General features: G+C 46.4%; 1 protein-coding gene across 6 annotated transcripts; it reads right to left on the bottom strand.

Annotated features, from left to right (window-relative positions):
• Nucleotides 1-9,239: 9,239 nt before the first annotated feature.
• Nucleotides 9,240-60,271, bottom strand: DNAAF11 (dynein axonemal assembly factor 11). Of its 6 annotated transcripts, none has more exons than XM_081117423.1 (13): nucleotides 60,114-60,219; nucleotides 58,280-58,394; nucleotides 52,563-52,730; nucleotides 48,478-48,555; nucleotides 45,049-45,221; nucleotides 40,969-41,192; nucleotides 38,707-38,901; nucleotides 33,083-33,157; nucleotides 30,373-30,438; nucleotides 27,155-27,224; nucleotides 26,330-26,425; nucleotides 15,611-15,696; nucleotides 9,240-9,719 (listed from the first exon to the last, which is right to left on the bottom strand). In XM_081117423.1, the coding sequence occupies exons 5-13, from the start codon at nucleotides 45,115-45,117 to the stop codon at nucleotides 9,542-9,544; spliced, it is 1,059 nt and encodes a 352-aa protein (XP_080973549.1). In that variant the 5' UTR covers nucleotides 45,118-45,221; nucleotides 48,478-48,555; nucleotides 52,563-52,730; nucleotides 58,280-58,394; nucleotides 60,114-60,219; the 3' UTR covers nucleotides 9,240-9,541. The 6 variants fall into 6 exon arrangements, with proteins under 6 accessions (XP_080973549.1, XP_080973545.1, XP_080973550.1 ...); XM_081117420.1 differs by lacking the exon at nucleotides 58,280-58,394 and adding an exon at nucleotides 24,287-24,353 and having other exon boundaries at nucleotides 9,318-9,719; nucleotides 60,114-60,271; XM_081117419.1 differs by lacking the exon at nucleotides 58,280-58,394 and having other exon boundaries at nucleotides 60,114-60,271.
• Between the last annotated feature and the right edge of the window lie 677 nt (nucleotides 60,272-60,948).

Here is a 60,948-nt window from a genome sequence, read left to right on the forward strand (position 1 = left end):
ATGCCTTAAAAAGTTCCAGCATCACCCTGGCCAGTTTTGCTCGGTGGTTAGAGCGTCGGCAGGAGGACTGAAGGGTCCTGGGTTCGATTCCGGTCAAGGGCACGTACCTCGGTTGCAGGCTCGACCCCCGGCCCCAGTCCAGGTGCGTGCGGGAGGCAGCCAATCGATGTCTCTTTCACGTCAATGTTTCTCCCCAACCGCTTCCAGTCTCTCTGAAAAGCAATGGAAAAAATACCCTCAGGTAAAGATTAAAAAAAAATCCAGCATTCTAAATAGGGCTGTGATGAACATCATTGGGCATAAAATAATTTTACGAGATTCTGATTATTTCCTAAGATTGGGTAATCAGAATTAGAACTTTGAGGTCATAGGGCATAAACATATTTAATATTTTTGCTACAACTTGAAAATGCTCTTTTCAAAAATGCTGTACCAGTTGGTGGGCTGCCAGCACCAGGTATGAGAAGCCCTGCTGTGATGGGTTATGAAGGGGAAACCAAAGGCACACGGGTTTTCCCTGTCCTCAGAGAATGACATCATCTCCTTGGTGTCCCTGCCAAAAGCAATTCTCCTTTGGGGGAACTGTGAAACGTGACTGCTTTTTAAACCAGCGAAAGGCTCTCTAAAGTGTGATTTTACCTTTTTTTCAAGTGAGTGGGAAGCCAGCTGGCTCTGGATCTGAGCTGAGACAGAGGAGATTAGAGCTGAGATACAAAGATATTTTTTCTAACTGAGAGATTCACGTGAGGATTTTCTTTTTACATCTAAAACTATGTTCAGTAGAACATGAATTCAGCATTGAAGGGTGGTTTCTGAACTGGGCATGTTCTGAATCATCGGCTGGTCTTGAATGTCAGACATAACCTATGAAATGGAATGAGGTTAGTAAGACTTGCCTCTAAGTGTCACAGAAACATGTTCCTGCCCAGTCAGTCCTCTCCCCTGATTTCTAGGGTCCATCTGTGCACAGGACACACCTCCTTGGCGGTCCCATAGGCAGCGTTGACAATTCAGCATGCCCCGGGCAGAGCCCACCTTCCACTGCCCCAGACGACCATCCCCCCACTCTTGCAGATCTCTGTTCAAATTGACTCAAACCCTTCAGTGCCACCCTCGACTCCTCTCTCTCTCAAAACACACACTCACTCTATCTGCAGATCCTGATGTCTCTCTCCTTAAAATCTATGCAGAATCATCACTTCTCCCAACCTTCGCCACCCCCGCCCCAAGCCAGCATCATCCCTCTAGCATGTCACCACCACTTCCAACAGGTCCCTGGCTCTTCTCCCTGCCGCTAAGGAGCAGCCAATGCGGGCCTTTGGAAACAGTCTTCCACATCACCCCACCCTTCAGTGCTCCCCACCCCCCCACTGCAGCTTCACTCGGAATAAAGAGGTGACAGAGCTCTGTGGGGTGCCATGTAATCTGACCCAGTTAACCCCTGACCGCATCTCCCTCACGTGACTTGCCCCTCCCTCCCCAGCCCTGTGGCTTCCTGGTCACTCTTCCAAGGAACTAGGCCCATTCCCACCACAGGGCCTTTGCATTTCTGCCTTAATCCAGGGGGACTCTCTTCCCTCAGAAGCCCGTTCTGGGTCTGACAACTCACCGAGTCCTTCGCTCCACCGCCGCCCTCCCTGGCCACGTCATTGCAGGCTGCAGCCCCTGTGGCAGCCTCCGCTCCTCTTCCCGCTTATTTCCCTCCCTCCCTCCCTCCCTCCCTCCCTCCCTCCCTCCCTCCCTCCCTCCCTCCCTCCCTCCCTCTCTCCCTCCCTCTCACACCACGTGGTTGGCTTGCTTATTTGTTTGTCTGTCTGTTTATTTATATTCTGTGTCCTTTTAGTAGAATGTCAACTCCTTAAGTCAGACATGATTGTTTTGTTTATTGCCCTACCAGTCTGGGACATAGCAAGTGCCTATCAGTATTTGCTACAGTAAAATGAAGGGCACACAGTAGATGCTTAATAAATGTTAGTTATTATTATTATCATTTTTACAGTATTAGGTCAGCCTCACTTAACCAAATATGTCACGAAAAGGATGGGCTGGTAAGCTCAGTTTTCTGGTTTATTGTGAATTACGTCAGTGTTGACAAAAGAACACATTTTAAACTGTACTTTGAAACATAATTCTTCCCTAAACATAAGGACTGATGTAAAGGACTCTCACCGGCCAGAGCTAATGCACTGGCCTTGGTCAGGGCTAATGAAAAACAATGGCAGCTCTTCAGGCCTCTCCAGCGAGCACAGCCCTGCCTCCCTCCTCTCCGGAGCTCCTAGTAAAGTCTTACAGAGGGACGGAGCAGTGGGGAAGACAGGTCCAGCAGGCACTGCCCACTCCCCTTTTAAGGAGTTTGATTTCTCCTTTCTTTTATTATTATTTTTTAAATATTTTTTTTTATTGATTTCAGAGAGAGGAAGGGAGAGGGAGAGAGAGAAACATCAAAGATGAGAGAGTCATTGATCGGCTGCCTCCTGCACGCCCCCTGCTGGGGATGGAGCCCGCAACCCGGGCATGTGCCCTGACCTGGAATCCAACCTTCAGCTCCTGGATCCTAGGTTAATGCTCAACCACTGAGCCACTCCGGCTGGGCTGATTTCTCCTTTCGATACAGGCAGAGGCTGGCAGTTTCCAGTTGTGCTGTGATGGCTGAGCCCCCTCTAACCTCCCTCACAGTGCAGCCTGTGCACCCAGGAGGTGTCCAGGCCTGGGTTTAAATCCTGGATCTTCTGCTTATTAGCTGTGTCATCCTGGGTGAGTAACCCAACTTCTCTGCAAAATCTGCTAACCTGTAAAATAAGAACCTCATGGAATTGCTCCATGGATTAGAGATGAGGCTTGCATGCTCCTAGCTCCATGCCTAGTGCATAGCTGGTTCTCAGGAAACCATTAGTCACCTTTCCCTCCCAGAGGATGTCCCCAGGTACTTGAACAACCTGAACCCCACACTCATCCTCTGTGCTGTCAGGGCTCTGACCAAGAGAGCCACCTGCAAAGATCATGAGCCACGTGGGAAATAACTGAGTTCATCTCTGAAAATCCCTTGTGCTTCAAAGTAGAGCCATCTGGAAAAGGACTGCGCCCCAAATATAGACTCTGGCTCTGGATGTTTATGATGCCATGAGAGAGATGACTGGTCCTGAAGAACAGATTGGAAACCATTCATCCACCTGGCTGCATGGACCAGATCACAGACCTGCCACACAGACACGGCTACAGGTGGGACAGAGAGAATGGTTTTCCTGTCAAGACTCACCCCAAACTTTGCTCAGACGGGCTCACCATGTGGGAACGAGAAGAGCAGATTTTACCGCGTGGATTGAGGGAAACAGAAGAGGGAGCAGCTGCCCTTCCTTGTGCTCTTTAGACATAGTTATCCTGCTCACTGTTCAAATGTGCCTGTGAATGGCAGGCTCCGACAGGTTGGATTGACCACCTAGGAAGGTCCAAGCAAGGTGGCACTGTCCTAGAAGACTTTTTGTAGTACTTTTCACATTTAGATCTAAAAATAACCTTTTATATGTTGGGTTTTATGTGAGGTTGGGGTCAAGTTTCATTTTTTTCCATATAGATGTTCATGTGATCTAGCACCATTTCCTGAAGAAACTATTATTTCTCTACTGCTCTCTAGTCTCTCCTTTGTTGTAGATCAAGTGTCCATATGGGATGGACCTGATTCTATACTCTATTCTGTTCCAATTCACACTGCTAATTACTAAATAAGTTGTATACATTGCTCTTTTCTCTCATCAAAATAATTACCACCACTATCATCATCACCACCATCGCCACCATCATCCTACTCATCATCATCACTTCATCATCAACCCCACTATCATCATCATCACCACCATCACCACCATCACCATCATCACCACCATCACCACCATCACCACCACCATCACCACTCACCATCACCACCATCACCACCATCACCATCATCATCATCACCACCATCATCACCACCACCATCATCATCACCACCATCACCACCATCACCATCATCACCATCATCATCACCACCATCACCACCATCACCATCATCACCATCATCATCACCACCATCACCACCATCACCATCATCACCATCATCATCACCACCATCATCACCACCACCATCACCACCATCATCATCATCACCACCATCATCACCACCATCACCATCATCATCATCATCACCATCATCATCACCATCATCACCACCATCATCACCACCATCATCACCACCACCATCATCATCACCACCATCACCACCATCACCATCATCACCATCATCATCACCACCATCACCACCATCACCATCACCACCATCACCATCATCACCATCATCATCACCACCATCATCACCATCATCACCACCATCATCATCATCACCATCATCACCACCATCATCATCATCATCACATCATCAACCCCACTATCACCATCATCATCACCACCATCACCATCATCATCACCATCACCATCACCATCATCATCCTATTCATCATCATCAACCCCACTGTCACCATCATCATCACCACCATCACCACCATCATCCTATTCATCATCATCAACCCCACTATCATCATCACCACCATCACCATCATCACCACCATCATCATCACCATCATCATCACCATCATCATCATCACCACCATCACCACCATCATCATCATCACCATCATCACCATCATCACCACCACCATCACCACCATCATCTATTCATCATCATCACATCACCATCACCATCATTTTGATAATTAAGTTATCGATGTGATTATTATGTACCAGTAATGTCACATGCATTAAACCAACTCTATGGGATCAGTGTTATAGAAACCACTCAAAGCGGGTGGAGAGCATTCCCAAGATCACACAGCTAGTAGGTGGCAAACAAGGATGTGTCCCATCTTTTTGGGAACATGTATCTTCTAAGGCTTTCTATTTTCACCATAGTCTTTCCCTCAGCTACCATCTGTCCTTCAATTATCTGGCCCCTCTCTGGTGGAGAAGAGGCTGCTTCTGGTCATGGAACAGACAGACCTGGCCTGAATTTGCTCTATTTTATGAACAGGTGAATGAGAAAATTTAATCTCAAATAAGATTGTCAGTCCTTGTAAAACTTTTTAAAGACCAAGACTGGCTACTCTGGGGATCACTGGTATTTACACTGGCGAGAAAATTCACAGTGCAGGCAGGGCTAACCACAGGTGGGGCTGCCTAAAGACCTACTTGGAGGAAACTCCACTAGGAGGCTCCCACTGAGCTCCCCTTTATCCTGACACACACCCAGCTCTGCATCCACCCAGCGTGGGGCTTTCTGGGAAGTCAGACCCAGTAGTGAAGGCAGGGGTAGATTTCCTCGGTGCCAGGGAGTTGCCCCAACCTTGCCCCATTAGCACAACTCACAGCTGGTCCACCCACTGCCTGGAGAAGCAATTTAAGGGGTTAACCCTGTACAGAACAACCCCAGTCGGGAATAACTAGTCCTGGAACCTACTTTAAGGGGTTAACCCTGTACAGAACAACCCCAGTCGGGAATAACTAGTCCCGGGAGCCTTGGGCCCTGAGTGCTGGCAGGGCAAAGGCTCACGGGTGGTGCGACCGAGGGAGCAGAGCGATGGGAAGGACACTGGTGGGCAGGAAGGCCTCCACCTTCTCTGACCCTAGGATTATGCTGAAGGCTAGTGCAGCCCTGCTGATATTTCTGCTGAGTTCCCACTCTTGTCTGGAGTCAGCAGCGAAGGGGGTGCTAACTGCCTTCAGGTAACACTTCAGAAGGTAATTTCACACACTGCCTCCAAGCTGATGAGGCACTAATGATTTGGGGACACTTTAACACCACTGCACTGTGCCAACTTAGCAACCTGCCTAATTAATAGGGGGAAAAAAAGAGTAAGGGGTTGATTTAAAGAGACATTGCAATGAAAAACTAAGGAGTCGCTGCAAATGTTTTCATACAAGGAGAGAGTTTGGGATTCTTTACGTGTCAATGGAGATAAGGGCATAATCTTGTTGATACACATATATGGAATTTTGTATATTTTTCTTATAAATCAGTATGATGTCATATAAATCACAGTATCACATTGGGAATGAGTGTTAATAAGACAGGACATGAGAAGAGAGGAGTGAAAAAGGGAGTCGTGAAAAGAGTGTATGCACATAGGGCGTCTCTCAAGTCCCAGATGTAACGCCCTGAATGGCAGTGAAGGGGCAGGATGAGGCCCATTTCTTCACCAGCCCAGGCAACGCTGGCTCCGTCCCTGAATCCCTGTGAAAGAAGTCCTTAGACCTTCCTGGGGAGCCAGCGTGTGTTTTCACTCTGCGGAAGGGCCACTGTGGCAGGTGGCTGCATCACTGGTCCCCTCATTGTCGACTACATGCCGGGTGGTGGCTGTCATCTGCCTGCAGGTGAAGACAGGCTAGAGAGGGAAAGGTATTGTCACTTCTACTCTAGTGCTACCAGCCGCTGCACATGACGGGGGGGGGGGGGGGGGGGGCGGGGGGGCGGGGGCAGAAGTGCTTCAACTCCTGCAGAAGCAGTTCATTCTCTGAAGGCCTGGGGCCCAGGAAGAGCTGCCCCTGGTTAAGCGTCACGTGCACTCAGCAGGCCCCAGCGCACAGGTGGTGATCCAGGAACAGCAGCAGGGAGCAGAGACAGGAGCCTGGAGGGAGGGTGTGCCCAGAAGGTGCAGGCAGCCTGGGCGGAGGCGCCCTGGCACGCGGAGAGCTTCCCCAGGAATGTCTGGGACACAAGCTGTCGCTCCTCCGTCAGCAGATGGGGCTCGGGCAGGGAAATTTGATCAGGGCCCTGAGCGAGCTGACGCTGCACCTTCTGGCTGGCTGTGCAAATGCACCGTGGAGAACGGGGGCCCAGACTGATTGCTTTACCCACGTAGGAAGGTCCAGGCAGGTGGCAGTGATCTAGGAGCGCTTTTCACACTCAGACCTAAAAATAACCTTTGATGTGTTGAGTTTTGTGTGAGGGAGGGGTCGAGTTTCACTTTCTCCCACCAGCAGTGCCTTCACTCTGCCCCTGGGCCTTGGCCACACCAGGCTGCTCCCATCGGCCCTGAGATGGCTCATGGGGCCCTGGGGCCCAGCGCACCCCCAACCTCAGTTCAGTGATGCCATGGACAGAGGGTCTTATGTACTGTAAGGAACGGTGACGACTTCGATTTAGTGGGCAACTTGGGTGCCCAGGGGGAAGCAGTGGGAGCTGTGACCTCACAACAGGCTGGGGCCCAGATCTTGACCTCTAGGCAACCGACAGAGGGAGCACTCGTGGGGGGAGGGAAGTGGAGGTCACGTGGACTCAGCAGATGAGGGGAGATGAGCGCAGACAGTGGAGATGGGTTTGGAGGAGACTGGAGATGCATTTTTTGAGGCAGACTCAACAGGATTTGGTTACTAATTGGATGTTGAGCATGGGGAGCTGTGATGGGTTTTAATCTGGGCGGAGGGAAAGTGAGTCCATAAGATGAAAGACAAGAGGCAGAGCAGGGTGACGGGGCAGGACAAGATGAGGGGAGACAATGAGGGGAGCGAGGGACAGGAGGAGAGTCACCTTAGGGTGCATCTAAGACCTAAGCAGAGAGCTCGGGGCATCGGCCTGGAGCTGGCGCAGGAGCCATGGGATGGACCAGGCAGGTGTCCGGGGGAGTGCAGGGGAGCAGAGGACAGCGACGGCTCACCAGGGAGGGTGGCTCTCGGGGGTCTGCCCTGGCATCCAGTGTGGCTCCTCGCACCTAGTAGGTGCTCAGCACCTGTCTGCTGAGTGAGAGAACCGTCAGCGGGGCAAACAAAGCTTATCTCTGACACCAGGAAACACCAGACCGTGGAAGGAGGAACTTAGGGAGTAGATGCCTCAGGGGACAGCAGTGTCAGCCAGGGTCTGCTCTCACAGGGACAGGCCATCAGTCTGCGGGCATCGACTGGAGACAAGGCAGCCAAAGTGTCAGGCAGGCTGCGACAGGCTGCCATGGGGGACAAGACACACACAGCCTGTTGCGGCCACAGTGGTGGAGTGGAGGGCAGGCCTCCCGTGAGCCAGCAAGGAAGGAGGGCACGCCCACTCCGGCCCTGGGCCCTGAGCACACTCACGCCTCCCCTGACAGTCACGGTGAGCCTCTGTCAGCGGTTTCCTAGTGACATGCACAGGCCACTCGGATGCAGGGGATCCTCTGCAAGGCTCGTTATGGAAGCTGGGAGCACAATGCAGAGACATGAGTGGCTGTGCTGGGGACAATGGGACATGATGGGCCATCATGCTGTTCAAGAAAAACTTGCCAGGCAGGAGAAGTGCCTGGACTAGAGAGTGTTGGGCACTGGGACAGGGGCTAGGACGGGGGCCTCTCCTGCCCTGGGGCTGACACGGGGCATAGCATGAGCCTCTGGAGTCAGGAACTAGGAGGTGCCGAGGGGGGAGCAGGGAGAGCCGGGTCTCGGGTTACTATTAGGATACACTCAGTGGTGAATGCTCACCTTGCAGCCGTGAGCCAAACACAACATACTCTGGTTTCCACTCTGCCTTTGCCCTTCCTTCATTTTTTTTTAAAAAAAGTCTTGATTTGAGAGAGAGGAAGGGAGAGGGAAAGAGATATAGAAACATCAATGAGAGAGTCATTGATCGGCAGCCTCCCGCATGCCCCCTGCTGGGGATCGAGCCCACAACACGGGCATGTGCCCTGACCGGGAATCAAACCCTGACCTCCTGGTTCATAGGTTGAAGCTCAACCGCCGGCTGCCTTTGCCCTTTCTTAATCCTGGGTGAAGCTTCCTGCCCCTGGATTCACGTTTAGGTGGCTGATAGGGCTCCTCGGTGTGACTCCTCTAGCAGATGGATGAATAAAGTGACACACAGGACTCCATGTGTCCCTTCCGAGGAGTGGTTAGTGACTCGGTCTGCCAGGCACCATAACAAATACTACAGACTGGGTGGTGGCTTAAACAGAAATGTGCTCCTCACAGTCTGGAGACTGGAGCTCTAAGCTCAAGGAGCTGGCTGACTGGGTTCCTGGTGAAGTCGTCCTCCCTGGCCTGCAGGTGGCTGTCTTCTCAGTGTCCTCACAGGGTGGAGAGGGGGAGAGAGCAAGTGAGCTGTGGTGTCTTTTCCTCTCCTTCTAAGGACACTAATCGCATCATGGGGGCCCATCCTTATGACCTAATTTATCCTAATCACCTCCCAAAGTCCCCACCTACAAATACCACCACCATGGGGTTAGGGCTTCAACATGCAAATTGGGGGGCACATTCAGTTCATAACACCATGTATTTTGGTTGTTTAAGGGATATTTGCATTAGGTTAGTTCTGTGATTTACTGAACATTTTTACTAGCCAACACTTTATTCTAGACAAATAATGAGTTATAGCATATTTAACATATACCTTTTAATTTTAAACTAGTTTAAGAATATTACTGTAGAAAGTAGGAACTAAAACACTGGGGTAGTGATATTGATAAATAACTGTGTTCATCCCATAAGCAGGATGCATACTCTCTCCACACTGAGCAAAACTGGGTCCGGGGTGTCACAGTCAATGCCGCCTAACATGTCAGATCAACGGGGGTACTTCAGGGTTATCTTCAAAGTCTGGATCTTCCTCACTTGGCATAACTTTGGGTTCAGGTCGGACTCTTCTGGGCATGTGTTCTTTCCCTTGAACTATGTTAGCCACATCAGGGAACGAGTGCTTGCTGGGATCCACTTCTAGTTTCTCAGTTTGCTTGCTTCTATAACAACAAAAAAGGCCAAAGGAAATTGATACATCATTTAAAATTAAATTTTAAACAGTCAAATTCGCTCATTCATTTATTCAGCAAATGTTGGTAAGTGTTATCCCTGGATCATAGAGACAAAAAATAAAACAGTTGGCCTAGTTTTAAGTAGCTTAGAGCCTTGTAGAATCAAGAGTGTGACCTTGGAGTAATAGAGTTTTAAAAAGGGCTATGGGGCTGTGCTAACACCCAGGCAGCTGATGGAGAAGTCAGGGGGTAAGAGGTCTGCTTACCTACATCAAAGCCCACAGCCAGGATCCTAACGGAATTACTCCAGGCAGGTCTTACTCCTGAACATCACTAATAAGGCTCACGGAACCTGCTGGGTCAGACAACCCAACCTGTCGTGGTTTGGCTTTGGCAGTAGCATTTACAAGTTCAGGTGCACAGCCTAGCTGGCGTGGCTTAGTGGTTGAGCACTGACCCATGAGCCAGGAGATCACTGTTTGATTCCCAGTCAGGGCACATGCTCAGATTTCAGGCTCGATCCCTAGTAGGGGGCGTGCAGGAGGTCACCAATCAATGGCTCTCATCATTGATGTTTCTATGTCTCTCTACCTCTCCTGTCCTCTCTCTGAAATCAATAAAAACATTTAAAAAAAAAAAAAATTAGACAAGTTCAGGTGCATAGCAAAGCTCAGCCCATCAATTCCCCCCCTACACAAGAACCTGCTCCTAATGCCCACACCCAGTCAAGGGCTAACTATAGTGAAACAGACAGGAAAGAAGCTCTACTGGCCAGTGATTCCCACTGTCACAGTCAGAGAAACTCTATATAACACAGGTCACTGGGCTACTTTTCTGGCAATTTTGATTCCATAGGCCTGGAGTTGGGCCCAGGAATCAGTATTTACATAAAGTTCCCCGGGTGATTCAGCTGATCAGTCAAATTATTTTGGAAACACTGCACCATTCGTCCAGTCAGTTATTCCACAGGTATGTACGAAGTGCCTACTCTAGTCCAGACACCAGCAATCCAACAGTCTGTGCAGACAGACAGGTTCCCTGGTAACTACACCTAGCAGTGGAGCCGAGCGCTCTCATATAAAATGTACCATGTTGCTGTGTAATTGTCTCAGTAGTGGTCTGTTTCCCACTAGACTGGCATCTTGGAAGTAGAAATTTTGTCTTTTTTGTCTTGTATCTTTGACACACGGCTTTACTGGATAAATACTTGTTGAATAAATTTTTAAAAACCATGATGGTCTAACCACTATGCTGTGCACCTGAAGCTAGTCCAAAATAATATTGAATGTAAACTGTAATTGAAAATTTAAATTTTTTAAAAAAAGAAAAAAATCATTATACTATTGTGGGAAAATGAAATTAAATAAGAAATAACCTGTGACCTGAAGAGAGTCACAGTCAATCTAACCCAGGAGGTCCTCAGACCAGTTCCACGCTGGGACACAACTTGTTGGGGGGGAGGTTCCACTGTCTTGGGAAAGGGTGAATTCTCTAATATTCTTGAAACCCCTCCCCTCCACTCTGAAATCTGCTCAGCCCTTGAAGCCATCTGAGTTTTTGATTCCTGTCAGTGTTTGACTAATACGCATAAGGCTGCCGTAGAAAAATACAAAGTACGCAGAGTGTAAAGTAGCACATTGGGAGGGCCCTGGTCACACTGTAAACTATGCGGGAAGTCACAGTTTTCAAAGACCCTCACTACAGTCAGTATTTATAGACTTCTACTTTTTAATCACTATTTCCGTATTTAAAAGGCTATGATGGGCGGCTTAGTTAAGTAAATATCCAAACCCATCTACTATAATTCTGTCGTCCTGACTGGGGAAGCAGCCATCTCGCCCCGCAGGTGTCCTGCGCGGTGGGTGAGGAGCGCGCTGGGCCCGGGTCACCCGCAGCTCTGCGCCGGGCAGGGGCCGGGTCAGCGGCGGCGGGACTTTCGTCACTCCCGGGGGTGGGCAGCGGGCAGCCAGCGGCCAGGCCTGGGCGCCCGAGGGCCGCGCTCGCCGCCCCAGCGAGGAGAGGCCCTTCTCCGGCCCGCTGCCGCCGCCGCGGGTGCCCACTGGGGTTCTACCCACCGTCTGGCTGCCGGACCCGCCCGCGAGCGCCCAGTGAGAACTGGAAGGGCCGCCGCCAGCCACTCGGTGGTTGGAGCGCGGCCTGCGGGCTGAGGCCCGGCTCGATCCCGCCAGGGGCACGCACCTCGGCTGCAGGCTCTGTCCCGCCCGGCAGGGCACGCGCGTGCGGGGCGGGAGGCAGCCAGTCATGCGTCTCTCTCAGTCGGTATTTCTCTCTCCTCCCTCCCTTTCTCTCTGAAAAGCAATGGAAAAAATCCTGGGACAGGGACTGAAGAAAAGCAAACACACAACAAAAAAACTGGAAAACAAAATGAAGATATTTTTTACAAAAAAGGAAGCAAAAAGAAAAAGTGTTACCAGGTGTAAAACATGCAGGATGATTCCTTCTCTTAAAGAACCGTGAACTCCCCCCGGAGATGCGGGGCTGGTGTATTTGGCCCAGGCCTCCCGTTCCCAGCTAAACACTCACTGAGATCAGGGAGACTCCACAAGATCGTGAAGAACCACCAGAGGCCAGAACCCCTAACGAGGGACCCAGGGGGAAGTGGGTCCTGACGCCACCTTTGCCCCGAGGGCACCGGCCGAGCCCCTGACACGGCGCTCTGCTGACCATATGTTGTCCGGGGACAGAGGTCAAGGCCCGAGCCTGCCAGGTGGGCAGTCTAACGGGATGCCCGCTCCCCAGGCGGGGGGGGCGCCACCGGGCCTCTCCCCGTAAGAGTGAGTAAGGAGCGAGCCCCACCTGCCCACCTCCCCGGGGCGGGGAGGAGAGTTGCCCCAGTGGACAGAGGACAGCTGAGCTGCCACCACAAGCTGATGCTTCCGTGAGTGTATGGCAGCCGGTGGTTAAAAACCCTCAGCCTTGAATTTAGAGTGAAGCGGCTCCAAACTGGCAGCGCCCTTGGGGTCTGCCCCAGAGCACCTGCCAGGGCTTCCTGGCTGCGCACCCCGGCCTAGTCCTCTGAGAAGCCCACGAACTATTTTCTAAGCAATGCAGCCGCTCACAGTAAAGCCAGACTGTAAAGTTTATAGAGAGGGCAAAAACTCAGACTAGCCTGCACGATATTCAACAACAAAGTGGAGGACTGATACTCCTCAACTTAAAAACTTACAAAGCTACAGTCGTCAAGACAGTGCACAGTATTGGCAAAAGAATAATAGATAAATGGAACAGAATAGAGAGCCCAGAAACAGACCTCCATAAATATAACAGTCAACTAATCTTTGACCAAGGAGCAAAGGCAACACAGTGGAGCAAAACTAGTCTCCTCAGTAAACTGTGGTGGAACTACAGGCCATCCACATGCAAAACCAAAATAAAAATCTAGACACAGACCTTACAGCATTTCCAGAAGTTAACTCAAAACTGATCACTTACCTAAAGATAAAATGCAAAACTATAAAACTCCTAGAAGATAACATAGGAGAAAACCTTGGGAATGGTGATATTTTAGATACAACACCAAAGGCAAGGGCCATGAGAGAAATAATTGACAAGCTGGACTTCATTAAAATGAAAAACTTCTGCTCTGTAAAAGATAATTTCAGGGAAGTGACAAGCCAAGCCATAGATTGGGAGAAAATATTTGTAAAGACATCTTATACGACTATTATCCCCCAAATACAAAGAACTCATAAAACTCAGCAATAAGAAAACAATCGAGGTGATGGGGGCCGTTGATATCGGGCGGGCTCTGCATGAGTGGGCCATGGCCACATGGGAAATCTCTGTGCTTTCCACACAGTTTTGCTGTAAGCTTAAAACTGCTCCTGAAAAGAAAGTATATTTAAAAGAAAAAGAAAAAAAGATACCACGAATAGAGTAAGAAGACAAGCCCAAGAATGGACCAAGTTTTACAACCCTGGTTGCGCCACTTGCTTAGCAACTTTGTGATCTTGGGCAAATTATTCAATCTCTTTGAACCTCAGTACGTTGGGAATAACAGGATTTACCGTCGTTGCTCTGAATATCGGAGAGAAGGTAATGCATAGCAGCGCACAGCACAGGGTAGGCACGCAACACTCAGCACGCCCACTGGTGAGGGAGTTGTGTGTCTTCCTTCATCGCAGGCAGGGTCCGGGACCACAAGAGTTCACACAATCATGACCTTCCCCCAAACACCAGCCCATCCCGTCTGGACGAAGGAGACCCTGCTCCATCTGCTCTTCCGTTTCCACCCACGCAGCTCCCCAGCACGAGGCAAGGACGGCTCTGGCTGGAGAGGGTCTGGAGCCGTCCGTGGACCTGGCGCACCGGCTGCCCTTCCATCCCGCCAACTCCCACCTGCCCGCCCATCCACGTGCCACCTTTATGGCGGCTGTTTGGCTGATGGGCTTGCGCGCCAGAGGCCAAAGTCACGTGGATGATGCAGTCTGCCCGTGACTCAGGAGCACCACAAGCCATGGATGGTCACGAGGTGCTCGTTTCTTATTAATAAAGATGAAAAAAATGGCTCTGCAAAAATAGCATAGGAGGCGCCACTGAAAGAATGGTGCAAAGACACCTCTGGTCACCCAGTGTCATCGCAGTGATGACGGTTTTTCTGGGGTCTGAAAACCAGCTCCAAACTGCTTGCAGTGACTGGGCTTCCCATCCACAATCCCTCACAAAGTAGATTCAGATCTTTACCTGGCTGATGCTGCTGGAGGTTAATTATGACCGTAAATATTCGTGATAGTCGTAATACCCTTGAATCTCTGTAACTTTCAGGTGTATCTGAAATGGAAACCACTAAGCTGGGAAATATGAGTGGATTTCAAAGGCTGAAAACAGCTCCCCACTTTTCAGTAGGAATTCCATTCCATACCTGTGGGAACAAGCCCGTGTTTGAAAATCCCTACAAAACTCCATTAGCTGTCTTTGAATATACAAACGCCCAACTGCTTGTGTTATGCAAGACATAAATATAGCTCCTGTCCAGGTATTTTTGTAATGATAATTCCAGCATATATATTTGTATCACAAAGATAGTTTGCATTGGTTCAAAATAGATTTTGCCATCTGGATGGTAAGAGTCTGGAAATCATGACAAGTAGAAGAAAAGTTGAAAGAATTGGGATGGTCATTCTAAGGAAGGTTTGAGGAATAATGAGAGCTTTGTCCAAAATTCTTTAAGGGACATCGCTGCTTATGGGGGTGGGCTTTGTCCCGAGGGCCCTCAGGGGCGGAGCCAGCATCTTCAGTTAGGAATCAGAGGCTTGCTAGCACCAGGAAACACTCAGAATGGGATGGATAGTCTCTCAAGAGGGTGGGTCCTGGTGGGAAAGAAGCTTAAGCAAAGGCCAGAAGGTGGCCTATGATCAGGAGGGTGAAGAGGAGACATGATGGAGCCTCTTGGCTCAGGCAGCCTTGAGAGATTTGGAACCCATGAGGTGACATGTGGCTCATCAAAGGCACCCAGGCTCAGCGCTTGTCCCAACATGACATGGTCTCACAACTTTCGAACATTCTACACCGCTCCCCCTCATTTGCCCCATCTGTGCACTGAGGATACAGCTCTTGTGGGTTAAACGTGTTGACACGGGCAAAGCGCCTGACACACAGCGAGGGCTCAGGAAATGCCGTCAGCTGCTGTGTCGACACCACCACGCTCATTACCACAAGAAAGCAGGACCTAGATGTACACAGATTTGTTTTCAGGGCTCAAGAGCCTTGCAAATCAAGAGTCTAAGTTTGGGGAATTAACACTCATGGTATGAATCACTTTAAAACTTTAAATAATTGCATCTCTTTGGGAGGTGTGCCTTGCTGCAATGACAGTGAAGAGGACATGACAGAGCCAAAGACGGCCTGGGAGGTGGTACCTTTGGTCTGTCCGCTCCCGGCTGCTGTCCAAGGTACTTGCCGCAGACTTGGATGCTCTCGGGCCATATGTGATTACTTCTCCCACCTGAAATAAAAATACAACCCACACTAAGCGGTATATTATGCTTTGATGTGCCTTTAAAAATATTGTGTATATATATATATATATGTATATATATTTTAAGATGCTAAAGTGCTTTAATTTTCACTCCTTAGTCCCTGACAGAATCTAACTGTAAGTCTCTATATATGGCCTGAAATGTTATATCACAAGTTTCATCTGTTCACCACAAGCTATATTTCACTTGCCAAAGGGCAAGTGGGGGGATGTGGTGAATGAGTCCATTCACTAATGAATTTTTTGAGCGCCAGCAGCATGCCACACACTTTGGGAACTGTTGGGGTCACAGATGGGACTGATACGCTGCCTTTGAGGAGCTCCCTGCAAATGTGCTGCAGTCTAAAGCACTCTGAGCTCAGAGCTCGAACCCCTGCCTTCCCAGCTCACTGGGCTCTGGACTCTTCCTCTGTGAATTGAAGGAATTGGATGTGATCTCAAAGCATCCTTCTTGTTCTGAAAAGTTCTGTAATTTAACTGCTTCTTTTAAGCTAAATAAGCTCAGTGCTGAGCATGTGATGCCTTAATAACTAAAACTGACCGAGTCAATTCAACAAACATACAGGAAAGCTTATCAGACCCAGCGCCTGCCCTTAGGAAGCTCACAGATGGGAGGCTGTGGGCAGAGGGAACGTGGGGGTACTTGTTAGACCCCGACATGCTGGGCGCATGCTACCTATGTGAGCCAGGCAGTTTACATACCTTATTTACTTACCCCCCCACCTCCCATATTCCCATGAGACAGGGATGGCTTGTAGGCGGAGGGATGGAATTTGAAAACTCCTCGCCTCCACTGACCACGGTGGGGTACTCTGCCCTTTCTTTTCCAGGGAGAGAGAGATCCAGAGTTGGTGTCCATTCCTCCCTCCACCCATATCAGCAACTTCTCTTTGGCGGGGGAACGCTTCGCTTACGGGCCACATCTCAGTAGTGGGCAGGGTCACTCCTCTGACAGGTGGCACCTGCCGCCCTTCTCTGTTCTGCCTGAGACTTGATGTGTTGCCCAGCAGTGGTCAGATCCATGCAACCAGGAAGGAGAAAGACTAGGCTTGGACTCTGAAGGCCCAGTCACCGCCCCTGCTCCCACCTGCTGGCTCAGGCAAGCATGCAGGACTCCCTGCCCGTGTTTGGGAAGGAAGTTTGGAGCCCCATTTAGTCTCAATTCTACAGAGATTCTCCCATCCAATCTCTACTAGACCTTCCCACGGAAGTGCTGGACACTTAGTCAATTTAATATTTCCCATTTGACCAGTGATTCTTGGTTGCATGTTCTACAGTTCAGAACCCCAGACAGCCTAGCCCACGTTCAGCACCTGTATGCCTCATGAAATGAATGATGAATGAACAAATGAATGAATGAGTCCTGGTCTGGGGGCCTATAGCATCAAACTCAGGGAGGTGAGTGCTCAGGGTTTTTTTTAGCAAGTACAGTTGTATATTTTTCTATCGTATTTTGTAAAAATTCAGGCTGTGTAGCCCTAGCCAGTTTGGCTCCATGGTTAGAGCATCGGCCCTCGGATTGAAGGGTGCGGGGTTCAATTCTGGCCAAGGGCACAGACCTAGGTTGCAGGCTTGATCCCTGTCCCAGTCGGGGTATGTGTAGGAGGCAACCAATAGGCATGTCTCTCTCACATCGATGTTTCTCTCTCTCTCTTACTCTCTCTGAAAAGCAATGGAAAAAAATATCCTCGGGTGAGGGTTAAAAAACCCCACCTCAGTCAGTGTCTGTACAGCTTGTTTCTGCTCCCTTACACAGAAGAACGTGGACATGAGCTTGCTTTTCCCTCCCCATAGGCCTCATGGGAAGGCCTAGGTGCAATGCAGAAAAAAGATCTGCTTACACCACCTTTTCAATATATGTATTGAGCAGCCTACTGGGGAAATGCCTTTAAGCGTCACCAATGCTTTATGCGATGGCCATACTCTTGCTGTGACTCCAGAGGAAAAGAAGTGTGAGCACTGTACATGCTAAAGACACGGAACTTGAAGTCTGAGGAATTTGCTCAGAAATGTTTTACAAGAGGGACAGCCCAGCCAGGCGTGGCTCAGCGGTTGAGCGTCGACCTAGGATCCAGGAGATCCGGGTTCGATTCCCGGTCAGGGCACATGCCCAGTTGGGGGCTCGATCCTCAGTTGGGGGCATGCAGGAGGCACCCGATCAATGACTCTCTCATCATTGATGTTTCTCTCTCTCTCTCTCCCTTCCTCTCTCTGAAATCAATAAAGATATATTTACCAAAAAAAAGAAGAAAAAAAAGAGGGACAGTCTGCATAACAAAGGCTTGTAGAAGAATACTACAGAAGATTCAGCAACCAAGGCCACCAATGCAATGTTTACAGAACAGTTAAAGCCAGTGGCTCGTGGAAAACCTCATCCAAGAGAGGTTTTTATTATCACTCAATGCAGTTTATTTGAGAGGAGGCTAATTCTAAAGTGTTTGCTTGTGATGTTCCAAAGTATATTTCCTGCCATGATTTTATTGTTTTCCATGAATTTCTTGCTAGCCAGCAATGTTATATTTTTAGATGTTACCATGGTAGGTTATAAATATTTTAATTATATTAATGAGGCCAATGTTAGTGAAAATGTATTGCAGCATTACTTCCAATAGCCAAGATCTGGAAGCAGCCCAAGTGCCCATCAGTAGATGAGCGGATAAAATAGCTGTGGGACATTTACACCATGGAAAACTACTCGGCTATAAAAAAGAAGGAAATCTTACCCTTTGCCACAGGATGGATGGACCTGGAAAGCACTGTGCTAAGTGAAATAAGCCAGGTAGAGAAAGACAAGTACCATATGATTTCACTCATATGTGGAATCTAATAAAATAAACTAAAAAGCAAAATAAAGACAGACTCATAGAGAGCAGGCTGACAGCTGTTGGAGGTGTGGGGTGGGGGGTGGGGGGGTGGAGGGATAAAGCAAAACGGAAAAAAAAGGAAAAATTCATAGACGTGGACAACAGTGTGGTGATTGCTGGGGGAAGAGGGGTTGGGGAGATGGAGGGGGTAAAGGGGGGATAAATGGCAATGCACGGAGACTGGACTTGGGGCGGTGAACACAATACAGTGTACAGATGATGTGTTGTACAATTGTGCACCTGAAATCTGTATAATTTTGCTAACCAGTGTCACCCTAATAAATTCAATACAAAGTAATTAAAAAATATATATAAATTGAATTTCTTCTTAAAGTTGGTAAGATTAAGTAAATTATAAAGCTATGTAATAAAAGTAGATATTATAGAAAAAAATATATCAACTTTAAGAAAAAAGAGCTCTTGAGGCCAAAGTACAAGTTCTGTATTGCTTCGCATTGTAAATGCACCAACAAGAATGGGAGCATATGCATAATTAGTCTTAAAACACCCATTTCTAACACTGTTATTTGCCACATAATAAGCTCAGACAAAGATTCTCTGTACTTATGGAAATGCAAATAGAATCACAAATTTGGAACTTTTCTTCACAGAGAATTTGCTGTGCACCAGAATCTAAATGTGTTTCTTATTTTTAAAAGCTATTTTCAGCTCAGTTAGTTTCAAAGGTTCTTTTAAGCTTAAAAGTTAGAAGGGACTGAGAAATCAGCAGTACAAAAAATGCTAACACCAACATTCATATAAACAGCAGGTAAAACTCTTCTGGTAGGAGACCATTCTCCCAAGCAGAGGACCACAGGCTCAGAGGGCTCGGGCACTGAAGCCCTGACCGTGGTTTCCTGCTGTACGCGTGTCACAGGGCTGCTCCCCCTCCAGGAAACGCTGCTCATTAACATCAAGCGTCTTGTTCATTTGTGCTACGCATGTTCAGGGATGACTAATGGAAACGCTGTAAGAGCCAAGATATGTGTAATGAATTAGGTAACATGGGACTAATGGTTTCCTGAATCCATAGAGGGAAATGTAAGCAACTACGGACTTGAAAACTCGATTGTGGGACAGGCACAAAGGTACAGATTAATGTTTTCATGATGTTAAACGTTCCTTTAACTCTTACAGCGTCATGCAGTTGACTGGGGTGAGCGTGGAGGTAGGAATGGAGTCCCCTTTCCTACAGAAGGCGCAGTCCTGACCGATGACATCAGGCCTTTGCTTAAACAGTACCTGGGAGGGGGTCTCATGACTCCCTGGGGCAGCACGCTGCAAGGGGCAATCTCTACTCACTTTAGCAAAATGTACGTGGCTGCTTTCCCAACTATAAAAGTGACCAATACAAGAAACCCAGCTATGTGAGCTGTGTGAAAAGACAGCAAACACATGTGAGGGAGAGAGACATGGCTTTTCATCCTTATATTTAGGTTGAACCACGGAAATTGCCAATATCTGACTATTCTTGACCCACAAAGCAGTGATTTCAAACGGTTGAACTTCAGGGCGACGTTTGTGAAGTTGAATGACAGGCAACCATCACTCCATTTCAGGTGAAGACTTGCTAGTGGCAAAGTAAGAGAGCAACTGGGCAAAGAAAATGGAATATAATCAGAAGTATTTGTTAATAAAAAAATACAAAACAATCAACCTTTTAACTGTTTCCTGCAAATCTATCTTAGCTTCTTAAACAACAGTATTCATGAAAATCAGTAAATTTCTCTTTCTCTTTGTATCATAGTTGCAACTATTAGCTCCATTAATCCTGCTCCAAGAACTACTTACTGAGCATCTATTCTGTGCCAAGCATAGGCATACCTGGTAGATATGGTATGATAGATTAAAAAGTATCAGTTTATCACATGAGGGATAAAGACATAAGCAATTAAAATACACTGAATAAAGTGCAATTGGTAGGTATACGGGTAGACTATTACAGAAGCCCAAGGGAGGGATACATCCTGGATGGCATGGCAAACAAGGATCAGAGAAGGCTTAATGTAGGGTGCGAGGTTTCATACGAACTTTAAAGAATTGGTAGGAATTTGCCAGAAGATGGAAGTTATGCAGGGGACAGAGAACATTTCAGGGAGAGAAAAAAGCAGGAACAAACACAGGAAGCCAAATGACTACATAAACTATCACCAGATATTAGGCAGATAACAGCTGGAAATAAGGCTGAAGAACCACGCAGGGGTCAGATATTGGGAGACTTCATTTTAAGGGACATGGACTTGGACTTGGCACAACAGGTGCTGGAGTCCTTTGCAGTAAGAAGACGCCAGCAGTTACAACTATGACACTTGTTTCTGAGACAATAGCATAATTTCAAGTTTAAGCAGAAGGGAAGAGTAGCTACTTAACAGGAGTCTGAGCCTGTTTGAAACTGGGACTTAGAAGCTGGGCAAGGGCAGGTCTGGGTCTGTGTGGACGAAGCTCAGTGGAGTCAACAGGGAAAGACAAAGCAGGCCCAAGAAGACCCATGTCATTTATTGCTCTCTTCACAGTAACTCTCAGAGTGCTTTCTTCATGCTGAGTTCTTAATAAATCTTTGATGAATTGAACAAATATTTTAATTGATTAATAATTCATTCATTGTCTAAAGTTTTTCATAATTTTTCAGAACAGTGTTCTATTTCTGAGTTCTAGCACCTACTTGCATGTTGTAACAACCCAAACATGCTAAATAGTCCCCCGTCTGGTATTAATAACCTCCACAGATTTATTTACGGTGCATCACCATCTTGCTTCTGTGCGCATGTTTAACATCTTCACTGAGCCTCAGAGATAGTTTCTAAAAATGTCTCCACACTATTGTCTTCACAAAACTTCCAAGCTTCCTAAGTCCATTAGATACCAGCCTGCCTTGACATAAGGGAGTGATCTGATTTGGAGGGTGGGGGAGAAAGCCAGTTACTGGGTGCGCAGCCCTCAGCAATGAGGCCCAGCCCTGCTGCTGAAATAGACGGCTACTTTCTAACGGTCCTTGCAGCAGTCCAGAGGCACGGGGCCACTTGTAATTGTCCACCTTCTAATGTATCTCTGGTGTTTATATTGATCAGTTAATTATTCATAATTCTGGTATTGAACATTTGAATATACAAAGTTCAGATTCCCATACAGGAATATTATTAATATAAAACTTTAGAGTCAATAAGACATTTTTATTTTCCTCTGACATTAGAGGCTCCATTTATATACATAAAATCTTTGAATAGCCCATCGGCATGGCTCAGCTGTTGAGCATCAACCTAGGATCCAGGAGATCGAGGTTTGACCCCCCGTCAGGGCACATGCTGAGCTCGATCCCCAGTCGGGGGCGTGCAGGAGGCAGCTGATCAATGATTCTCTCATCATTGGTGTTTCTCTCTCTCTCCCTCTCCCCTCTTCTCTCTGAAATCAATGAAGATTTTTTTTTTAAAAGATCTTTGAATAGATGAAAATCTTTGAACAGATAAAAATCTTTGAACAGATAAAAAATCCTACATAAGTCAAACATTTCTGAAGTATATTCTATCTCAAATAAATACACACATGGCAGCAAAGAAAATTTAAATTTTGAAAACTGATCAAAAAGAAATAAGAAACATAAAAATACTAGCTTTGATTCCAAAGACACCCAAGTTGTCTGAGGAAATTTTTAAAAGGCTCAATTACTGATCTTTATATGTGAAATCAATCTTGACAGTTACATAAGACAGTTAGAGACTCTGAAACAAAAGTAGGAGGAGCCTAAGAATGCTTCCTTCGAAGTCTTTTGTGCTTGTCAAGAGCAATCTCATTGGACAGGTCCCAGCAAGGCTCCCAGCACAGCTCAAACTGGAAACATCTGATCAAGTTAGGACGAGCATCGGGGGTGACAGTGATGTTTGGTAAGAAAAGAAAAGATCCTTCTACAACCCCGCTAGAGAAAGTCTCAGCTGGAAACATCCTCTGTTCACACTGTCCTGCTCGGTCTGTGCCAGCACAGTTCAGGAGTGCTGGGGCGTTCCACCGGCCCCCGAACCCCCACAACAGGGAGCAGCCATCAGCCAAAGCGTCTAGGGGTTGGTGCGCCACCTCCCAGTCCCATAGAAATCGCTCCCCTGGGATGCCGGCTCAGTAGGAGTCTGTCTCTGGGCCGCTCCCTTCCCTGCTTCCTGGCCAGCGTCCCCTCACGCACCAAGTCAACCACCTTACTCATAGGGCGACATCAGGTTCTGCTTCCGGAGACCGCAACCTAAAGCGGGTGTCACAGTCTGTCTCACAGTCTAATACCTGCAATAACCGGGCGCCTCTCTGGAGGGAGAGCGCAACCGGGTACAACCGGGCTCCAAACACTGCCTGGCTTTCCGCTGGGTCCCACTCACGTCTCTGTGAGTGCCTAGCTTAACTCTGTGCTGCGTACTATTTGAAAAAATCTATCAATCAATCTGTCTATCTATCTATCTATCTATCTATCTATCTATCTATCTATCTATCTATCTATCTATCATCTATCTATCATCATCATCATCTATCTCTATCTATCTCTATCTATCTATAATTTGTGTCCACGGTGATGTTTTCTCTCCTAGAGAGGAGTTCACTGGGTTTTGTGAGGTATGTGCGGGTGCTTTCATCTAAGTCTACCTTCATTCGAGTTCAAGGTCCAGCTTGGGCACCATTTAGCCAGCCTGCAGGACCTTCTGAGGATCGGCTGTTCTCATTCGCCTCCTTCCTAGGTCACGATCCTTCAGAGTCATATCGCAAAGTGGGGGAGGTTTATGGAGGCCCCCCCCACGGCAGCCTCTGAAATTCCACTCTGCTCTTCTCACCCCTGGGGAGTCACTGAAAACATGGTAGATCCTCTCAGCCAGTCGTCTGGATCAGTGGACAGTAATTGCGCACTATCTTAATAAGCAGTGATATCACTAGGATGTTTTTAAAATATGTAGCCTATCTCCCTAAATTTTCCTCAGAGTGTCTTCTATTCCTAATACGTAGCTGGCAATTAGCAGATGATGGAGATCTAGAGATGCTACTTAAAGTCATTCCATTAGAAGAGATCACGCAGGGAATGGGTATGACAGAGAACAGAGGGGGTCCTGGAATTCAATGACTAGACATGCCGACTTTCAGAGGCCTGGATATGAGAAAGAACTAGCAGGCAAATAGAAATGTCTGTTTTAAGAGTCTTGCTGTAAAGCAGATCAGGGCAATAAATAGAGGTGGGTGTTTTTATTTTGTACTGTTTCTAGGAAGGGGGATGATTCAGCATGGTTTCTAATGTAAGATGCAGAGGGGGAATTCAGTGAAGCAGTAGAGAGAACAGGGAACTGTCGGAGGCCAGTGGAAACAGGATCCAACACACACCTGGAGAGTCTGAATGGATCACAGACAGTCCACACAGAAAATTGGGAAGTAAGGCCAAACAGGGGAAGGAAGGGGGACTGAACTACATGGGAATTAACTTTGGAGGCTCTTGAAGTTTTAGGGATGAGAAATCATGTACTAAAAAAGAGTAGACATATGAATGGGACAGGACAACCTAGCAGCCCTTACGACAGGCTCACTTGAAATGATCGACCAGAGACTAAAGGTGAATTTATGGTGGACACAGGACAAGCATATCTGAGTAGAAAGTACTCAGGGAAATAGATGTCCAACTGATAAGGGGAAGGGAGCCTGAGACTGTGGTTTTTAAAATCAGGGTCTATAACACTGACCTTCATATGTGACCTTCACCTCTGTGCTCAATGGAGCAGAACCGAGCAGTGTGTTCACCAACTGGAGCTGTAAATATATTTTGCTCTTCAGTTCACATGGCAACTTCCTTAATCTCAGTTAATTACTCTAAAAGAACACCCAAAGGAAATCATGAAGCATATTCTTAGAGTGTTCCTGTAACTTGTCAATTGAGAATCTAGATGGGAGTTTAATTTAATGAGTTGGTGTGAGCTCCTCAGTGAATGCAAAATTTCAGTTCAATCTTGTTAAGCTGGCCTGTGATGAGATCAGGTGCCCAACATCCCAGGCTGCTGATGGTAAGACTGTTTACGGACATATAACTCAGCCTGACCTCACTTAAGAAAACATACGGAAGGCCAAGCATAAACTCTAAGAAAACGTTATAGGGGAATATTCTCACTCAGAATGGGAACTAAAACCATGCATGTGGTACCCGTAAGTATGTAACAAGTATAAAAGAAAAACTTAAAAAAACAAACACACACTTTTGAGGGACATAAAATAAGAGTAAGACATGGGAAAACATACATTATTGGATATGTAATTTTTATAATTTTCAGGTGTATTTAACATGAAAAATTTACAGATATAAGAACAAAAAGGACAGTGGAAATAAGATGCTGTGTTTATTTATGAGGTTCACAGCAGTGGCAGCCAGGATTTCTGATCAGTTGCCTGGCACCTGCAACAGTACACAAGTTGTGTCTTGATTTCCTTTTAGGAAGCACCAGCTACAGTTAGAATGGAAGTTTCCAAAAAACAAAACAAACCACCCCCCAAAAAACCTACTGATCATTGTGTTATACAAATGTCTATATCAAAGTACTGGGGTAATTAAGTTATCTCTTCGATTTCCCTATAGGATATTGTAATGAGCATGCATTTCCTTAATTGTTGCAGTCACCAAGGACAATGCAATTCTTACAGTTCTGTTTATTTTTTTGCTTGACAACAAATTGTATTTGCTGTTTTATTGCCTCAGAGTAAAAATACATAATTGATTACCCATAATCAATCTCCTGCAAAACCGGCTATAGGAAAATGAGGGATATTAAATCATCATCGAAACCTCATTGGTGAGTCAAGTGTACACTGTGCCCAGTCACGCCTGATGCCTTCTTCTCTTCTTCCATTGTAACTGGCTTATCTGTTCTTCCCCTTTGGACCTGAGTGGCTGAGGCAAAGCTATCTCACCCTAGCTCATGGCCTGAGATAACAGTAACCAAAAAGAAAATAACAGAAACAAAACAAAGTGCTACCATCTTTTTGTCAGAGGTTGGTTCAGGTGTCCAGGGTCCAGCTATGGACTTGGAATCTTCAGCTAAATGGGCTTCACCAATCAGAGGAACTTTTATTCCATGGTGACAGGAGAGGCTTCCTTTGTCTCTTTTCTCTGATTCACAGTAAAAGTACATCTATACCACCTCTCCCCGCAAAAGTAGGCAAAAAAGAGTTTTAGTTAAAATAAGACCTTGTCCATATATAAAAATATGAAAAATAATACTAGCAATATTTACTGAGTGCTCACTATACTATGAATTTTATGTGTATTATCTCTCTTAAGCATTAATTAGGACAGAGAGGCCTAGGAAAGTTCATAACTTGCCTAAAGTCACAAACCTAGAGAGCTCAATATTTGGAATTCAAACACACACCAAGGCAGACTACATCTCCTCTCAGCTACAGGTAAGGAAAGTACTGATCACCAGTAATATACACGCTCGAAGAACCATGCGATTTACAAAAGTCAACTTCCACCCACACTCTGGTCTGTAGAGGTAGGGAAGGCTGCAGAGACAAAAATCCTGGCAGGACGAGTCACCTTAGGCCCCAGCCACGTCCTAGTCCTGGTTCTCTGTTCTCATAGGTCTTTGTGCTCCTGCTTGAGCTGGTGGGAGTAGATTTTCTGGCTTTCTCAACCAAAAGAACCTTGATCAGAAGTTATAATTAACCCAGGCACGTCAAGTACTGCAGGAACTAACACATCCAGACTTGAAACTGATGCAAATGACATCACCTACCTTGGGCATGCAGACTACCAGATGCCCTGTCGTCTGAGATCTTTTAGCGGAGCTGCTGTCAGGTTTGACTTCTGCAGGAAGGACAAGCTGGAAGGGCTGGAAATGAACAGGAAGAGCCACAGGGAGCAAGTGCATCTTACACAGAGTGTAGTCACTTTACGAGGTATTTTCATTACAAATCCAAGGTTCAACATTCAATTTTTAAAAATGTGCTTACACTTACTAGAAACAAAACAATATATGGGCTATGCTTGATATGCATGAACTATTTCACCTATTTTAATGAATAGTCTAAAGAACAGTCATCGATCACAAACAATGAAACACTCATTGGTCCATTTATGTTAACGTGGATAACGAAGAATTTGTAGACAAAAATTACTGTCCTAAAACATCAACATATTTCCATTTTAAAGTCATCAAGCTACCTCATATGAATGATCAGAATTAGCAAAAACTACTATTTCAAAAATTATGAAATTACAGTTACTATGAATGAAAGCATTGACAATGTAAATTTAAAATAGGTACAGTATTTAAATATAAGTTCAAGCATAGCCTACGACATATATAAAAGTCAGCTTTGGGAAAAGTTCCAACACAATAGACACAGGTTAACGATATTAATTTATCAAGCTGCACGGTGGTCAGCAAGCACTCCTGCTGAGTACTGCTCCCCTGGCATAAAGTCATGTGCCTAAAAACTATTTCTCTGACTGGGTTTCTCCTTTCCCATTTTAATATTACTTTAAAAAATGTTCAGGCAGCCTAGCTTAGTCTAAGGCGTGGCTCTTGAAATTTAACAGTCTACAGCGTCACACTTACCTTCCCCTTGACCATTACTCGCACATAAGTTGGCTGCACATCAACACTGATTAAAGAGGTATCCATATACCTTGAGAATTCAACATAGTAAACATACTTAATCTTGTGAGTTTTCAAAAACATTAAGTTTGCAAATGAATTTACAAATATAAACCCACACTTATGGGACCATTTTAAATGGGAGAGCTTAAAATTTCCATGCTAAACAGGTCTTAAAAAATTAGCCTCGATTTAATCCTCAGATCAAAGAAAATTCAATATATCAGCAATTTCATTTTTAGACCCACAAGTACACTTGGCATTGATTGCCCCTAACCCAAAAATATCGGAGGCCTGGAATGTGAGGTTTGCAAAAACAGCTTGCCTGTTCTTTCATGAATATTTTATTTTAAGCCCCTAAGACGTGAATAGCCAGGAATGCTGACTGTAGTCTACTTGGGGGCTGCAGCCCAGGCCCCAGCTTCCTTAGCTGCTCTCCACCCCGGCTCCACTTTGCAGCTGCCCTGATACCATCTCCCCAGGGCTTTGCTTCTCCCTGGAAGGCACCGCCTGCTGAATGAGCAAAGCCTCTGTCTACGGCAGTGACCCCGGGATCAGGTGGCAAGTGTCCTCGACTTCCTGAACAAATGATGGATGAAGACTTCACCTCGCTCCTTCAGACAAATCACTATATTCATACATTTTAAAATACTGATTGTGAACATTAAAAAATGCAGTGATGATTCAAAAACCAGAAATATTCAGGCAGGCAGGCAGGTAACCCCGGGGTTCCAGGCCCAGGCTGCAGTCACACAGGCCTGTGAGGGAGGGCGCCGCGCCTCCTGCCTTAACCTCTCTAGGCCTCGGCTTCCTCACCTGTAAAATGGGGATGCCAACAGTGCCTGTCACCAAAGATAGCTGCGAGGACACATGCATGGTGCCTCGTACATAATTAGCGCTTACAAAGCATCATTTTCTCTTATTTAATAAAAATCATGATAATGAAAAGTAGAATCACGGGCTCCTAGAACTTCACGTTCAGTATCTACCTCCGGAACGGCCGACATATTCTCTCTGGGGCTCAGGTGCGTTCGCCTGTCCCCGCGACAGGGTCTTTGCACGCGCCGCTTTGCTCTGCCTCAGCCCCCCGCCCGTTCTGTGCAGAGCTCCCTGCTGCTCATCCTTGGATTTCCAGTGCGCACATTGCTGACTTCCCCTGACTATACCTCCAGCCGGGAAGCTACACACACCATTCCTCCTGTCCCTGAGCTCTGTCCCTCTCCTGCGGGGCCCTCTTCTCCCTCTGTGATGACGTATCATGTGCCTACCTGCTGACTCTGTCTCCCCTACTGGGCCGGAAGCTACAGGAGACCAGTGCCTGTGTTGAGAACAGGCCAGTTACAGTCTCCCAGGGCCTGGCACCCAGTAGGTATTCTATAGATATCTGCTGAATGAAGGCAGGAAGCATACACGAATGAATGAAGGAACTTCCCCTCCCGTGTGCAGCCATGTGCGGATGAAGATAACATGAAACTTCAGTGTAATCAGTTTAGACAGAATCATGGGAAGGGAAGGGTTTTACTATGGAGACAGGAGAAATATTACTAGTCTTTGAAAATGTACGAGCACAGAGATGAGGCAAGTTTTCCTTCGGAGACGAAGGTGAAGCAGTTGACAGAGCTAAAAAGAAAAAAGATCACATAGTCATTAAACCCCAGGAATAAGGCCTAAAAATGGAAAGGCCCGAAAAAGGTGACAGGGAATGTCTAACCGAAAGACAACTGAAAGGGTGCCTTCGGGGCTGGAGCAGAGCACACAGAGGCAGCCGGAGAAGAGCCGAGCGCTCCTTCAAGGCAGGGGCCAGGCGGGCGGGGCAGAACCGATGGGCCTGTGGGACAGGCCGCTCTGTGCGAACAGGCCACTCTGTCACGCCAGGAGCTGGGCCCGATTCACTACAGGCAAGGGCAGGCTGCCATGAAACAACCCAAATGCCCGGCGATCGGTGACTGACCAGAAAGTGGTATATCCATACAGTGGAATATTATTTGGCCATGGAAAGGGAGGAAATTCTGACAGGGGCTACCTAAGTAAGCCCTTAAAGACATTACACTGAGTGAAAGAAGCCAGATGCACAGGCTACATGTGATTCAATTTATATGAAATACCCAGAGTAGACAAATCTACAGAGACAGAAAGCAGATTATGGGTTGTCAGGGGAAAGGGGAAGCGAGGAGTGACTGCTTAATGGGTATGGGGCTTCCTTTCAGGGTGATCAAAATTTCCTGGAAGTAGGTAGTGGCAATGGTTGTACAACATTGTATGTTTATTAAATTTCACTGAGTTGTACACTTGAAATGGTTGAAGTGATAAATTTTAAGTTATGTGGTTTACCAGAGTTAAAGAACAAAGTTGGAACTAGGCCTGGAGGTTCATGTTCTGGCTTCTCCAGTTACTGTGTTTACTCTGACAAGACTCACTTTCTGAATATTTACCCCCTCATGGATAATTCCAGGATAATCATCCCTCCCACTTCACTGACTTATGAGAGATTAAATAAAACAGTGCTGATTATGTAAAACAGCCCTTAAAAAGAGAAAGAATGCCCGGCCAACGTGGCTCAGCGGTTGAGCATCAACCTAAGATCCAGGAGATAGCAGTTTGATTCCCGGTCGGGGCACATGCCCAACTTGTGGGCTCGATTCCCAGCAGGGGTCCTGCAGGGGGCAGCCGATCAAGGATTCTCTCTCATCACTGATGTTTCTATCTCTCCCTTCCTCTCTCTGGAATCAATAAACTTGTATTAAAAAAAAAAAAAAAGAGAAGGACCTTCATTATAATTCATGTGTATAAATGTTCATTGACTCCCATCATCAGTATTCATTCATTCATTCATTCATTCATTCATTCATTCATTCATTCTTGTCCTTATGGAGTTCCCACCAGGTGCCAGGCGCTGTTTTAGGGGCTGGAGATATAAGAAAGGAGGAAAGGAAAAAACAAACAAAACAAAGTTCTTGCCTTGTCACAAATTGTTTAAAATACAAGTAAATTTAGTTTGTCAGGTAAAAGTCAAAAAGCAGGGACGGGGAGAGGGGGCAGCGGAAGTGCCAGGGGAGGAGCAGGTGCTGGTTTATATCAAACCAAGTTTCATTTCAAAATGTTTCACAGCTCAAGAGATCGCACCCGAGACTGAAAGCAGACAGAAATGCCATTGAATACGCATGATAAGGCGTCTTTACCTGTACACTGCCAGGTCCAGGATGATCTGGTTGCGCTTTTCATCGTCTTTCAAAGAAAAGTCAAGTCTAAGGAACCATCCATTCAGGGAAGAGAGAGGAAGATGATGTCTTTAGCAACACCTTACAGACAGCCTAAATCCATTACCAAAAGTAAGCTTCATAATAATGACATAATAATTTCCAATGACAAACTTATTTTGGTAGCTGAGCAATAAAATGTCTATGCCAATTTAAAAATTTCAACGGGAACCTATAACATGTTCATAAATGACCTGTTTACATTGTTTAAATGTGAGACTCGTAAGATAAATTACATACAGAAAATGAGCATTGGTGCAGAGACAGAGACACCTGGTGGTTAAAGGTTTCTTTCCCGCTCTGTTGGAGTTTGCTGGGAGGAAACCAAAGCACTGGACATGTTTACGGAGAAGTAAAAGCTGTACTGGCCTCCCCTCATCAAACACCCTGTTCCTTACGTTCTGAGCAGTCGCCTTTTTCCTTGCCATCTTTTTTCTTCTCCCTTCATTGCTGACCTTCCCATCACCTTGGGAAATGCTGAGACACTGCCCATTATTTATCACCTTACAGATGAAGCAACAGAGGCTCAGAGAAGCTGGCGCAGCGGGGAAAGAGGCCATAGGAGCCAGAGAGGCAGGATTTTAAAGCCCTAGGTCGGTCCACGGTACCCCGAGGCTGAGTCCTAGGTGTAACTTCCATACTGTTCAGAATCACTATTTCAGAACTACTTGGTGACTTTTATTTTGAGCACTTACTTATCACATTATTCTGTAACACACATAACCCAACAATATTAAAGAATATAAGCTAAACTGTTTGGAAAATGTAATATTAGCCACAGATCTGGTTGTCATTACGTCTGCTTGTGGCAGTCATTCTCCTGATTTCAACAGCCCAGCTGTGCGGGACTTTAGTTGTTCCAACAACCTATACTTTTTTTTCTTAAATCTCATCTCAGGAGCTTTTTTATGTGCTGGCCCCTCTGCCTCGATTGCTACTCCCCAATTTTCCAGTCAGCCAACATAAACTGTCCCTTCATACATCACTTGAAAGGTAAATTCAGAGAGGCTTTCTATAGCAGAGATTGCTATCATTCCCCAATACCTGCTCTCCCTTTCTCACTAGGAGTGGAACCCCTGATTTTAACTAGGAGCATGGCTCTGCGGAGTAGAGGCTACATTTTCCAGCCTCCCTTGCAGCTAGATGACGTCATGTAATTTAGTTCTGCGAAGGAAAGTGTTGTATGGCACTTTTCAGGAATTTTCCTAAAGAGGGGCACTGTATGGCCTTCCTTCCCTTCCTGCTTCTTTATTTGGCTAAGTGGAAGAGATTATAGGAGGCCGAGAGAGGAACCAGGGAGACTGCTTAACAAGCTTTTGCAATTGTCCAAGTTTTGTTGACACAGAATAAGCTCCAGAGGGCAGTGGACAGGGGTCCAGCAAGGGGAAGAGAATGACCTGGATTACAAGGTGTACGGAGCCATGTAGGAATAACATTCTGGGTGATGACAGACGACCCAGGGTGGTTGGGAAGGGTGACCACAGCATGATAGAGGTAGGTAGTAGGAGCAGAGCTGACGGGCAACCATAGAATCCCCCTAAATAGGATTAGTTTTAGGGGCAGGTAAAGTGGTCAGTGTGGTGGTCTCACTAGAAGCACAGAGAGCTCTGGGGGTCTCCTAAGCCCCGCTGTAGTTCAAGAGAGACGTCTTCCCACTAGACTTTCAATCCATGAAGGAAGAAGCCTATGGCCAGTGCCCAGCACAATGTCTTGTGCTGCATTCATGCCCACTGGAAGGTATGTGTGGGAGGAGGGAGATTATAAACTTGATCATGGACACTACTAGAATTGGGTTAATGGGAGCAAGTCGGACACACCACCTATGTGACCTTGGGCAAGTCACTTCACCTCTCAGGCTCAGGTTTTGGATCTAAGAAAAAGAAACGCAACCATCACAAAGGACCACCATAAAGATGAAATCAGTAATGCCTGGCAGTTATTCAGGACAGTGCCTTCATCATGGTAATGGCATAGCTAACGAAATGATGAAATGAAACAGATTCTGAATAATAAGGTGAAGTGAACAAGATTTAGACCATGGGCTTTTTGGACTATTATTTAGCTCCAAAGGGCCTTCATAGTCTGCTTTCTAGTTTTAAACTTTAAGATGGCCAGAAAGCGTAGACCATGTGTTATTATACTTGAGGATTTCCAGTTTGAATACTTTCCCTCTCTCATTAACTTCGTGTGATATTTATATCAATTTTTTCCCCTGGCTCTCGAGTGCTTTGAGAATATGTTCCAGGGTATAAAGTAGATGCATAGGACATGTATCAATATTCTCAGCCTTATTCATGGCAGTTTTAAAAATTAATACACATAACAATGATGTATTGGCAACTTTCAGCCATAAGATTGTAAATTGGCCAAAGTTTCGGGGGACATAAATAACTAGAATTTCCTTACGTCAAGATCATTTTCTGGATGCCGAGGAAATGAAACATGACATTATGCACTTGGAAACATAATGGATATTTTGCTTTCAAATGTGCACAAATGTCATTCTTATTAGAGTCACAGAGCTTGTGAAGAGAGGTCAGGAGGTCAGATGCACCCTCCACAGAGCAAGCTTGTAACCAGAATGACCAGCTCCAAAGATGCCACTGCTTCAAGCCCCTGCGCCCTCACATACTTGGGCTCATTCACGTTCAGAGCTCTCCCGTCTCCAGTGATCAGCGTCCTGGGTGGTTTCACTTTCTTCTTCTCGCTTAAGATGGGGTGGGGGGGACAAGGGGCAGAGGGGAGAGGGGAAAATAAACAAAAAGAACATAACGGTTATTGATAATTGTGAGAAACCATGTAAGGAAAACGAGTCAGATATTTATGATTACGTCAACACTTGACTGCTCGGCAGTCCACTCTCTGCCTGAAATTGACCATGAGGCAGATTTCTGCCCGGTTGTATCCATGTCTATATAGCAAAAATGTGAGCAAGACAATCTGCCAGATAATTTAATGAGGGAGAAAAAACCCTTTTCATAAAATATCCATTAATATTTAAATAAGTCTATTTTATGCATGATATACCCAGATCACTGTCAATTCTCCACTTGTGTATGCGGCTTTTGCTTTTGTTAAAATCGCAATTTTTAAACAGCCAAGTAGAATCTATTTTATAGAAATAAAAATACCAGTACATAAGGACCTATGTAAAAGAGGTCTAATCACAGCACTGTCTGTGGTGGCAAAACCCTGGAACTGTCCCACATGCCCACCAGGGAGGAAGGACTGGGTCAGCTGTGGGACGGTCACCCCTGGAACTGTCCCAAAGGCCCAGGAGGGAAGGAAGGACTGGGTTAGCTGTGGGACAGTCACCCCTGGGACTATCCCAAATGTCGACCAGGGGAGGAAGGATTGGGTCAACTGTGGGACAGTCATCCCTGAAACTGTCCTGCATGCCCACCAGGGGAGGAAGGACTGGGTCAGCTGCAGGACAGTCACCCCTGGAACTGTCCTGCATGCCCACCAGGGGAGGAAGGATGGGGTCAGCCATGGGATAGTCATGCTGAGATATTTTGTAGCCATGAAAAATGTGCTTGCTCTTTACCTACTGATCTAAAAAGTGAAAGAAAAGGGTTAATGATGTATTTAGTGAGACGAAATATATAACATAGAAGTCCATTTTTGTGTTTTATAAAAGACTCCAAATTCTACCTTTGCACAACTAATTCATGCAATTGTAGAGGGCAGAGAAAGTTCTGGAGGGATCTGCTCAAGCCAGTTAACACTCATCATGTTGGAGGGGTAAGGACAGGAAGGTAAGAAGTGGAGCAAAGAGGAAGACTCACGGATAACATGAAGAAACGTAGAACGTAAGTTCTATGTATTTAAAACATTACTGAAAATATATAAAAACTAAAATAGGCGTGTATCTAGAAGATCAGATGGGTGAATTTGTTTAGATGATAAAATTAGAGGCAATTCTTCGCCTTGGATTTCTACTGCTCACTTTTAAAATTTAATTAAGGTTTGCCTTCAATATTATCTTATATTAGATTCAGGTGTATGGCATAGTGGACAACCATATATTTTATGAGGTGTTACCTCCAATATTTCCAGGGCCCACCTGGCACCACACATAGTTATCACAATATTATTGATTAGGTTCCCTACTGTTCTTTTAGTACTGATTTTGTCAGTTAACTTTATTTTAAAATATAAAGTTATTCACATTTTTGTGCTTTTTAAAGGGGACCCCAGGTCCAATAAGTCAATGTCCTCATGAACTGCATTATTCTCTGAGCCAGTATACTTAAGGGGCATCCATAAAGGCAAACATCTCAGGGACCCACAGCTTGGGCAGAGCACAGCACACTGAACAGGGACTAAGCTTCCATCCAAGGAGGCCGTACTCTCAGGCTGTCAGGGAAAGAAACATTTCTCCTGCTTTCAGGCTCAATAAAATGCAATTCACATATATATATAAACATATATGTATATATATGGGTGCATATACATCAGAAATAGTCCTTATTAAATAAACACATGGAATTTCCATTTCAAAGAGTTCTCGAGCATGCAAAGCACTTTTGCATGTATTGGCCCATCTGATTCTCTTAACAATACAGTAGAGTAGGGAAGGCAGGTGTCCAAGTCCTTGTTTAACTGATGAGGAAACAGATGAGGAGAAGTCAGGTACATGCCAACATCACACAGAGTAGGTAGCAGAGCCACGACATGAATCCACATTTTGTGACATTATTCAGTGTTCGTCCCAGAGCACTGAGGGGCCTCTTAGTGCACAAATCACCACATTTTATAAACAAGTAGTGTAGACAAAATTCAGTTCTCATTTTGTACCTCCCTGTTTAATTCATAAAGAAAATGTATGAAAGCAGCAGATTTCCAAGTGCTTTGCTACTCTTTTGGTTTCTTACTGTTTCAGAGCTAATCGATCACATTCCTGAGCTCAAAAATTAGAATCCCATAGTGACACATTTTACACACTAGACTTGAGCAGTGACATGAAATAGAATAAGGCAGAGCCTATCTTATAAAAGCTCCTCTGAAAATAATAGCTTACACATTCTAGATCCTTAACAAGTTCTATCTAAATAATTTGAAAGTGAAAGCATATTGTTAAATGTCCAAGAGAGTTGTATTAGGAAAATATAGTGCCCAATGAAACTAGTTTCTAATCATTTATTTTGTAAATTAAAAGATGCAAAGGAACTCATTCATCCCACAAAGTGGCCTTTTTCTTGGTACCATGATAACTAGTATTGCTAACCCAGGCCCTACTACTACTTGACAGATTTAAAGTGGTTACAAAACTGGTTCCAGACAAGATGGTGGTGTAGGTAAACACGGGACTCACCACTTCCCACAACCACATCAAAATTACAACTATAATACAGAACAACCATTATTCAGAACCTCCTGAAATCTAGCTGAAGGGAAGTCCTACAACTAGGAAACCGAAGAAGCACATCAAGACCAGTAGGAAGGTCAGAGTCACTGGGCGGAATCGAGGAACCTGCTGGTCCCACATCCACAGGGGGTGGTTTAAAATTGGGAGCAATATCTTGGCTGTGGAGGTTTCCCTGAAAAGCAAGGGGTCCCAGCCCAACACCAGGCTCCCAGCCCAGAGTTCCAGAACCAGGAAGAGACATCCCCACAACTTCTGGCTATAAAAAACAGTGGAGATTGTGGCTGAGGGACATGGAGGCTGCCAGAGTCCCAGGCAGCTCCTCCTAAAGGGCCCGTGCACGGACTTACTCAGACTTACTCCCTCTGAGCTCCAGCACTGGGCAGCAGTTTGAAAGGAACCTGGGACATTTGAGGAGGAATTAACTTGCTTGGAATTAGGGTGAGAGCTGGAGGGGCAGCTTTCTCCCAAACAGAAGTGCTGGCAAAGGCCACTGCTCCTTTGACAAGCCCTCCCCCCACAGAGCCGGCAGATGGGGCACCATCATCTGAATCTATCAACCTGGCTCACACTATTCACTTGGCCCTGGTGATTCTCTGATACTCCGGCCCTCCCTACTTGCAGGCTCATCCAAGCCATTTCCAGTGGCTTTTCCATACAACTGGCCTCTCTTTCCTCAAGCTTCAGACTTTCCTAAAATCTCTCAAACAAGCAGCAGGTGTCCTCAGCGTGCTCCATACCACTCAATAAGTGACCCAAGTCCAGGCACTAGTGGCAATCCACCTTGGTTCATAGCTTGGCCTCTCCTGGGCACCTCCAAGCCCAACACAAGCAGCAGCCATTTGCAGATTGCTTTGTAGCTCATGCTGGGTGGCCATGGGCAGAGCACAGGGAGTGGCTGACTTTGCACCTCCCAGGAGGCTCCAGAGCCAGTGCACCACACCAGGTGGTCAGTCAGCTTTGACTACGTCGGATTAGAACCCTACCACTTCTTCGAGTGACAAATTCAAGGGCAGACTTGGTGAGCACTAAAGCCCCACTGAAGCAAGTCCTGCTCCATAAGGGTGTCTCCTGTATAGCAGCTCTTCTGCTGTAGTTGCAGCTGATCCTCGCAACCAACTGGCTTGAGGGTCAATCCCTCTCAGTGACGCCAATATCAACCAAGGCTCAACTGCAATAGAAGAGTGCACACAGCTCACAAGGGGCACATCTGGAGTGCCTATCTCTGGTGACTGGGGAGGCTGAGCCACTGGGCCTTACAGGGCGCTTACTACACCAGACTCTACCAAGTCTGGGAGACATAGCAGATCTACCTAATACATAGAAACAAACACAGGGAAACAGCCAAAATGCAGAGAAAAAGAAGCATGTCACAAATGAAAGAACAGGAAAAATCTCCAGAAAAAGAACTAAATGAAATGGAAGCAAGCAAACCACCAGATACAGAGTTCAAAACAGTGGTTATAAGGATGCTCAAGGAACTTAACGAGACCTTCAAGGACCTCAGTGAGAACTTCAAGAAACTTAGTGAGAACATCAACAACATAAAAAAGGGCCAGTCAGAAATGATGGCTACACTCACTGAAAAAAAGAATAATTTACAGGGAATCAACAGTAGAGTAGAGGACGCTGAGAATCAAATCAGCAATTTGGAATATAAGGAAGCAAGAAACACTCAATCAGAAGAGCAAAAAGAAAAAGAATCCAAAATATGCAGATAGCGTAAGGAGCCTCTGGGATAACTTCAAGCGGCCCAACATTCGCATCATGGGGACAACAGACGGGGAAGAGAGGAAGCAAGAAATTGAAAACCTATTTGAAAAAATGACAGAAAACTTCCCTTACCTGGTGAAAGAAAAAAAACACACAAGTCCAAGAAGCACAGAGTCCCAAACAAGATGAGCTCAAAGCGGCCCACATAGAGACACGTTGTAATTAAAATGCCAAAGTTAAAGACAAAGAGAAAATCTTAAAAGCAGCAAGAGAAAAGCAGTTAGTTACCTACAAGGGGGCACCCATACGACTGTGAGATGATTTCTCAACAGAAACTTTGCAGGCCAGAGAGAGGTGCAAGAAATAGTCAAAGTGATGAAAAGTGAGGACCTACAACCAAGATTACTCTACCCAGCAAAGCTATCATCTAGAACTGAAGGTGAGATAAAGAGCTTCTCAGAGAAGGAAAACCTAAAGGAGTTCATCACCACTAGACCAGCACTACATGAGATGTTCAAGGGTCTACTTTAAGAAGAAGGAGAAAAATAGAAAAATATCAAGAATAGGAACAATAAAATGGCAATAAATACAGATCTATCAACAATTGAATCTAAAAATCAAAATAAGCGAGCAAGCAGAACAGAAACAGACTCATAGATACAGAGAACATTCTGACAGTTGTCAGATGGGAGGGGGTTTAGGGGGATGGGGGAAAAGGTGAAGGGATTTAGAAGTACAAATTAGTCAGAGCCCATGGACACAGGCAACAGACAGGTGAAGGACTGGGATGGGGTGGGGGATCAGTGGAATGGAGGTGGGCAAGGGGGAAAACGAGGGACACCGGTAATACTCTCAACAATAAAATTAATTAATTAAAATAAATAAATAAATAAATAAATAAATAATAAATAAGAAGTAGTTACAAAGCTAAGGTCATACTAACAATACCCTACCTAAAATGCCATAATTCATGATATTCTGAAGAAAGTCATTTGATATTTATAAATGTTAATTGATAGAATTCAACCAAAAGCTGAACTTAAAAAAAGCAGAGTTTACGAGTGATGGCTAACGAAGGTTGAACACAGGTAATGAGTTACAATAATGTACAGCCATGAAAATATAGCCCAGAAGAGAGTGTTACCTTACTCTCAACGCCAGGAAAAATGGAATACCTTAACTGTTCTTGGTCTTTTCGTTGTTTTTCCATATGTCTAAGAGTTTCCAATCTAGACTCGGGAGTAAACAAAGATGGCTTATTCCAGAATTCCAGGTCATCTTTGCTGTTGTCTAATTTCTTTTTATTAGTTTCCCCTTCTTGTATTTCTGATGCCTGGAGTTGGTGGTCTTCGCTCTCTACAGAAGACAGGCTAGGAAAGAACAAAAAGACACAAAGTATGTAAGACCAGTAATGGACATGTGAGTTCCACCCTTAAAGCTGCTTCTTAAATATCTTATACATTCTTCTTGTGTTACCTTCTTACCTTGACAAAACTTGTCTAGAACAGAGCTTATTGGAGCCAAGTTGGAGGAACTACTGCCACGGGATTGGGGCAGGCCCTTGTCATCCATCACCAGGAGGAAGACTGCAACAGTCAGATTCAAGGGGTCACATACCTGGCTCGCACAAGGCACCTGGGAGCTTTATAAAAAGTACTGATTCCTGGGCTCCCAGTAGATTTGGGGTGAGACCCAGGAATCTGTGTTTTATAACATTTTGCAGAAGGTTCTGATGATTGGAAAAATTCAGGGACTACTGAGCCTTAGCAGTCACCCCATCTCCAGTCTGTACCCCTCAACCCGATCCTCCACACTGCTCCCAGAGCATCTTCTAACAGGAAAATTCGATCATATCATTTTCAGGTTCTCTAGCTCCAAAATGCTCTAGTGGGACATACGAGGTCTGTGGTGTGGCCTCTGCCTAGTCTGTTCTCACAGGTATCTTCTGAGTTTGTAGCTTTATATGGTAACAGTGCTGTGTTCTCCTTTCTGTTCATGTTTTGTGAACTGTCAGCAAATTGAAAGATGTCTCTATATGGTGTCAGATGGATATTTTGTGAGATATTCAACATTTGTTCAACATGGAATGAAGAAATATTTATTGAGCACCTTCTATGTGCCAGGCACCAGAGATATAACCCTGGTAAAGACAGGCAACTGGTAAAGACACTACCTTTAGGAGATTGTAGTCAGCAGAGAGGAAACACACCATTCAAACAGGAAACATGGGAATAGCCTCTCTCCCCTCACCTAGCCCTAGAATATACACTCTGTTGCCAAATGAAATTAAATGAAAAAAATCCACAGGAAGCTCTTAGTACCAAGTAATAGTAAGTACTTATTAAATGTTTCACTGAAATGAGATGTCACAAAAGACTCATTTCATTGACCTTCAAATAAGGTGATTTTGAAGGGATGGACCAAAAATACTAGAGCATGAAATTTAAATAGTATAAACAGAACATAGAGTAAAATTCCTCTTGGATTCTTTATTATAAAATCCAACTAGATAGCTTAATAAGCTACATAATATAAATTTCTAAAAATAAAAGATTTGCCATATAGCTATAGTTCTTTATGGTATAAAAACAATCTATTTAGGAGATCTAATATGCTATAATAGTCTAGCTAATTGTAATGGAAATAATTGGTTCCATTCTCATTTAAAAGAAAGTGACTAGTTTACTTTTACCTTCTGCAATCTAATTTAAAAAACAAAAATAATTGTACTTTAAAAAAACTATAGAAATGTCAGCTAAATAGCAAAAGTCTCCAAAGGCAAAATGCATATAAATGCATGTAGCTGGTTGGTGAAATAGGTTGAACTCATTAGGAAATGAACAAAAACTTTCCTTTTCAACCACTTCCTTCTAATCTGCTGCTCAGAACTCTCTTCCCACTCCTGAGCACATCCCAGCTCCCTTTCAAGGACAGTCTCATCTCAGCTAACGATCACTTTCAGGTGTTAAAAGGTCTACAATTTAAACAAAACTCCAGACTTACATCCAAACTGAGCCTTTCCCCTCCCTCTCCAAAGCCTTCTCCCCTCTCCCAGCTCATAACGGGGCTGTGCATGGGGAGAGGGACATGTACCCCATCTCACTGGGCTCCCTCCTGACTTCAGATATGTGGGCCTGGGAGGAGGAGTGGGGAGACAAGGCAAACATTTCCTGGGAACGTGATGCTCTTACACCTGGGCTCTTGGTCCCTCTCTGGCGCTGATAGCCAGTTACTGGCCTTTTCTTATAAGCATATTTGTTGGTTCTTGGAGACAGTACAAGAGCCTTCCAAGTACAATGTTCTCTGCCAGAGTGATCAATATAATAATATATTCTTCAAGTTAACTGTCTGGAATGTAGGTGATGCTGTGAACACCTTGGGAAAAGAACATGGTTGGCTGCTTTCAACAGGAAAATAAATTCTAATAATTTACATACGGAGTCGGGCCGATGTCTGCGTCCCAGCGCCCATCCAAGCCTGGGTGGCTTTCCTTCTCTTTGTGTTCATGCTCTTCTTGAAGTTTCCTCTGAGCCTCTTTCTTGTCTTTGGCTCTTTTGAGGCAGTAAGCTCGCTCTTGCTCTCTGATTTGTCCTTCAACCACTGGAAAGTTCTGCAATGCCTGGATCCTTTCCGAACGCTCTATTTCTTTTCCATCCAACCACTTGAATAAAACACAGCCGGCAGAGGGAAATTATTCCAGGGCTGCAGTTCCAGCCATCCCCAAGCTGACTTTGATTGGAGTATTTTAAACTTAGAAATAATAAGTAACACACCATGGTGATACGGGAAACATCACAACCTTTGATCTAAGTCAGTGTTGATTTCATACAATCAACACAGTTTATAAACTGTCCCCATTGGTCATAATAAGTAGGTCTTTTGTTAAAACCGATCACTAATGACAAGCTCTCAAAATATATTAATTCTATAACTACTCACTATGTCAAGCTTTTCGATGCCCTGAGTCAAACCATAGCTCTAAAGTATAACCACGACCCTTCTCGAATGCGCTCTACAAGAAGGGCCATCCGTTACCCAAAACGGAGCCTTAATACAGATGAGCCCGCGTTCTACCTCTGCCAAGACGCAGAGAGTACGAGTAATTGTACGGTCACTGTTTCCACTGGCATTTCTATAGTGATTTTCCAAGTTGAAATATTCAAATAAAACCCCCAACCTAAAACCTGCAATGTCAAAGCTACTGGTTTAAAGACACCTATTTATTTACCCAGCCTCATTCTACAGAAAGAGGGGAGGTACTTAGAAAGGTGTGTAGTAGGCAGCAAATTGCCCCCCTCCTCCCAAGAATAGACGTGTTCTCATCCGGTAAACATTACTTTACTCGGCCAAAGGGACTTTGCAGATGTGATTAAATGAAGGCCTTTAAGATGGGGAGATTATCCAGATTAGCTGGGTGGGCCCAAGGCAACCACAAGGGTCCTTTAAGTGAAGGACAGCAGACGTGTCAGGGTCAGAGTTAGGGAGAGATCTACACTGCTGGCTTGGCAGACGGAGAAAGGATCCATGGTCTCAAAAACGCAGGCACCATCCAGACTCTGAACTATCCAAGGAACAAACTTTCCCCTCCAGCCTGCAAAAGAACACAGTCCTGACAACGCCTCAGTGTTAGATGTCTGTCATCTAGAAACGTAAGTATAAATCTGTGTTGTTTAAGCCATATGTTTGTGGTAATTCATTACCACAGCAGTAGGGAACGAATACAAAAGGAAAAAACACACGGATTGAAAAAATATAAAATTGAAAAAATTATCAGGATTGGTTACATTGTAAATCAAAATTAAATTGTTGAGATTTGGAAACAAATAATTTAAAGTATGCTTTTGGTCACAGGACTCGTGGCTACTATAGGTGGGCTGCAGATTTGGCTCTGAGCTTCCTGGCAGCCAAAGCAAGATAGAAAAAGATGATCAGTCACATGACTTTTGTTGCCTTTCATGAGAAAATATACTAGTTTCCAGGTGTTCCTTAATGTTTATTTCTGAAACACGCTTCTGAAGTAGAGCTTCACATGGGGACCTGAGAGGGGTCACGCATACTCCACACAGTGACGGGCTTCCCAAAGCTGTTTCTTTTCACAGTGAAAGACGAGGCGGCAATGATAAAATCCAATTTACTCAAACCTAATCTTTAAAGGGATAAGTAATTGTGTCTAAGTACTTAACTTTAAAAAAAAATTTAACCTAATTTAAGCTAGAGTTAAGATCTAAACAATTTGGAAAATTCTGAATATATATAATTTCTTCCATTGGAATTTTAATAAACATTTGGAAGCAAGGTGCTGTTCTCTCACTCGTATCTGGACCACAAGGGTTTAAGGATGTACTTAATAATGTGTGTGTGTAATTATGCATGTGTATATTTCCTTTACTTCGGGTTAACTAAATATTGATTTAATCTAGACCTCTTGTTTCTAAAATATTATGATAAATGAATCCCCATCACCACACAGACAGTAAACAGAAAAGCTCATATTGAAAGCTGATAACAAATTTGGGACCGTGCCACATGTCTGTCAGCACCTGTCCCAGGGGTCTTCTTACTGGATCTCAATTTACTTGACAACTTCTGTTAGGAAGTCTTAGAAACTGGCCCGTTTCCTTCAAGCCAAAATCACACCTGAGTTTAGATAGGCTAATGAACCCAGGGATTAAGTTCTTTTTTGTTTTTGTTTTCTGTTATTCCTCACCTGAGAATATTTTTTCACTGATTTTTAGAGAGAGTGGGATGGGGAGAGAGAGAGAGAGAGAGAGAAACATCGATGTGAGAGAGACACATCGATTGGTTGCCTCCCGCATGTGCCCTGACTAGGGCTGGGGATCAGACCCGCAACCCAGGTACGTGCCCTGGACCAGCAATGGAACCTGTGACCCTTCAGTGCACAGGCCGATGCTCTAACTGCTGCACCACACCGGCCAGGGCCCTAGAGACTAAGTTTTAAGTTGTTCATTAAAATATTTCTTGGTCTTTATTTAGGATTGTTGAGACACAGAGGTAGAGTGTCCATGTGTATTCATGATCATTGCACACATGCTGCAGCAAAGAGAAAGAGAAACTAAAATGTATTGAAAGCCTCGCAGAGCTCTTTTAAGGCAGGAATTATTCTCCTGTTCTACATTAAAAATGAGGCGCACCCCTCATAGCCAGTGGAGACATAAGGCAAACCATCCTCACTGGCAGACTCCAGTGCCACCTGAGCCACGCGCCCGGCGTGTCCGCTTAGACAAGGAGCACCAGCTCTCCGAGCCTGCCCCCCTCGTCCCCCAGTGCACTGATCACCCCCTGCGGGGGCCCAAGGGGATCAGGAATGTTTCACCCGAAGGACCTGGAACAGCCTGGCCTAGGTTTCAGGTGCCTGCCTGATGGCTCACCAACTGCCACAGGAACCTGCCGCAGGGACGCGGGCTCAGCTGGGTGCCCCGCACCTCCCAGGGAAGTGGCTCCTGCGTGACGCTACAGGGCCCATCCCTGGGATACTCTGGTTCCCATCAGTTTGTTTTCTGGGAGTCACTGTACCTGATGATCAGCCTGGGACCTATTTGAGCCCATACACAGTTTATCCCAGGCAGACATTCTAGATTCAGGCACCTGAGTCACTCATTCTCTTAACTGAAGAAATTTTACATGAGAGAAATGTGTCCCACTAACCCAGAATCTCAGCCACACAGTGCACAGCAGTCTAAAGCCAAACGTCCTCTGAGAGCTGAAGGAAATGCCATCGGAGCGAGCGCGCCTGTGCGTTCTCTTCGCAGGAGCACGGGCCCCGCGCAGGCTGGGAACCCTTGGAACTGCACAGAAATTAACACGACTTCTTTCACACGCGCAGGCAGAAACCACATGCTCTTTCCTAGCCCCAAAGACCCCAGGTGAGGGCAGGTATAGCGTAAGAAGAACACAGAGGGTAGGGGCTCTCAAACGAGGTGCTGGACCAGCCCTGCCAGCGACACCTGACAGCTGTCAGAAATGCAGTCTCAGGTGTCACATGAGACCCACTCAGTCAGAACCCTGAGGGTTCAGCCAGCAAACGCCATCCAAGTATTCCAGAACCTACCCAAGTTTGAGAACCGCTAACATAGAGAACAAGTTAATAGAAAGCAATAACAAAATAATAATTATAAAAGTTTTAAGAACACAGCAGTTTCAGACTAAGAAATACAAAGATATATATAACTGTAGCCACCTCAGAAACCCCAAACTATTGGTAATGATGAATGTTCTTCATAACAATGATTTGAATTCATCAAGAAATTATTAAATTAAGTTCTGTGTATTCTGAATGAGAAAGGGGGAAAGTAGGCAATTTACTTTTCAGAGATTTAGGAAAGCAATTAAAACAATTCTAAAGGCTCAGTAAGTCAAAGAATTGGTTTTTGATTTTCTGGAATATTTCATTCTCTGAAGCCACACATTTCCTGACAGTGCTGTGAATGAATCAGGAATTATTATAGCTGCTTGTTTTCACTTTTTCTGAGATTTCTGCATCACTGCAGCAACCAGACCTTTAATTGTCGGAGAGTGGCCACCACATACTGCCGGTAGCCGTCAAAGTCAGCACACGGGTTCCCCATGAGGAAGAGCTCCTTCAGGTGGATGTTGCACTGAAGGGTTTGAATGCTGCTCAGCTCTCCGATGAAATTTACAGTCAAGTCAAGTTTTGTCAGCCCCTCACATCCTGGTGACAGAAATGAAAACAAAGAAATAAGTCACACTGGTAATAAAATGTGTGCAATCACAGGTAACAGGAGTAACAGTTGCCACAGTGTAAGTCTGCTGGTTAACTGCACTCTTACCAAATCCCATCACTGTCACAGCCTTGCTGTGTGACCTTGGGGAAGTTACAGGCCTCAGCTTTCTCATCTTCAGAATCAGAAGAGTATTGGTACCCAGTTCAGCAGTTGTGAAGACAGTGTGAGATGGTTCATGTTCATTCAAAACACCAGTCGCCATGAGTGGGTCCACAGCCCATATCTCACTATGGTATCCCATCATGTGATATAAAAATATAAGCAGGGTGGGCAGAAGGGAGCAGAGAACCCGGGGGCGGTGTGAGAGAACGGTCTGCATCTTCCATGTCAGGAAGTCAACCTACGATGCCCAAAATGGGAACCTGGAGGAACATCAGGTAAAGCACAGCACGAGCACCGTTTGGAAACATGGAGCACAACAGAGGGGACTTGAGAGTGGTCACCTCCAGGAGCAGGACTCAGAGGTCTGAGGGGGAAATAAAAGACTGCTATTTTCCAACAAAAGTATAGAGCACACTTCGACTTTTAAACTATGGATTGTATTACTACAGTAAACATATTAATCATTAAAAAATGAATATACAAAATACACAAGAACAAGTAAAAACTTTTGTATATTCTAGATTCTACTGCACAGGTGAAGAAAATTCATAACTTCACATCTTCAAAAACAATCATATATGTGAAAAAGGACAACAAAACAGCTATTTCTATTAAACTAGCAACAATAGAACAAATTTTTGAAAGATATTGTTAAGCCTATAAGACAACAATTTTTCAGCATTCAATTTGACAATACATAAATAGGCTTTTAAATGTTTCCCCCCGGATCCAGAATTTCATTTGGCTACATCAACTGAAAGCAGGTAATTTGTACAAAGCTGTTCAGAACACTTCTGTTCACAGTAGCAAACATAATTAAAAACACATCAAGCACCAAACAATAAGGATTAGTTAAAACGCGTCAATATACTTGGTAATTCAGTCATTAAATTATAAAGCTGTGGACTCAGTCACTGTATGAAGAATGAATATGAAGCTACATGTGTATATAAATATAATTAAGTTTATGTCTCTACGTCTGTATGTTTGTTCTACATTGGGGAAAAAATGTTAGATGGATTTTGTGAAATGTGAAAGATATATTTGGAGCAACCTAACTTAAGATACAGGTTGCCGGGTATTTCCTAGTTTACTCTGACAGATTCTGGGAGCCATTTCAATTATGTTTTTCTTTCGTGTAAGAGCGGGCTGGCATTTGAAAGACTCCAACAAGTTCAAAAATTCATATATTTTTGGATTTTGCTATAATGTAGATGAAGGACCGTCCAAATGTTCATCATATTTTTCAGCATGGTGAATTCTTAATTTTTCTTTTACTCAGCCTACACATTAGAAATCCAACCACATTTGCCATCTTACAGAATAATTCTTGCTGAACAAGCCAGGCTTCAGAAAGCCTCCTCTTCAGAGGTAGGTGCTCCCTCCTTCAACTGGGTCCCACCCTTCCTGTCCTGTTCTGCGCTGATCCAGCTCAGTGACTCATGGGGTCTGAAGGTCACCAAAATCAACAATACTGACTCCCAAGGGGGCGAGCTCACACTCTCAGGAACCCCACCTCTCCCAGGTTAGGGTGGGTGAGGAGGAGGGATGGAAAAAGAAGGTACTTTATTCTATCCCAATGATTCCACAACAGGAAAAAAGGAAAGAGATACTTGCTATTTTTTGCCATCCAGCAAAACAAACAAAAATACAACTTATGTTTAAAATTATATTGAGATTTACTCAAGTAGGTGGGCCAAGGGTGTATATCCACCTTCCTCCTCTCTCATCTTTAAAATTAAACAAAAGGTGCACGTTTGCCAGCAGATAAGACCGTGCCCATCTCCCCATACACATCCTGAAACCACCCTGGCCAGTGCATCCGTTTTAGAGCTGGGAGGGGGCCACCAAAGGAAGAAGCATCCAGGTAACAGGCCTGAGGTGGGCTGTGGTTCCCAAAGCCCCGAAAGACAATAGTGGCAATGCTGCCCTCTAGTGGTAGATGACCAAAACACACAGCAAAAATATAATTTTCCATGTCCTTTCAGAACCTCTCCTAAAAATAACAAGCTGTGGACAAGTGAGAGTGAGTTTTAATGAGTCCTCTGACTTCTTAGATTGATATTCTACTGCCACAAAACATGGGCACTGAGTAAATTTAGTTATGCCATTTGCTTACACGAGACGTCGTGACAGGGCTATAGAGTGGTAGCTGGGAGAAAACAATGAATCCATTTCCTCCGCAGAAAAACACCAGTGAGGGAAGAACCATTCCAGTCCCAGCCCTGATATGGGCATGGGCTTGGGCCTGGGTAGTGATGATATTCTAGGTTTTGAGGGTGAAAATTTTAAATGCATGAAGACTATGTGTGTCTTTGTTGATAACTTTGATAGTACCTGAAATATCAATTTCTACACTAGGAGGTGAATAAGCTAAAATCAACCATAACCTAAGTAAAATCCCCCTAATTTTCGCTCTTGGCAGATGGGAGTGGGGCGGCTCCGCTCCTGCTCCCTGAAGGCCGCCTGCCAGCCATCAGGCCTGCCCGCCCGCAGAGCCCACAGCAGCCCGGCCAGCCAGCACGGAGCTGGACGTGGAATCCCAACCTCACACCTGCAGCCACCGAGTTAGCCAAATCCTCTGTGATTATGAACAGACACCAAGTGTTACCAGACACTTAGAAAAAAATAACAATGCAAGACAGAAGCCTGCAGAGTAAAACAGGAAAGCTTCCAGAATGCAGAACAAGACAAGGAGGTTTAGATAAGGAACGCAGGCTAAAAGGCACAGAGGATCAATCTAGTGCAACCGAAATATATTCAAAAGAAGTTTGAGGGGAGATCAGAGAAGACAGAGGTGATGGGTATGTCTGTTACCTCTGATTGTGGTCATGGTTTCACAGGTGTGTGCATATGTCCAGACTCATCAAATTATATGCAATAAATATGTGCAGGTTTCTGTATATCAATTATGCCTCAATAAAGCTATTATTTAAAAAGAATAATTGTGCTCCAAAGGACACCATCAAGAAAGCTAACAGGAGAGCCCACAAAATGGAAGAATACATTATTTAAGCAATACTGTTTAAAGAAATTTTTAAATCTCAATTTTAATTCGCAAAATAAGAAGAAAATTCTTACCTTCCAGATTTTCAATTTTTTCAATGTTGTTTAAAGCTAAATTCAAATATTCAAGTTTCTTGAGTTTGCTCACATTTTCTGAAATATAAAAATAATGTAATTAACCTTCCAGATGAAAGACATTTTTACATAATCTACTGTGAAGATGATAAAGAGAATCTAAAAATTACTGTGGCTATCCAACCATGCTGGTTTTTCAGATCTACCCCTGTGCTTCACACTTTGTTGGCTGGCTGTGCAACATCCACTTCTCCCCCCATCCTTTCTAACACAAGCCAGTTCTGCTCACGTCTCTTCCCAGCCCCGACTCCAGGGTTAGGCTTAACCAAGCTGGGCCAGTGCATGGCAATCCCACGTCCCTTGCTAGTGACAGCTCAGGATCTCAGGTGCAAGTGAACCAGCCCATGACCGTCTCCTGGCAACCATGCGATGTGGGAGAGGACACACAGGCCCAGTGCTCCCGACCAGATGAAAGGGGAAGATCTACAGTCCATGCTTAGGGATTTCCTTTCACTTTTTCTGCTGAATGTTAAAAAAGAAGGGAGTACTCTCCCCTATTGACACTCACAGTCATCTTGCAAGCAGGAGGGGACCAGCTACAGGATGAAGCCACTACAGCTGGTGGAGCAGAGAGAAGGAATCAACGGCCAAGAGATGAAGCCTGCCCTATCTCTAGACGGATCATTGGATGAGATGCTCGGCTTCCTTACTGGAAAGCCACACTGAGTTGGGCCTTCCTTACTTGGAGCCCAAGTCACCCTGATACAGGATCACCGTTTTTAATAAATATGAAAGCTTATATAGGCAAAGCAACAACCATAAGTAAGTCAAGTAATCAGTGGAGAACGGGCCTTTGAAAACAGCTAATAACACCATAGCTAACACTGCCGAGTGCTAATTACGTGCCATGTGGTTTTCTAAGCATTTCGCATACATTATGTCATTAATCCTCATAATAACCCTATGAGGTAAAAACTCTATCAATCTCTCCCTTTTACAAATGAGAACACCCAATTGTGAAGAATTAATCCACTTGTTCAAGGTTAAGTGGTAGAGCCAGAAAATCTGACTCCAGAGCTTGTTGGTAAATCACTATGCTCACTACACTTGAAAGAACAGTCCTTTCTCAGGTGACACGGGTGTAAAAACCCTGCTGAGAAGGGTGTGCTTGGACAGCCCCGCTTAGAGAAGGCTTCCTCTGCCCATTTTCCAGGGACACTATAAAGATCTAATATGATGATTTATAACCATCACCCTTATTGTCCCATTTCATTTAAAATTTACAAAATATCATATATGTTACCATAGACCCAAGAATTAGTTTTTCTCTCTAAGCCTCAATTTATTCATTTTTCAAAATGAAAATTTTAGAAAAAAATTACTAAAGTGTCTCTCAGCAGTTAGATTATCCTAGGCCATACTGATGCTTGGTAAAGGTACTCTAGGTACTCTGCACATTTGAGAGTCAACAGAGATGCAGAGCACTAAGCGACAAGGGTTTAGATGGACAAGAGTGTCTACTCTGCATTCCGAACACAAACACCTGAAGTTAACATCGTTAAAATTGCCAGCCCACGATTAAATACCTCTTCCTGCCCCCCATTTGTTATATGGTTAACCCTCTAAAAGCCAAAAAAGTCATCTGGTAGACAAAGGTAAAATTGTTCAGGAAGCATGTCCTACATTAACTCAAGAACCAGGGCCTAGAGGGTCAGGGAAAAAGGCTCCATAAGTAAGAAAGCGTAGCGCCTTGAGGGCAGTGGGAAGGAGGTCTGAGCATCCTAGCCAAGCCACCCTGGAAGAAGTTGTCACCGAGCGCATAACCAGCCCTATCCCACCCCAGTTCAAGCAGCCCTGAGCTCTCAACTTGGCCCAGGCCTGAAGCTCACAGGAAAGTCATTACAAATGCAGGTTCTAGGAGCCCCTGCCCCAGATTCTGAGTCCATAGGTCCAGGGTGGGGCCTGAGTCCCACTTCAACAGGACCCCAGAGGGTCCTCAGCTCACAGCTGGACCAACACTAAACAGAGCCTTCCCCGCCCCCACTCCCCAAGCCCACCTGTATCTCCAGTGAGGAACAGAGCTCAGGAAAGGCACACTCCCACCCCCAGGGCACAAGGGCAAGCCTGAATCCTAGAGAAATGGTTTTACTAGCTAAGCAAGGGCCTGAGTGTCAATGGGTGGAGTAGCACTGAAAATCCCATTATTAAAATTTAAAAGGGTGTTTAATTTAAGAACAGTTTGGAAGCAAAAATGTAAGCCTTCTCGCAGCTCTGGGAAGGACTGAAATGCTATGCACTAATTAGTCATTGTGATGGACCAGCTGTGCGGAGTGAAATCTCGGGAACTCTTAGAACTGTCCAAGGACGGCCCTGTAATGGCCCCGGTGCATGAAAGCTGGTGGTTTTCCAGAACAGCCTTTTAATTGAACACTGTGCCCGAGTTTCCAATTTCTGGTAGTCAAAGATGCCAAAAATAACATTCTGAAGAAATATAAAGAATTCTAATAAATCTTCAAAAAAAATGATGCAAATTCTAGGTTTTTGCAAACTTAGAGCCAATTTGGAATCATCCACCCAACTAGAGGCAACCCCATCCCAGGTTTCTCGCCCCCGGCACACTAACATGTAGGCCTGGTGACTTTCTCGAGTGCGGGTGCCATCCTGGGGTGGTAGCAGAACCCTGGCCTCCACACACGCCCGACATTAGCAGGCCCTCACCCCCACCAAACACACGTGCACTGGTGACAACCAAATATGTCTCCAGACTTTGCCAAAGCCCCTGTTGAGGACCCCTGCCCACCACCTTGAAGAATTAAAACATAACCTTATAGGCTGACCTCTGGGTTCCAGGCCAGACCCTACAGGGGTTGGCGCTCACTCTGCCTCCTCAACTCTGACTGCACCCCTTCGCCTCCAGCTCTGGTTGGTTCTCCTTCTGCTCCCACCTTCACTGGGCTAGCCTGGGGCACCCTGGGTAAGTGACAATATGGACAATGGCAGCAGGTGTCACCTACGGATACGGATACGGAGTGACTCCACACATGCCTCCTGTAGTCCTTACCCCACCGTGTTTGCTGGCTGCTACTATCTCTGTTTACAGACGGAAAGACCAGGACCCAGACAACTTCACCATCTCATTTCGGACAGTTTCTAAGCGGCAGAGGCGCGGCTCAAACCCAGATCTACCTGACGTCAGGGCAGCGCCTGCTCTAACCACTAAATACACTGTCCGTCTTCTGAGTGTTGGGGGTGCTCCTCCTGCTCCCATGTGGCAGGACCCCCCTTAGAACGACTCCACAGGCCTCCCTTCTCTCCCCGACTCATTATGGCCTGGGGGGGGAGGACTGGCTAATCCCCTGGATGAACTGGGAGAAACCGCACCCGCCCGTCCCACCCTCTCTCCTGGCTTCTGGGATCTCCCCGCGGGCAGAGGGTGCAGGGTCTCCTCTGCTCCTGCCACAAGCAAGGGCCACGTGGGCAAGGGGAGCTGTGGTTGTCGCCTGCTTGGGTCCAGGCGGGCAGGGTTCATTCTGGGGGCATTAGGAAGCCCACTGGGCTGCAAGTGTCAGCCGCACGTTCTAAAGAGTCCCATCACTTACAGTGCTGGCATTTTGACCTTCATCCGCCCAACTCCTATGTTTACCTCTCATTTCTTTCCAAACTAGAGCAGTTCATCTGGCTGAACAGCTGTCACAGGCTGTGGTAACCTGGAGGACTTGCTCAATTTATACCAAGTCCTTTCGGTTTCATAGTGATGTCAAACCATGACAAATGTTGGATCGTGTCCCCTCCTCCCTTGCAGACTTTTCAGAAACCCAGCCATACATACAGGTCAACTACCGTGCTCCTGCCTTTATTGCCCCTCCCAACCCCCTGACGAGGTCCCTTGGGGCGAGGAGACTGACCACCCCTGGACAGGTTCGGGAATGTTCCACACACAGCCTCTGAGAGATGGCTGTGTCCGCTTCCCTGTGTAATTCTTCCTTAGCTGCTGTATTCCTCTAAGGATAACACTCACTCCCCTTTCCAAAGTTCTCCCACCAAAATGTTCACGAAACCATGAGAACAAAGTCCTGAAAACTTACCAATCTTCCCAATGAGATTGTTTTGAAGGTAGAGGATCTTTAGATCCCGGCACCATCTGTCAATATGCTCCAGCCTTTCTATTTCTTGCTGATGCAAGGACAGTTCCTCCAGGGAAAAGATCACACACTCGTTGTGCTCAGCGTTCCGCCTAATAAGATCTTCTGTGACTGAAAGGACATTTGTTACATGCTACGCATCTGTCCTCGTGTTCATCATCAGGTGATTACATTACTGATGCATGGGTCTTTCTTTGCAGTTAAATGCTGATTCTCCAGGCCCAAGCAATGTTCAAAAGGAAAGGGCTCAGACAAGTGCTGCCCCCTGCTGGGGGTTCTGTGGCACCACCATGGGTCAGAGGGAAGAGACAGACCGTAGTTTTCTCTCTTTTGCACAGGATCTACACACATTTTGCTGTATGGATGGAGACAGAGTTGACAGGTGACAACTACAAGAATGTTGACGTGAAATCTTATGGTTGTGTCATACCAAACCAGTGAGACCCAAGAAGTAAACCAAGACAGGGCAACTTGCTACTAGAGGCAGGGGGTTGACAGAGGGCAGAAATAGGAAAGCATCTCCCACCATGCAATAAGGAAAGGGTCATCCACTCATCCACTCAACTGGTAAGTGTTAATTTAACTAAAGCTGAGGAAAAGAGAGAGGAACACCCAGCTTTTGCATTTGCAATCTTATAAAGCAACCTTAATGTGGTCTGTTTCCAGGAAGAGTGAAAGAAGCTGCTCACAGGAGGACAGGTAACAAGAGTCTCCTCCCCAGTGATATGTAGCACTGGGCTGGTCTGATGGTGGCACCAAGGGATGGGAGACAGGACCCTGGGGTCCACAGTTCGATCCAAGGACAAGACATAAGTCATCTTCATAAGTTACACTAAAATTGAGGAGGCAATGACAATGGAGAAACCTTGCATTTCCAGGGCTATTAAAAATTATTAATCCATTTGAACCCTTACATTTTAGGAATGTGAAAATATTGGATGCCCACCCCAAGAGGTAATAAAGATTCATTTATTGTCCATTTACATGGTGCCAGGCACTTTGGAGGTAAGAACATAGAAGTAGATACAACATCTATTTACATTTGTCAGATGAGTAAAGGCAGTTTGTAAACTCACCCAAGGTCTTTGTAGGAAGTGCTAGAGCCACGTTTTTATTGATTGATTTAATTATTGATTTATTTATTTATTTTTAAATATGTCTTTACTGATTTCAGAGAGAGGAAGGAACAATGAAAAAAGAGTCATTGATCAGGTGCCTTCTGCACACACACACACACCCACTGGGGGTCAAGCCCAAAACCCAGGCATGTGCCCTGACTGGGAACAGAACCTCGATCTCCTGGATCATAGGTCGATGCTCAACCTCTGAGTCATGCTGAGTGGGCTAGAGCCACGTTTTAAATGCAGGAGTCTGGCACCTGGCCACATGCTAACTACTATGCTACACTGTCGCCAACACGAGCTAGTAAAAACCTCTCGAGATGTCTTGGGTCCTAAATGTGCGGTCTCCTCTAGCTGAGACACAGCTCTTCACAGCACCTTCGGCTGCCAGCAGCCATGCCACATCCTGGAAGTATAAGTTACCTTTATTTAAAAAATGTGAAACATGTATGAACCTGATCAGCTGTGCGCAGTTAGGTGAACCCTCTGCTACTTCTGGTGACAGGAGTGCCTTACAATGTCAGTTCTTTGGAAGAAAGACAAGGGAAAGGAAGAGACTGAGAGATTAAAACACCATGCAGGGGAAATGCTCCTGCTGCTCTAAAGCTCTGGCTCCACAAACAGGCGGAGATGACTACAGACCAGGCCCGGGAGGGGAGGGCCAGAGGAACTGAGGAGAGCAAGGCTGCAGGGTCCCTGCCAGCCCTGGCTCGCTGGGTCCCACTGCCCGAGGCACTCTGCTGTCTCTAGGTTCGCTGGGTCCCACTGCCCGAGGCACTCTGCTGTCTCTAGGTGGCCCCGCTAGGAGGTAAACCAGCTTGAAGAGGCTGCTCTGTTCTGGGAAAAGAAAAACACTGTCTGAAAAACCAAACCTGGAAGAGAAGGGCATTGAAACTATTCTCCAAATGCCCTACCATCAAAGTTGGTTCCAACAGTAAATCAGCTGATAATGAATAAATGGGCACAGCCACGGTGAGGATACAGCTAGGCTGCTGTGTAAAGCCAAAGGGTATTTACCTAGGTATTATCTGCACCCGTAAACTAGCTACAAGAATTCTCTTAGCAAGGATGCAACATGGGTTAAGGGGTTGAGATGGCACAGCCAATGTTATTTCATTCACCACTGTGGAGAAAACCCCAATGACTAACGGTGTATATATGATGTAAGCTACACAAATCCATGGATGAGGGAGGGTGGATTTTCAGAGACCTTGCTATCATTAAACCTGGAATGAATGGGGCCAGAAGGACGTTCCTGTCCAGAGCCCATGCCCCAGGGAGAGGAGCAATGGAATTCTCTGTCCAAGTTGCTCCCGTCTGCCTCTAAGCCCCGCACTGGGCCCTTCTCCATTCATTCCTGAAGACACACTGCAGCAGCAGATATGCATCTCTACACCCAGGGTGTCCAAGGAGCAGCTGTCCCCTGGGGATGAGGGCAGTGTGGTGTGTACACAGGACACACCTTCATACATGGGCATGAGGAACCTGGGTAGAGCTTGGGATGAAGAGGAGGGAGGGATGGACCAGGGAGCCAGCTCTCCCCAGCACCACGCGCTGGCACAGAACCGAGGAGTGTGAGAAACTTGTATTAAATGTGGCCTTCTGGGTTGTTCTGAAGGCATTCTTCTAGGGAGGAAAATGTATTTCCTTTGGCAGTGCAACTGCAACTTCATACATGGTCCTCCACTTACACTCTTTCCCAAATCGGATCCCCAGTTGCCCCAAAGACTTACTGGGGTATCCATACTGAAGAAACAAACCTAACTTGGACTCTACAGCAGCTGTCACCTATAGGCTTGGTTGAGTCGAATGTTTTCAGGGGGATTCTGAAGGCATCTTGGTCTCTGGCCTGGTGGCTGCATCAGCATCTGCATAGCCCAGAGGTCTTCCTGGATCTCAGGGACACTACAGGTATCACAGTTCCTCTAGCCCTATAGTCTGAATGGCTTTTCTGATTTGTCCAAACCTAAAGTCTTGCAGATTCCTCCAACCATTGACCAAGTTCCTACTGTACCAAATACCCTTCTGATGTTCTCTTGCTACACCTTTCTTAAAATTAAAAGAACTCTTTTATTATGCTAGTGTATGTGTGAATTTAATCATTTTCATGCAACTGTCAAATCTTCGCTTTCGGGGGCATGTAGATAGGAAGGTATTATGTTGATCCGTATCTCCTAATCATAAGAATCATGAGATGAAAATCACTATTAGTTGAAAAGCGTGTGGGGTAGGGGAATCTCCCGTACTGTAAATAACTAACTTACACACAGGCGCACACACAAGGGAGAGGAGGGTCTTAGGGTTAACTCAGCACAACAGGGAAGTCTGCCCAACAGCAACAATTACACACAATTAGGGCAGATGAAAAGAAATGGAGCATCACAGAGGACTAAAACTGTCCAGGTCTCGAATTTCCCAGAGGCCCTTGGCTGAACTCCTACACTGAGCAAGCTGCTGTGCAGCACACCATTTTCCAGCGCTCGGGAAATCGCTGCTACACAATACTGCCTCACCTGCAGCGGCAACGGGCAGTGCAAAAACCAGAGTCCCCCGGAGAAAGCCTGTCAGAATAGCTACATGGTGCATGGAGATTACAGGGTTTCATGCTTCTAAATGCAAAAACACTTCGCAGTTTTCTGTCCTACCTAATTTAGACCAAACACTCTAACTGCAAGGAGCACTGCTCACCTTTAGAAAGCCATTCTCCAAGTAATAAAGCACCGTGTTTACAAGAAATCACTCCAGGGATTGAAAAGTGCTGCAGAAGCATTAATATGTCATCATATCACCGTTTCGAGCACGGTAGTATTACAATGCCTACTGCTGGGTATAGACGGACATGCCAAGGCACTGTACGCAACATGCTGCTTTCGGTTTCTCATTTTGGAAAAATTCAATCAACAAAATAGGGGACTCGGATTCTGAGGGACGCCTCAGCCACAGGAGGCCCTAACCAGTATCTGCATGACTGGAGGAATGAGTGGTTGACGGAATGCACTGCATTTTAGCCACAGATTCGCACTTACCTCACTAAAGAATTCTGCTGAGGAATCCAAAAGTGTAACCTAAACGGATCAGCCAGGGCTTCTTTTCCGCTCCTACAACTGGACTACTGATGACTCGGGGGAGTGTCAATAAAATGACTTGCGGGCTGGGAGCAAAGGGCAGGGCATTTCTGGAATACTGGGGTTTGTCACGCTGTGTTTACTTCTACAGCTTTTCAGTGTATGAACCAATGTTCTAAAAACTTCCCAACAACTTAGTGCTTATTCCTTCAACTGTATATCATGTTTTCAAACAGCCCTCTGTTTCTTGCTGGATTAGAATAAAATCAACAATATGTTTGTGGCAGATTTTTCAGAATTTTTAAACATCTTGAAAGACCTGGCAGATACACATGGGGTGGGGCACAGGTAGGTTCACCATTATTCGACCGAAAAATAATACAATAACTAATAAATACAAGAATAAGCTCTGTTTCATGTATTCACAACTGTAAAGCTACTTTTGCCCCACCCTGTATATGAAATAGAGATTTAATAGAAATTAAGGGGTTACAAAAAGGTGAAGGTTACCTCTTGAATTACCAATAGGTGCAGGTTACTCCTTGAAGCTTCTAAACTCTTTTTTCTTTCACAGTTTTCAAAAGAAACTTTTAACAACAGGATTCCTCATTTGACCTGCCCCGTCTTACTGCTACCATAATGAGCATCCTGTACCGAATCCAGTGATACCATTAGAGGCTACTCGCCTAGAGCATGCTTTTAAAAAACACGGAGCAAATGCTACTGGGCAATGACAAAAGTACACAGTACAATGAGAACAGAGGAGGGAGCGATCAGTGCGACTGAGTGACAAGAGGGGGGTCAAAAGAGGAATCAAGGAGAAGCCTGAGCTGAATCTTGAAAAGGGAGCAGATATTTGCTAAACAAAGTAGGAAAGGGCAGCCCAGGCTGCCGTGGCTGCTGTGATGTGCTGCACTGTTCCCCCTGCAGATCTGAAGGAGTCATTCCTACTGCTGGGAGCTCTGCAGGCAGACTATCCTCAGCTGCCCACCTTCAGAAGTCACTTCCGAGGAGGACACCTCAACCAAGGTCATGCCCCTTCCCAGGAAAGCTCATCTCCCATGACTGGTTGCCATGGGGCTCTGAAGGCCCAGCCCTCTCACCCCAGCTTGGGAAAATCTGAAGGTCCATTCCAAGTTCAGAGTTCCTTCCAAGTCTCCAGGTTGGTTAGGTAGGGCCTTTGTTGAGATGCTTCACAGTCCAACTTTCCTCTCCACCCAATCTTGCTTTCTTCCCTAGCTACTCCAACAACACTCCCTAATAAACCTCCTGTACACCAATTTCCATCTAAAGTCTGCTTCCTGGAGAACCCACCCTGGAAAAGTTAATGCCAGAAGTGGTACTAAAGGCAGATGCTGAGACAGGACTTTGAAGTCAGATCATCTGCTGCCCGAGTGGCCATGAGGACACAGGTACTGGGGGGTAGATGTTATGATGAGGGCAAAGTAGAAGTGACAGCCAGTGGGGGGCTTACCCACGGAATGCTAAGCAGATGGTTAACAGATCATGACATCTCCAAGGACAATACAGATGAGCAGCCAACACCGATACTACTTGATGTGGACAATCAAAACACAAGGGTTGATGGCCTGCAGGATAAGGACATCACCTCGTTGAAAATTCGCAATTTACTGCCCAGTTTCCAGGCCTTCTCCCTTTTCTAGACCTGAAACTAAGGCTGCCAGATTTAGAAAAAAAAAAAATCTATATATATAGATATATAGATATATGTACACACACACATTATACATATATATACAGTGTTTGTCCTGTATTTTATCTGATAACCCATTGACTAAAAAGAGAGGCTTGATCCCCAAAGGGAAGGCCTCTCTGCAATGCCCTAAAAAGAAGATACAGCATTGATTCCTCCGATCCTGTCTAACAAAACTAAATAACATACTGGGAAAAGGGGAATACAAAAATACCCTGAGGCCTGTTGGACACAGGCTTTGCGCTGACAGGAACACCCGGGCAAACCAAAGCACTGTCCAGGTGCTCTGATGGGGGGGGGGGGGGCCAGGAATACCTGGAGGCGCCCATGCCCAGCACACAGCAAGCCCAGCTCGCTAGTCCCTAGCAAACTTCCCGAACAGGACTTGTTTCCCTTTTTTTAGCTACTAGGAAAGCAGTTGCTATAAATATACACACGCAAGTTTTTGTGTGGACAAAGTTTTCCTTTTTCATTGGTAATATCCGGGAGTAAAGTGAGTGGGTCACAGGACGGGAACAAAGTTTTCATTTAATTTTTTAGGGCTGCGTGACTAATTCCCCTTGTTTTATGAAGGCGCAGGGGGGAAGGGTCAGTACCGGGGCGGGGAAGGGTCAGTACCGGGGCAGGGAAGGGTCGGTACCGGGGCGGGGAAGGGTCGGTACCGGGGCGGGGAAGGGTCGGTACCGGGGCGGGGAAGGGTCGGTACCGGGGCGGGGAAGGGTCAGTACCGGGGCGGGGAAGGGTCGGTACCGGGGCGGGGAAGGGTCGGTACCGGGGCGGGGAAGGGTCGGTACCGGGGCTGGAGCCCGGCGCTCCCGCCGACAAACCACCCGCCTCGGCCCTGCCAGGATGTCAGCCCTTCGCGGGCAGAAACCCCATCACCCAGCACAGCCTCTTGACTTTGAAATAGTCATTATGGCCCTTTTACAGTAAGTGACCGATTAGACTGGACTGTACCAAACTCCACAGAGCCGGCGCTGGTGTCGGAATGGTTCATCCCATGCAAACGGCCCAACCTCGGAGAGAGGGCGGCCAGCCCCGCCCCTCGCACTCCCGGGTGTCGGGGGGGGGCGCTTCCACAGCACCTTCCACACCCCCAGACGACCCTGCTGCCTTCTGCTGTGGGGGAGGCGCGGCTTAGGCCCCGGGAGCGAGGTCGGGGCTCAGCGCAGCAGGGGGGGCGGGGGCCCGGGCTGGGCTCGGGGACCGCCGGGCGCGCCGCCCTGCCCGGGGCGCGAGGCTGCGGCCCTGGGGCGGGGGCTCGCCCCGTCCACGCAGCAAGCCGGACACGCGTGGGCCGGCCCGGGGTGTCCGACCCGTGCACTTCCACTGCCCCCTTCCGCCCCACCCCCGCCCACCCCATTTCACGGAGGGGGACCCCGAGCCTCTCCAAAGCCCGGCTGCCAGGCGGGTGGGAGGGGGACCGGGCAGGGCCGGGTGGGCCCGGGGCGAGGGGCGGGCTCGGCCGAGCCGGGCTGGGCCGCGGGCGGGACCGGGGGCGGTGGTCCCGGGCTAGCGCGAGGGTCCCACGGACCCGGGACGACGGCGGGAAGGGGGCGAGCGAGGGCAGAAGGTGGGAGGAGGGGGCGCTTACTGCGGCCCATGGCGCCTCTGCGGTTCGTGGGCCCGGGAGACCCGACTCAGGGCCCCCGGCTCCCCTCGCGCTTCCCGGGCACGTCGCGGCGCGTCCCCGCGTCCCCGGGAACCATGGCAACGGGACTCTACGGGGGCCGCGCGGGGCCCGGCGGCGGCGCGTTTCCTGCGCGCGGGGGGCGGGGGGTGAGAGCCCGCGGCGGGGGGCTCGGGGGAGGCGACGGGGCTGCCCCCAGGCCCCGCCCTCCTCCGGCCCCCCCGGGCTGACCGCCGCCCGCCCCCAGATCCCCGCGGGAACGCCGGGAGCGCGGGCTCGGCCCCTCCCGGGCTCCTCTCGGCCCGGGCGCTGGGCGGGCCACCGCCTGCCAGCTACCTTTGTTTTCTTTTTGTCTTTGATTTAACGCCTCCCGGGCCCGGCCAGCTGGGTTTGGCCCCGCTCCGTCCCCTGGCGGTGAGACCTTAAACTTCCTGAGCCTCAGTTTCCCCCTCTGTGGATGAGTGATAGTAATAAGCTCAGGGATCCCCGTGACGCTTTAATGAGATCGTTCCAGTGACTGGGAGACACCGTTTCAAAATCCGCGGGCTCAGGGTGAAGGTTAGCTGTCACCTCCTGAAGCCGCCGCCCTGCACCCGTTTCTACACACGCCACCCACCACCCCTCCGTGGGCTTCCCGACGCGCCCCGGTCCTCCTGGAGCCTGGAGGCCTGTCTCCCAGGGGCTCCCTGCTCCCTGCAGCGACCCAGCCCCCCCAAAGTGCCCGGACGCTCCCCCCCAGCTCTGGGCTAGGAAGGGCATCCTTAAGCTCATTCGTTCCTCAGATGTTCTGCTGGTAGCG

The sequence above is a fragment of the Miniopterus schreibersii genome (assembly GCF_964146895.1).
Source record: "Miniopterus schreibersii genome assembly, chromosome: 17".
In the NCBI taxonomy this organism is placed as follows: domain Eukaryota; kingdom Metazoa; phylum Chordata; class Mammalia; order Chiroptera; family Miniopteridae; genus Miniopterus; species Miniopterus schreibersii.

Excerpts from the sequence above, each read along its gene's own strand:
- DNAAF11 (XM_081117419.1), bottom strand. Across the intron at positions 38,902-40,968 it reads GCAGACATCGGCCCGACTCC|CCTGTCTTCTGTAGAGAGCG; the intron begins GTATGTAAATTA and ends GTTCTTTCCTAG. Across the intron at positions 26,426-27,154 it reads GAGTAATGGTCAAGGGGAAG|CCCTTCCAGCTTGTCCTTCC; the intron begins GTAAGTGTGACG and ends GTTCATTTCCAG.